The following is a 67,909-nucleotide window of genomic DNA, read 5'->3' as shown; positions in this document are numbered from 1 at the left end:
GCCATTTTCCTTGAAATAAAAACAATCCCCCATTGATATTCAGCCCTCATGGTTCGACCAACAAGGAACCCTAGAGAAATTGAATATTTCTTTTGTGTTTTTGTTCATAACCATGCTTAACTATCCCTAAACACTAACATAGTCTAAAATCAAATTATTCCAACAACAATTCCTCTTCCATACCCATTTTTCAGAATTGAATTCATCATGATAACTCAATATTCAACCATGGAAATCAAGAACAAAAGCATGGGTAAGCTAGGTATCAAGGAGAATTAAAGAAATTTGAACTTACCTAGCTTGTTTCCTTGAATTCCAATACTTTCTCTTTAATTTTTCCCACATAGGGCTTGTTCTTCCTTGGTTTCTCTACTCTTCTGATTTGGCTGATCACTATGGGAGAAATGGGCTGATTTTTATGCCTTTTATAAAGAAAATAATGAATGGATTAGATTTTGACACATGTCACCATTCCATTGGTCCATGTGTCATACTTAGCAATTAAGCAATCTCTATCCACCACATATTTCTCATGTTTATCCATTTACAGGATGAATAAAATCCCTTAGCCTTGACAAGTCCAGGATGAAAAATTTACCGATTTGCCCCCGGGGCGAAAAAATTATGATTTTACCCATATACTCCAAAATGTACCGGAATCAAATTATTTCCACTTTTTAACCTCAAATAACACTAACATTGATCAATATTAACCAAATGGGACAAAAAACTCGTTTTTTAATCGAGCTTGACAAGGTCTCACATTCTCTCCCACTAATAAAAATTCGATCCCCGAATTTAAATTCAATGTAGAGTGACTTACTTTTACATATCGAAGAGGTGTGGATGCCTTGTCCGCATCTCATTCTCAACTTCCCACGTCACCTCCTTTAAATCCTGATACCAACATTGTCACTAGGGGTGGCTCCACCCTTCAGGGTAGCCTTTTCTCCCTTTCACGATAAGCAACAAAGGATACCTATCAGAGCACTTGGAAAGCAGTATCACTCAGCCTCGTTGCCAAGCTCCTGAATGTACCACATAGGTTGCCATATGCGCCTCCTTCAATATCTTTCTCCTTAATTCATCATTATCTGGCACATAAAGTCTATTTCCATACCTCAACATTTCATCTATGCCTTTGGTAAACATCTTTTCATTCTTTCCATAAGGATCCTCCAATTGATCCTTAAGCTCTTTAAGGTGTCTAACACCACTAAATTCACTAAGGTATTTTTATCCTTGATTCGAGCTACGTAGGATTTATTTTCTTATTTAGTAACAAATACCTCATTTAAAAGAGTAGATACCACCAAGTATTCTTCTCTCCTATTCACAAGCGTACTCGCTCTCACCGGCCTAGCGATCCTGCCACGTCTACCTCACCCCCTACGAGTGGGTGCTTATGTCCTATTAGTTATCTCAGTACGGGCATCTTGCTCTCCCACTTGTCTTAAAATGGCCCGTGTCTTAGGTGGCATTCTTACCTAGATAAGAGCAAACACCTGTCATTAACTACAATTAAAGAGATAAGATGGTTTCTAAGATTGAGAATCTATACGGTCCCTTGATCGTAAAATATGTCACGGTTCACACTTCACAATCGAAGTTCCCACATAAAAACTCGACACTTCGCTGGACCAACAATTGAAAGCCCTAGGACCTAAACAAATCTAGAGCTTTGATACCACTTTTGTCACTAGGGAGGGACGTACCACTCAACCCCTTCGCTACGGAGGCTACAAACGGTACCAATCAGAACACTCATAGGGTGGAAGATCACGAAGCATCCAACCCTATAAGCCCTTGGGCGGAGAGTCACGCTTCGCCCCTGTTCACATGCGAGAGTTCCCAAGGATCGGGTAAAACCCTTTGCTCTGATACCAATTTTGTCACGATCCAATTTTTCAGGCCATGACCGGCGCATGAGCTCAATGAGCATAGCTCACTAAGCCCAAGCAAGCCTATCCATTTACCTTTGCTTAACAAATTTATCATATCATGCATACACACACACACACACCTTTTTTCGAGTGTGAACATAGCCAAAACACAATGGCATTATCGATAATAATATACATGCACTATACCAGTCATGTATTTAGTAATTTACATTGCATACACATATTCATATTGTTAGATTGTATTCACACTACAAAAAGACCCATGACTTCCAGCAGAGACATTTACAATAAAAAGGATTACTATCGAATGCCAGATACATACCCAGGAGATGCACTACGGGGACTCCTCGATCTATGGTCCAACAGTCACCTGATCTAAAAACATGAATTTTTTTTCTAATAAAACGTGAGTACAATACTCAGTGAGTGAACAAGATGGAAACAAGCATACCATAAGGAATGTTTATCGAAATCATGATGCATTCATTTTCTCAAAACCATGCAATTGTTTTAGCTCCTTTAAACCCCTCATGTAAACCCCACATGAGTAAATCACTTTACAAAAATCTATGCTCAACTATGGTACCAAAGAAATGGGATATATGGCAAAAACCCACAAGTTAGCAAAATGGACAGAAAGTTTCTCACTGTAGCGAACTTCATTTTCGCTGCAGCGAGAATCAGAACATCAAAGAAAAAGTCTCATTTTTCCCTTAACACAAGTCATCCTACTAAAATAACAATAGTAACATGTAACACATGTAAACTTCCAAATTCCAACAAAACAAATGCTTACATATTTGCATTTACAACTATATACCCGTCATTAACATGCACACCATCCCATCATCATCATCATGCACACCATCCTATCATCATCATCTCATATGCAACGGCTTATGCGCATATAGCCGGGTCAGCAACGGCTTATGCACTCCCACTCACACATAGCCGGGTCAGCAACGGCTTATGTGCACTCCTACTCGCACATAGCTGGGTCCGAATCAAAATGCAAATAAGCATCCAATGCATATCATGCATTTTATCATATTTTGATAACACATAAACCATTGTATAGCACATTTTCACAATATAAAATCATTTTACTAAAAGCTTGTTCCCAAGGTACATTTTCTAAGACAAGTTGGATAGAATCTTTCATATTCCCCAAAACAAGTTTGAAATGCAAGTCCACTCACCGGTATTAGGAGTAGAAATACTCCTATTTTCAATCTGCGGGTACAGTCGTTTACCCGTATGGAATGGCTCACCACTTAGCCATAATCCATGACACATATTCCAATTAAATTGTGTCTAACAATCATAAGCTATTTCAGGCTCGATATATATATGATATGAAATGAAAAATGCACGGGTAGCCATCTAGACCCGGTAGTGGCCTAAGTCGATTTTTCATCCGATAAATTGGCCAATGCGTCCAATTTCACTCCAAATTAATCCATTTCTTCTCTAATACCTTAATTTACCACATACCATTTAAATAAAGCCAAATTCAGCATTAGAACCCTCACAGTTCCTTATAGAAAAATTCGGTCATTTGGTGCACTAGCACCAAAATTTTTCTGCATAACCGTTTCACCTTAATTCATCATATTTCCAAGCCATTTTCCTTGAAATAAAAACAATCTCCCATTGATATTCAGCCCTCATGGTTCGACCAACAAGGAACCCTAGAGAAATTGAATATTTATTTTGTGTTTTTGTTCATAACCATGCTTAACTATCCCTAAACACTAACATAGTCTAAAATCAAATTATTCCCACAACAATTCCTCTTCCATACCATTTTTCAGAATTGAATTCATCATGATAACTCAATATTCAACCATGGAAATCAAGAACAAAAAGCATGGGTAAGCTAGGTATCAAGGAGAATAAAAGAAATTTTAACTTACCTAGCTTGTTTCCTTGAATTCCAACACTTTCTCTTTGATTTTCCCACCTAGGGTTTGTTCTTCATTGGTTTCTCTTCTCTTCTGGTTTGGCTGAGCACTATGGGAGAAATGGGCTGATTTTTATGCCTTTTATAAAGAAAATAATGAATGGATGAGATTTTGACACATGTCACCATTCTATTGGTCCATGTGTCATACTTAGCCATTAAGCAATCTCTCTCCACCACACATTTCTCATGTTTATCCATTTACAGGATGAATAAAATCCCTTAGCCTTGACAAGTGCTGGGAAAAAAAATTTACCGATTTGCCCTCGGGATAAAAAAATTAGGATTTTACCCCTATACTTCGAAATGTACCAGAATCAAATTATTTCTACTTTTCAACCCCAAATAACACTAACATTGATCAATATTAACCAAATGGGACAAAAAAACTCGTTTTTTAATCGAGCTTGACAAGGTCTCACTAAAAGGTTTTGTCAAATTCTTTAATTGACTCTTTAACATTTGGGTGGTCATGATGTATTGCTAGATGCTGCTCATGATCTATAAATATAAATTAATTATCAAATTGATATTTGATTATGATTTATATTTATTGCCAACATGTTAGAAACCTAATGGTCACATACATTAAGTGACATGATTAAAACTAAATAAGGATAATTAATTAAGTTAAACTTAATTGAAAGAGACTGAAATAAAGTGAGAAATTAATTAAGTTTTCAGAGACTTAATTAAATTAAAATACAACTATTATATTTAGAGTTACAAATTAGTTTGGCTATATAAATATGTTATATTAGCAAAATAGAATAAGAAGCCTCCAAACCACTTCTCAATTGTTTCATAAAATAAGAAAAGAAAATAGTTTTCTTTTCTCTGACAAAAATAAGATTCATCAAGAATTTTTGGTCCTTTGTTTTAGAAACAATACTTGCTAGTACAAGTAAAAAAAAATCTTACTTTTGAGAAGGTCTTATTCAGTCACTATGTGGATTACTGTTAGAGGCCAAATACTTGGATGGCTAAAGATTTGACAAATCCTAAAGGAGAAGAAGCAAATATTTGGATTTAATTGGCTCTTGATTACGATATCCAGAGTAAGGTCTGCAACCCTTAAACTTATGAGTGTTCATTATTGATTTAAAAATTACATGAAAAACACAAACATTGATCTTATAAGATTCGACTGTTTCTCTAATTAAATATTATTTTATTTTTTTCTGTTGCGTTACTATTTTAATTATTGATTATTTTCATGTTCGAGTATGCGGTCGAATCCCAACATTTAGAATGTTGTTATTGGAAATGGTGGGAAAGAGAAGGAATTTGAATATATTTACTGAACAATCTAGTCAAATATATTTCCCTTCATGGATTTACAATGAATTTGACAAAGGGGAGGATGTAGAGTTAGGAAATGCTTCTGAGAGTGAAAAGAATTGTAAGGAAGATGCTCATAGTTGCTTTTTGGTGTATTCAGATAAGGCCCATCGATCGACCTTCAATAAGTAAGGTCTTGGAGATGCTTGAAGGTAAGGTTGAGCTACTTGAGGTACCTCCAAAACCTTTTCTATTATCTGAAGGATCATTCGAGGAGCCCACGACGTCGACCCTTGATGTTACCACCAAAAGCATGGAAGTGCCTCAAATCTGAATGTTGAGACGTGGAATATGGAAACCATTAATTCTAATATGTTCTACTCCCTTACCCCTTGAAGTAGGGTTTTGGTTTCCCCCTTAACCCTGATGTAGGATTTTGATTTCTTTTTTATTTATCTTTATGTTCATTACTTTTGATATACTTTTAATTATATTCATATATTGGAAAGTAGTAAATATAAAAATGTTGAATGAGAGTCGATCTCTCTAAAATATCACTCATATATCAATTTAATTCTTAAGATATATATATATATATATATATATATATGCACGAATGTGATAATTAATTTAATTTATTTTTAAAAAAAATTTAAATTAATTAAAACTTGAATTTTTCCGTAAAGCATAAACTTACTAATTTATTTTATTAGAGAAAGAGGGATTCGAGCTTAATGTTTTCAATAAATAGAAAAAAAAGACAAAATATGTTACAATAGTTTAATTTTTAATAATCAATACAAAAAGTCCAACCCAAGAAAACAAACAGACAAAAATGGTGAACCCAGTGATATCTATTACCTAAATTTTTAACAATTGGAATAACATTTTTAATGTAAGGGATTGCCATGGCATGAAAATTTTGATGAATAAAACATTATCTCTAATGAGATGAGTTTAAATTTTCCTTTATTTGGATAATAATAAAAAAAAGAAGTTTGATAAAGAAAAAAGATATAATAGGATATAAAACATGACCTTTAGCAACAATAACATCCTTTAATATGTGTGTGGACGAGAAATTGTTGAAATTTTAAAATGTATCAATTTAATATGATAGCATTTAGGAAATACTTAATTTTTTTAATCAAAAACATATAATAAAAAGTTTTTTAATCATAGTTAAAATTTGATTATTACCAGGAAAATGACAAATGAAAAAAAGGAAATGGGTCTTTTTAACTCTATTGCTTTCTTAAGTAATTAAAAATTCCAGTTATCCTTTTTTTTTTGAAGAAACTAATTATCTTAGTTTAATTACATCTCAAGATTGATTATAAACACCTCAAAGTTAATCTAACTTACTTATAATGTGAATTTTTCCCCATATATTGTTAATTCATGAGAAATAAAATAGTAATAAATAAGAGAAGAAAATGTCTAAATACATGAGCAACATATGCTTTAATAAATCCCAATCCCTCTTGTTTACTACTCCATTATTTTCTTTTTTGTACAGTTCTTTTGCCATAACACTACATAAAAAAAGCTCTTTAACAATTTAAGAAAATTTAAATAAATCTTATTCTTCTATTATATATGTTAAATAATATAATGTTGATGTAGCATGTTAGATAGTGGTGTGGTGTGATAATGTGACCACATGTCATTTTTCAAAGAGGCATAAAATGACAAGTTACGTTTTGATTAATAATAATTAATCAAATTTAATTTTAAATGCCTCTTTGAACCAAAATAGAAATATAAGAACATGATTAAGCACAATAGATTTATGAAAATTTTATTAAATAGTTCATAAGTTTTTTAGAATATTATTACTTTTACTATATAAAATTTTCAAATATACATAATTAAAATTGTTGATGAAAATTCTTTGCTCAACTTAAATCAATTTGTTTCGTATGCACCAAAAAAGGGGAAAAAAATCTTAAAATCAATTTATTTTTTTATCATCAGACTAAAATTTAAAAGGTCTAAATTGGGCTAGGCCTTCTACGCAATCCCCAGCCCAAGGCTCAGTGTTTCCCCTCTCACTTTTTCTCCGCATATTTCTTCTGCGACTCGCACCCAGAGGGAAAGCCTGTCACCCAGCAGCCATGGACTTGGAAACGAACTTCGAAATCAGCCGCACAGCAGAGTTCATTCTAAGTAGGAATTTCACCAGAGTTGCTTTGCAGGTAAAGGAATATAATATATATTGGTTGCACCTTTTTTTTTTTATGTTTTAGTTGTTGAATGAAATGTTGGGCTTTGGTTTTCCAGTTCCCAGATGACTTGTTGAAACATTCTACGAAGGTGGTTAATTCATTGAGAAACAAGCTTGGGTCAGGGAATAAAGTTGGGTTATTTGTAATGGCAGACACAGCGTACGGAAGTTGCTGTGTTGATGAGGTTGGAGCTTCCCATATTGATGCTGATTGCGTTATTCATTATGGACATACCTGCCTCAGCCCGTAACTACTTCTTTTTCTCTTTTTTCTTGTTTTGAGTATTTTTGTATTTATGGTAAGCTTAGATGTGTTTTATCAATTCTGGGTCTTAATTGATGATTTGATCTTTCAACTAGTTATGTTGGAACGGTGCTTCTCTTTTCTGTTTTGGTATGCATAAGAATTTTTTTGTTTTTTTCATTATCCTTATTAGAGCTTAAATATAAAAGTCGAACTCTTTCCTTTTCAACTCAAGCCTGTAGGATAACTTTTCACCCAGCTTCCTCTGTAGCGTGTGGTATCAATATTGAATTCTGGAAATCTCATCTTCTTTTAGTTAATTCTTCACTCAGTGTGTTGCCCTTTGAGCTTTATGTGTCACCCTCTTTGATCCTTCTTTAGCTTGCATCTTTCTTATGCATTTGGGTTTGTGCGCAAAACCCTTTCATCATTCATCTGGCTTACACGTGAAGGGTGTATCAGAATTTAAGTATTAAAACTGGACAATGTCCTATTAGCTCCAGCTTTTGGATAATTTGTAATCCAACTCTCTCTTTGAAAATCCTGTCTCATCCAGTTATGTTATTACATTACAAGGTCTGATGTGATTTTGAATTCAAAATTCTAGCATATAAATTCTTGTATTTTGATGTCCACTCATACTATGATTTGACAATCCCAATGACAACCTTCCTTTATCTGGACTTAAGACTGACTTACACTTTTTAATGTAATGAGTTTTTATTGTTTAAATTGGGAAAATTCTTAAGGTATTTGAATCCTTGTTAATAAAGATCTTTCATAACATGGTAAAGTGAAACTTTAGACCACTTCCAAAGAAAGCTGAAATTGACTGATGACCACTGAAATCCTAAGTCTTGCAAAAATTTTTAGTTCTGAAGAAGGTTTTGGAGTTCCAAGCTTCTGGGATTATGAGCCTAGAATAGATCTTTCCTTCTTAATACATGTTACAAGGAACATTGGAGGAGCTTAAATTACCTTGACCTTTTAGTTTCTGGTCATAAGGAAATGGTTAAAAATTACGACCAGAGATTTTTTATTTTGTGGGAAGATTGTTTATAAGTTAATGTTGTTGGGAATTGTTGCAAGATTAGCTGTTATTTTAGTTATGATACATCTTTTGGGTTTGTCCAATAGAGTTTTGAACTTAGTTTGTTTCTCTTGGTTTGTTTCTATTGGTTTCCATTTATTGTGGTTTTCTCCTGTAATGTTTTGGTTTGAAAATGTGACTTTGGGCAGGGTTCAATTTTTTCTCCCTGTAGATTTTGTGCTCTACTTCATATATTTTCCGATCAAAGACTAATTTTTGTTGCAGAACCTCAACTCTTCCGTCATTCTGTGTATTTGGAAAAGCTTCCATCAGCGTATTCAGTTGTGTTGAGAAGTTGTCAAGTTTCTTTTGGACCAATTGCAGACCTACTGTGGTATGATAAATAATGTTGAATTTCTGCCTTTTCACTTGTAAGCTTTTTTCCATTGTGATAAATAGATATCATGGATAACAATTTGTCCTGAAGTATGTTCGTATTTTTTGTTAACTATCATTTTTTTTCATTGCTGTAACTATTATATGCAGCTCATCTAAGTGCATATGTAGATATGAAGATTGTATAAAATGCTAGTTTCAGCTGAGGATATGAGATTTATTGTTGGACTCTTGTTTCGGCTATCCTATTCACTTTGCACCTTTTTTTTTCCTGGAAAAAGGAAATAAAATGAGAAAAAGATAAGATAAGGTTTGGGATGAGTGCATATGGAAAAAGTTGAGGTTGCATCCATTGAAGACCAAATGATTGAACCATGTTTAGGATGGTTTGGACATGTGAGGAGACCTACAAATGGCTTCGTGAGAAGATGTGATTTAGTGGAGGATACTAGAGGTGAGGAAGGCTAAACAGGACATATATGAAAACTTTAAGAAAGAACCTTATTTTTACTGAGCTTGCTGATGGTTTTGACTAAGTATAGTGTTGCGTATGATCATTATAACTGGCCGTATTATTGTTGTAGAAAATGAAGATAATTGTTCAGCCCTTAAATCTGGCCAATTCCAGGTGTCATAATTAGCAAAATGCTTTTATTGTCATAAGGTAGATAGCTGAAAGTACAAGTCCCTGACTTGAACTTGAGTGATTTTAGAAACCTAGTATCCTAAAGAACAATCACATTTGACCTAAATACCAGACTTAGTGCAATAGAAACCATAAGCATCACATTGTAGCTGTTTATGCATTTTCTAGTCATTATGGCATTGGTGATATGTTTGGATTTCAAGGCAAATCAGAGGCATGTAGACTGTTTCTTCCAGTTAGTTTGAATGTAGGATTTTATTTTTTACAATGCTATTTCAAACTAAGGGCATTTTCTCAAGGTCATGAAAGTTTTTCTACAGAATGAGCTGGCAACATTATGTTAAGATGGAGGGCAACATCAACTAAATGTCAGTGTTTATGAATTAGTCAGAAAATTTTGAAAGACAGGATCCATTATGTTCTTTCTCTGTTTATGTTTCTCTTTGCTGTGGTTTTTTTTTCTCTGGCTTATTTGAAGAAAAGGTCTTCTTCACAGTATGCAAGTAACATTCTGTTAAGATGGGAAGGAAACATTAACTAAATGCCAAATGTTTGCGAGATGGCATCATGGTGAAAGTTGATTTTTATGAATTGCTTAAAAGATTTTGAAGAAAAAAAAAACAGATTCATTATGTTCTTTCTATGCTGATGATTTTCTTTCTCAAGTCTCGCAATTCCTATTTTATTTTTGGATATAATATAGCCAGAAACAGCTAATACAAACATTTCTGTGAGGGCTAATGGTCTTATCTTTGATAGAGCAGGTTCTTTATGGGTTAGAGTATGCACATGCTATATCACAGATCAAAGAAGCATTGGTGGAAGCTACACCTAAGGCCAAAGTGGAACTCCAATTTGCTGATGTTATGTGTTCAATTATTAATCCATTAGAAGATCATAGGAGGTCCAACGGACTCCTAGGGCATTTGGGAAGCTGTACTAGTAACAGTTCAGGTGCAGAAACTGGTAGTAGGTATAGCCTAGGAGGCTTGATATGGGATCTACCAGAGGGACAGAAAATGGAGGATTACATGCTTTTATGGATTGGGCCTGATAATTCAGCTTTTGCCAATGTTGTGCTGACATTTAATGGCTGTGAAATAGGTAGATATATTGCCATGTTTGTCCCCATATAATCCCATCTTTTAATAGAGTAATCAATAATGCATTCAATCATGAAGATGTATGAGTACATACACCACAGAGCAAGGACATTTTACTTCTTGTTTGCATCTATAGGCCTGTGGTAATTTTAATTGACAGCTTTGTGCAAGTTGGGAAGTTTATGTAATTCACAGTTGCATTTGTTCCTCTGCATGCAGTTGAATGATTGTCTCCCTGCTTTACATGTGGTCTTATGTTGATTTCCTTCTATCTGATCACCATGTATTGATGCTTCATATCACACCGATTACATGATTTCTGAACTCAGATGACACCATTGCACCCTTTTTCTTTTCCCTTTTTTGTATGTTTTGTTCAAGAGCTAGTATGTCATGATGGTTAACACTGCCAGATATATTTGCTTCTAATGCTCTTGGTGGACTTTCTCAAACCTTTTCTTTAAGGAAACAATATCTCATGAAGTCGAAATTATTTTTGCTTGTGATGCTTTTGCAGATTGGCTTCAGCTAGTGATTAATGTACAGTGATAGAAGAATATGCTATTTTTTCTTAATGAAAAGCAATTTTTTTTTAAAGTTTACTGTTTGTTTTTAGTCAGATATGATGCAGCAGAGGACCAGTTAGTGACAGATGTTTCCCAACAGAAAAGGATCCTTAAGCGTAGGTATGCTTTCAACTTTTCATGCTTTTTCAGCCTCACTATTGGTACCTCTTCCCAACTTTCAGCTTTTGTTGTTCTGAGTCAACAACACCTACAGTTATATTCCATCTAGAGCTCGTCACTAGTTACTTAGTACATTCTCTGCATTTTCCTTATGCCCTATCAATATGGTATGGCATTACTGAGTTATGCACTATGTGACTGATGTTTCTTGCAGATATTATCTAGTGGAGAGAGCAAAAGATGCTAACATGGTTGGGATTTTAGTAGGAACTCTTGGTGTAGGTAGGTTTTCATGCTTGTTCCTCCTAAACTTAAAGTTGTGCAGAGGACTCTCTTGCCTTTCTGTGTAAATTGTTATTTGGGAATTGAATCTTGGCCCCAGATTGTCTTCATGTGTTCAGCTGGTTACCCATTCTAAACCATTTTGACCATGTTTATGTGCTTTATACATCTGTTGCTCATGTCTGCTTACAGGTGAAGAGTGTTTCTTCACATATCCCTACACACAGAAGCACCCAACATGTGTAATATGTGTGTGTGTAATTTTAATGCTTACTTTTGTTTATTGTAGATGTGTGTATTACTGCTCCAAATCTATAATTATGTGATGTTTTTTTGCATTGTTTTTCAGATTTTGTGAAAAGTAATATTTTGCTAAGTCACAGCTAAGATTTATGTTTGCTTGTAGCTTTTGCATGCATCATACTAGTGCTAGAAGATGCACTGTATAACTTGGCAACTATTGGTGCAGCTGGCTACCTTCACATGATTCATCAGATGAAGGAACTGATCATGGGTGCTGGGAAAAAGGCCTACACGCTTGTCATGGGAAGACCAAACCCTGCTAAACTGGCTAACTTTCCTGAAGTAATCTCTAAGACATGCTCATAGATTGCCTTTATGTTAGGAAGTCAGAGAGTTTGATTAATAACAAAAATATTGCATTGTTGCAGTGTGATGTTTTCATCTATGTCTCCTGTGCCCAAACTGCTCTTTTGGATAGCAAAGAGTTCTTGGCACCAGTTATTACTCCATTTGAAGCGTTGCTAGCTTTCAACAGGTGCATCACCATTGACTTACCTCATTAATATTTTGTTAATCTAGTTAATAAATTAATTTTCCCTGACCTATCTTGACTGTTATCTCGCACTGGTCATTGCCCCCCCTCTTTCCCTAATCTTTTCTGCATTTGCATCTTCTTGTTTATTTATCAATATATTTAATGTTTTTTATTATTCAGTTCAACTAAACTAAGCTTTATGGTGTAATTGGGAATGGCCATAGGAATACTTCTGCTACCACCAGTCTAATGCAATACCACTCTCTTAATGAAATATTAAAATTGAATGACTGTATGCTTTGTGAAACCAAGCAGAATGGTTGATTGACTTTCTCTCTCTATGTATAAATACTACTCATGGCATGAAAACTTTGTAGGAGAAATGCTCTGGTCACATATACAAGCATGTGTAGTTAAAATCTCTAGAATTTTTCCACTTCTGTTTTGGATATCTAACTTTGAAATTTTCATTCTTTAGAGGAAGCCAATGGACAGGAACATATGTGATGGAATTTCGAGATTTGATTAATTCTTCTCCATTGGAGGTAAAGAAACAACCAGAAGAAGCACGGTTTTCGTTCCTTAAAGGTGGATATGTTGAAGATTTTGAACTCCATGGTACATGTCCCTCACTTTTGATTCATATTGGTAGCGTTTAAATTGCTACTCTGCTAGTTTCCAAAAAAAAAGGGAAAAAATTGCTACTCTATTTCTGCTTTTCTTAAGAATATCATAAAAAGACATTGATGTACTCATTCCTTTATGATCAATGCCAAAAGCCTATCAATATGGTTACCACTGTAATTAGTACATAGTAACTTTCATATGCAATTGTGTGTTCTAGTTGGCAGTAATACAGTGTTTGCTGCACTATTTTGTATTGGCAGCTTCAGAGACTGAGAGTACCAAGGGAAATTTATGTTTAGCCTGGTTGTTCCATGCAAATGAATGTTAGTTTTCTAAGGAACGTATATTTCTTCATTGTACAAAACTATTTCCTGCCAAATTTGTAATATTTTGAGGTATTTTTTTCTTTGCTTCACAATGAAAGTTATGCTGAAACTAGATCTCCATAATGCTTCCATTATTTGTTTTCTTTTTGCTTATGAAATGATGGGTGCACCAGTACTACCTGTAGAACTCTGTTATAGATTTTGTGGTAATTGACTTATTGTTTCAGTGAAAATGGTTCTGTTCTGATGAGTTAGCGAGCCATGCCTTTCTACATGGTTTCTTTTGTGTTTTTTTTTTCTTTATTTTAAAAAACATAAAATGAGAAAACGAAAAGAGGTTTTCACAATGGTAGAGTGTTCTTACAAATGTAAAAGGGTTTTTGAACTATTGTTCTTTGCCCAACTTGGTTTTCTATTGCAATTTTTATTTGGTAACTGCATTATGTGTGTAACAAGGTATTTTATTTTGGTTGAATGTTATGCAGAGAACGGAGATGAAGACAATGAAGGAAGTCTTGCTTTAGCTAATGCAACAGAGAAGGTTCTGCAATTGCGTGACACAAACCCTGGTTCTCTTGTCAAAAGAGTAGCTAAATCTGGAGCAGAATTTTTTGTAACTCGATCTTATCATGGTCTTGAAATGCATGCCAACAGTTCCTTGCCTGAGCCGTATTTAGTTGGAAGAAGTGGAAAGGCATCTGGCTACAAAGACGAAAAAATTGAGCATGAAACTTAGTGATTAAGAGTAACATGTTAAGGAAACATGCAGGATTGAAGAGAGCCCAATTGGCATTCAAGGTACTGTGTTTGGACCAAGCTTGGTCAGATGGAAATCCTGAAGCCATTAAACTCATTAGTGAGTTGACTTTCAAGGAGTGGCAAGGAGAAGTCCAACCCTGTACTAACAGCAGCATATTGGGTCAGAATTTCAAGCTCTTTTTTGAGTGTTTGCACTGATGTCCAGCACCTTTGGTCTGAGTATGGCTCGGTGCTTAGTTGATCGGTCTCTTGTTTCACAAATGTATTGGTCAAGTACAGTTTTCTTTCATAGTAAAAAAATGCTGAGGCTGGTTGGTTCCAGAAAAACTTCATTATTCTTATAGTAACACAAAATATGTCAACAAAAATGTGTGGTTGACGTACTGAAATTTTGCTTATCTATCTGAGCTTGTTTTGCTGTAACTTTGATGTCCTTTAGATTTGGTGAATGTCAAGGTAATTAAGTGTTAGTGTATGGTTAGTGTTGAAAATTTTGTGAACATTTGAGTATTTTTTTCTATTTACCATACCTCCTAGTCTTGAGTAGATAAAAATAATTTTTAACTGTAAGTTGCACAATTTAATAAATAGAATATCAACGATCTCACAATTCATAAGAGATAAGAGATAGAGGCGGTTCTTGAGGTGGTTGGTGACCTTGTTTATATGTAAATTTATGTACTTAGAAATAATAGGGTAGTAAACATGAAAATTAGCTATAAAACACCAAGTGTGGCGTGGCTGCAAGGCCATGCAAAAGCCATTTCTTTTTGAATTAAACCCCACCAAACCGAAGGAGGCAGCCATGAAACAAGCTCTGCTTAGGAGCGTGCCCTTTTTTGCTTGCAAATTTCTCCTCTTTTCTACTAAATGCAATGCATTCAGCTCAATTCCCAAGCGGCCCTTATTCGCCGCTTTGACTCGCTCCCAACTCAGGTTCTACTCCTCCGGTTCCAAAGAAGACGACGACGTTAGTAACGAAGGTAACCCAATTTTGAAACTTTACATTCTGTTTGGTTCTCGAGGAAATATTAAACTAGAAAACACAAGAAAATTTTAATCTTACTATTCTGCCTCTTTTTTTCTTAAAGGTTAAAAATTTTTAATGTTTTGAATTGTTTTGGCATTTCATCATAATTTGCAGGAATTAATCGAAAGTAAAGAAAAAAGAAGAGATTTTTCTTTCTGGGATTTTTTTTGTAATTTGGGTAATTAGTAAAGGGTTGGTATTTGCAGAGCTAAAAATGCGAATACAGAGGTACTTTGATGGTGATGAAGAGGCTATACCTTCAATCTTTGAAGGGATTCTAAAGAGGAAGTTGTCAGGGAAGCATGAAGAGAGTGATGATGAATTGATGAAAGAGATTCGCCATCTCCGGCATGAATCTCCACCTAAAGATCAAGAGTTCGACTCGGATTTGACTGACGAAGATTGATGCTTTTAAGGTGGCATAAATTTAAGGTCAGTGAAATGCTTTTTAGTGCATAATTCAATACTATGAAACATGTAGTTACTTCTTTGAGAGAAGAGATGCATTTTCTTTGTTGCTATGGAATTGATACTGTGTAGTTTGTCTGAGTGGATTTCTTTCATTTTAATATGAAATCATGTGCAGTTTGCTATCAAATTAATGCATCTCTCATAGTACCAATAATAAATAGGAAACATCCGATATTTCGAACCCAAATCAGTAAAATTTGGTTGAATTTGCTTAATATTCTTACAAGGAACAAAAATTCCTGTCATTTGCTATATTGTTTCAAATACTTAATTGCTTGTGTGCAAAGTTTGCATAAAATGGTAAGTGTATGAATGCTTTGACCAGGCTTGAGTACATTTGAGTCTTTAAGTGATCATGGTCTATATATAGATTTTCTTTTGTGCAAAGGTGAATAAAGGATAAATTTCTATTGATGCTTTAATCACTTAAAATGAAACAATTTTATTTTCACACAAACAGATTATAAAGATTTAATTCCTATTTTAATGTGCAATTGGGAATGTCTGTGCATGTCTAACCCAAAAAAATATAATAATCCTCTGAGGTTACAGCAAAAGTCATTGTTATTTTAATGCGAACTAATAAGGTCTAGATTCACTATGCAAACACAGAGCAAAGCCAAACAGTAGCACAAGTGAACAAGAGAAGCAAAGCAAAATGGTGTAAAGTTGGTTTTTTGAAGCTTGTAGTATCTATGCTGGGTGGTGAACACTTCCTGAAGATCTTCTTCTCTAAAGGAATTTGTATCAGAGGCTAATTCTGTAGTGATTGTTGTTCATGGTATATCACCATGATACATGATCATCAACTAATATAATTACTTTTGTAATACACAATTTTTTCTGGTAATTGTGGATAATCCACATTTACCGGAACTATAAATTAAAATAAATGCTCTCTCTTCTCAGGCTTTGGGTTTTCTCTCTTCTCTTCTTGCTTTTTCCCTCTTTCTTCTTCTTATTTATTTATTTTAAATGAAGTATGACCTCTTGGAGTCTTGGGTCCTGAAAATGGTTTTCGTGCCTGATTACATTTCAGGTCAGAATCAGATCACCAGCCTTATCTTTTTCCTTCCTTTCTAGTTACTAAATCCTACTTCTCTTTGATGGGTGCTCCAACTCTCAAAAGTAATATCATCTTTAACAAATACACTACACATTACATAACCCCAGTTGGGAGAAAATGATAGTAACCCACTTAGACAAACTACATAGGTATTAAATGTTACTGCTCTATACTTCAAACCAAGACATTTGAATTGTCTTATGATGCAAGGATTGAGTGGGTCGAGTCTAAAGCAAGCCAGCTCATGGTGTCTTACGAATCATTTTCAAGGGTGAAACTTTCACATTATGTGCGTGCTGCCTAGATGACTTTGTTTCTGTATTGCACAGGAACACAAGTGACTGTGGCATATTGCTATTGGTAGTGCTTGCCAACCTGGAACTAGGAGGGGAAAGATGTCTGCAAGCAAGAAAAATAAATGAAAGGAAACGGGAAGTACCTTGGTCTAATTAGAATGCTAGAATAATGGAAATAAGCAACAAACTAATGACTGATTTTGCTCTTTTTTTTTTTCCATGAATGACCAATATTGCTTAGATGCAAGGGGAGTTGTTGCGTCATGTTTTTTATGTAAATTTATTATAAATAGTTTAATATCACCTTTCTGCCGAAAACTTTTTATGTATTCATTCTTTTGAACTATATTGTGAGCTTGAAAGATGTGATTGAATGATGGATCTAGCAGCAACCCCAAAGAACTTGGCGAGGTAAAAATCCATTTTTAGAAAACTCTTTCCATTTTTGACTTGTCTTCAACCTTTCAAAACTCATAAAAAGTCCAGTTTGAAAGTGTTGACACGACCTCAAACAATTTCCTTGTCTACATTTTGTTATTTGCAAAATAAACTCTTACTCTTACGCAAGAGGGAAATAGCACTAAAACTAGATGTGAATATTTTGGGGTCAATCTAAGAAATCTAGGGATTTTGGATTACTATTTGGATTGAGGAATGGATATTTTCTTTTTCTACATGTGAACTTCATTGAGATTGGGTTATGCAGTGAGAGTTAACATTCTTGCCTTTCCCAAAACTCTTGAACATAAGACTATCTGACGCCGGGGCATTGTAAAGACACTTAGACGTTATGAAAGACACCAATCGTGACGAGGTTGAAAACCCTACTAAGGTGAATCACCAATCTTGGCAAGGTTGAAAACCCCACTAAGGTGAAAAATAGCTAAAATCTCACTTTGGTTGGCTAGGCCAAAGATATTAAAACCTCTTACTCTTTAAAAGAGCCTAAAGAAATTAAGAAAATATTATTTATTAACTCTCAACTCTGAATGTCTCATAATTAAGCCTAAGGGTTTTATTTATAGTATTATAGGCTCAAATCCTAATAAAACTCTACTTTTAGTTATCTAATACAATTAGAATAATTAATAAGAGATTTAAATAAAATAGGTGTTCTTATTCCTAAATAGAACATGATTATTCTAATTAAATACTAATTTTTAAAAGTATTAAAATAAAAATAAGAAAAGAATCCTAATCTAAATAAAATAAAGAAAATAAATCCTAAATCAACTAAATTAGCAAAATTTAAATACAATCCTAGACGCTCCTGCGTCATTCTCCTCGGGTCAGAAAAAAAACTTGACTCTGACGAGTAAGCCTTGACATACTTCTCGTTGATGTATGAATCCATATATTGTCATAGTCCATACCAACCATTTGATCAATTCATCCATTGTTTTGAAGGTTGTTTTTCATTCATCTTCAAGTCGTATTCGAATTTGTTGATATCCTTTCTTCAAATCGATCTTCAAAAACACTCTAGAGCCAACGAACATGTCATCTAATTGAGGGATAGGAAAATCATACTTAACTGTAGTCTTGTTAACGGAATGGTTGTCCACAAAGCTTCTCGATAAGTTTCCCGAACTTTGGTTGACCAATTTTGTTTGACCATATATGGGTGAAGATACTTCATTCTCCTTGGAGACTAATAAGAGACATAAATGGTTTGACTCACAATAAGCTTTGTTTAAGCCAGATATAGTGATGAGTGTTTTATTTTCCTCGTCTCTTTGGTCGGTCTTTTGGCTTTAATGGAGTTAGCATAATTTTTACTCCATCATTGATGAAGGAATAAGTATTCTTGTATCCATCATAGTGAGCTCGACGATCATATTGCCATGGCCGTCCTAACAACAAGTGGCATGAGTCCATTGGAATAACATCACACTAGACTTCATCTTCATACAACACAACAACGCTTTGTTACCTTAACTTCGTTTCCTTTTCTCAATCATTGTAGCTTGTAAGGATGAGGATGTACTTCAGTTGGAAGTTTTAACTTTTTCACTATGTAGTTGGCAACAACATTCTCACAACTTCCACTATCAATAATAACATTACAAACTTTCCCTTGGGATGTGCACCTTGTATAGAATATGTTGTGACGAAGCCAACTTTCATCTTCAGTCATCATAGCAGTGTTAAGGTTACGACGAACAACAAGAGCTTCTCCATGGTCAGCAGAAATTTCTTCTATCTCTTCATTGTTGAAATTCTCTAGCTCATTCTTTATTTTGTCATCATATTCATCATAAACTGGTTCTAATTTTTCCCATTCCACATAATTTTCTTCTTCTACTAAGAAAATAATTCTTTGATTCGGACAATCAAAAGCAATATGCCCAAATCTTTGGCATTTGAAGCACTTTTTGTTGACATTAGAAGCACGAGTAGAAGTAGTCTCTTTATCATTATTGCTTGCAGTTTTGGAAGAGTTTACCTTTGGAGGCGGAATGATTGCTGAACTCTGACTTTCATCGTTTGAGGTAGATTCTTGTTGTCTAGATGAACTCATTGACCTTTTTCGTGATCGTTGTTTTTCAACCTTTAATGCTAATCTGATGACATCATTTAGGTTCCAATATAGTTGTAGTTGAACAACATCTGCAATTTCAATATTGAGACCCCCAAGATAACAACGAGTTACAGTTTGTTCTTCAGGTTCATGGACATCGCACTTCATGTGAAGTTGTTCGAACTTTATTGTATATTCTTCTACCGACATTATTTTTTGCCTCAAGTTATGAAATTTGATAAAAATTTCTTGTCGATAATGTTCAAGAAGGAACTTATGCTTGAGTTCTCGACGCATCTTATTCTATGTTCTGATCTTGTTGCGGCCTTCTCTTTCTTGTTGTCTTTTGAGATTTTCTCACTAAATAGAAACGTGTTTTTTTAATTTAATTGCCATAAGCTTCATACGTTTTTCATCGGGAATATCTTTGAGCTTAAAAACTCTTTCTACTGTGTAGAGCTAGTCAAGGAAGTCATCAGGATGAAGTCTTCCTTCAAACTCAGGAATGTCGACTTTGATTCCCAAATCTCTAGCAGCAGCAGTTCTTAGGCGACAAATAGATACTTCTTCATCAGAGGACGAATTTTGATGAAACGGGTTGGTGTCGTTCTCCTCATCACTAGAGCTGCTATTGTTAATATGAGCATCACGTCTTGCGAGTTGCTCTTATAATTCTTGAATTTACTAACGTAGTTCTGCAATCTCAATCTCGTGATCATCTCTTTGACGATTTTGACGTCTTAGCGACATTTTATTTTATGGTGATGATGTTATGGTGATGTAGAAAAAAAAAATGATGATATAACTATAAAGCAATAAAATTACCCGAACAGGGAGTATCGAAACTCGACAGCGAACCTGAACTTATGCAGCGAATAATAATCCTCTCGCTCTGATACCAAACTGACGTGGGGCGTTGTCAAGACACCTGGACGTTATGAAAGACATCAATCGTGGCGAGGTTGAAAACTCCACTAAGGTGAATCACCAATCTTGGCAAGGTTGAAAACCCCACTAAGGTGAAAAATAACCAAAATCTCACTTTGGTTGGCTAGGTCAAAGATATTAAAACCTCTTACTCTTTAAAAGAGCCTAGAGAAATAAGCACTCTTGTTTAAGAAAATATTATTTATTAACTCTCAACTCTGAATGTCTAATAACAAAGCCTAAGGGTCCTATTTATAATATTATAGGCTCAAATCCTAATAAAACTCTACTTCTAGTTATCTAATACAATTAGAATAATTAATAAGAGATTTAAATAAAATAGGTGTTCTTATTTCTAAATAGAACATGACTATTCTAATTAAATACTAATTCTTAAAAGTATTAAAATAAAAATAAGAAAAGAATCCTAATCTAAATAAAATAAAAAAAATAAATCCTAAATCAACTAAATTAGCAAAAATTAAATACAATCCTAGACGCCCTTGTGCCACTATCAAGTTGAAAGTTTCGAGTTTCAAGTTTAATCATGAAGGTGTCTACCTTTACAGACTGATTGATGAAAACTAGAATAAGAAACTCCTGGAGTAGAAATTCTAATGAAATCAAGACATTAGCAACTTTTTCTTCACCCTTATAGATTGGTACATGTGCATATATAATTTCATTTAAACGTGGGTGGATTAGTAAGAGTTTTGGTGTACGCTGATACAATAGAAGCTTAGAATGCATACACATTTCTTAAATTTTAGAAAAATTCTAGGATGACATTGAACTTTTAGATGTCTCTGCTTATTTTGATTACAATTTTGTCAAAGAATCAGAAATGAGCCAACCTCGAGATTCTTCAGTTGCTGGCCATGAGAGCTCTCCACTTCCTATAGAAATTCATAACATCGATACATATTGGCAGGGTTGCAAGGCATAGATATCCTAAATTGATACAAGAATACATAAAATTGTTGGAAGGAAAAGAGGGATAAAACAAGTTTAGAATCTTGAAATTAGTGTTACCTAGATAGAGGACCAAATTAGTGCCAAAAATGACACAAAGGAATGCGAGTATCTCGAGAGAGGCAACAACCTGTAAGCTAGAGAAATTATATTAAGAAATAAAAATGGCATTGAATTTAGAATAGAGAAGGTATTAGGCATACAACAATGGCGTACCACACAGAAAATTTTCAGGTGATGCTCTAAAGCAATGATCACTAGCACACCCCATAAGCTTGACAAATATAATTAATTAGTAACAATCAGAGGGTAAAAGCTTGTCATAATCTTTAATTAAAAGACCACTTATGGAAAGATGCTACCAACAATCTCAAACTTACTCTCGAAAACTAACAATGCCAGTGGGAGGTTTTCCAAACTCAAAGAAGCAGAGGATGGCAAGCAGAGCCATACTGAAAACATGAAGAAGCGTCAAAGCCATGACGCAAAGCAGTGATCTAGCAAGCCGGCTGTCCGTAGCTAGTATGGAGAAAACCAAGATTTCTGTAGCCGTGAACATCATTAAGGTAGACAATAGAGCCTTTATCAATTGCCCTGCTCTTGCTGCAAAGAAACAAAACAAAAATCATTCGGGCAGTTAATCGTTTAGGATTTTGTTTTTTTAAGTACTTAAAAAGAGGGATTTGAATATGGTTTTTGTGTACTAGAATAAAGGTTTTCAAAGAGGACTCATTCGACTCAATTAAGGTTTGGTGTCATAGATGTTCGGTGAGTTAGGCCGGGCCTATCGAGCCTCTCTTCTTAAAATCAAGCCTGAACTTGATTTGGTCCGACTTTGCTCATTTAATTATTATTTTAACTCCATAAAATATTATTTGTATTTTTAATATTAAAATTTAATAAAAAATAAATTAATGTCAAGCCAAACTCAAGGCTAAATAAATAATGTCTCAGCTCAACCGTGGAGGGTCGGGTCGAGTTTAGGAGTCTGGACGAGTAGCTCGGTCCATAAAAACTTTTATTTATTTTTTTTTAATTTAAAGGAAATTTAAATACTGTTTTTTAAATAGAGAAATTATGTATTAATTAATGAACTAAATATTCGAATGTTATAAAAACCTCTACTTGCATTATATATACTTATGAAATTATTTCTCATTTTATAAATTTCATCCCTCTTTAAGTTGGAATCTCAAGCCATTATCACATGAATGTAGACTTGTCCTCTAGTTGAGCGACTCTTTAGGCCTTGGACAGAGTTTTCCAATCTTGAGTTAGTTTGATTATTTTATCATTAAATAGTTTTTTTATTTAATTTTAATTTTAAAATATTAATATAAAATTTATATTTTAATATTTGAATAATAAATAATTTTTAAATGGGTGGATCGGGTTGGAACTTCAACCTATGTTTTAGAGTTACCTACCATATCTGATCCCGGTTCATGAAAGCTCTAAAGCACTCGGATTTGATTTGATCTAATTAATAATTTTACGAGATGAGCTGTTTTTTTAATCTAAAACTTTTATTTTATTTTTCTAAAATTTTCCAAACAAAAAATCATGGAATAAGAAGGTATTCATGTTCTATAATAAATGAAATATTTAAAATAAATAGTTTTAAAACTTAATTAGGAAAAACAATTTAACATTGGAACATCTGCAGTCATCCAATGCATTACACAAGTAGTAAGCTGGTCAAAAAGAAAACAAGTGACCAAAAAGCATATTAGGAAATAACCAAATAACTAAAACCGGATGTTAATTTATAGGTACAATCATAAATTTCATTTATACATAATAACCAAATAAGTCTAATTATAAGAGTAAAGCCAAACAATTATTATAAAAATAAGAAAATATTAAAATATCCGACAAATCAACCATTTGATTACTCACAAAAAATCAATATTTATAAATTTTAATGTTTATTATTTCTGTACCCTTTACAAGTAATCAATTATCTGGATAAAATAGAATTATCCATAACAAATTGAGAGAAAACAAGTATTTATCAAAAATGGAGAAATGGGAACCATTAATAGACAAAGTAGAGGATGAATAATAATAATAATAAAAAAAAAAAAACTTAAAGCTCTTACCTATTGGATTCGGACTCTCGTGATCAGACATGGTTTTTCTCGTCAAAATTTTATGTATAAATTTGTTAGAAAAATGGTGCTTTGAAGAGAATTTATTTAAATATTCAAATCGTTATGCCCAAAGAGATGTATACGTGGATCTCAAAGCCTATAGCTTTATAGGCTAAAATCAAACATAACTTAGTTGCCAAGGGAACTAAAATAGTGAAACAGTGGATCAAAGAAGAAAAGAATGGCTTTCATATTTAGTATTTACCAAACAAAATATGCGATTTCAATCAGAGGAGAAAAGCAAAGAACAATTGTATTTTTGCTTTTCTTGGAAGAACAATTGTCCTAATTTAGAATATCTTACAGTGAAATTACTTTGCATGTTACTTAACCTTTATATATATGCCTGGATACAGCTTGTGAACTACATGAAATTTGGCTTTATTTAGCTAAATAAACAAGCCTCGATCAAGGGTACTGCTTGACTTGTTTTATATATGTTGGTGAATGTAGCTAGCAAATAAAACTTTTGGAACCCAATTTCATGTTTTATTATCCCAAACTTTTATTTTTATGCGAGCTTTGAGTAATTTATTAGTAAAATACCTTTTTTTTCTAGTAAATTAGATTAAGATTTAAATAAAAAAATTCAAACAAAGCAATTAATGTTTTTATCATTTGACAAGTGTTTGATGCATGTGACATTCATGTGTTGAATATTGAAGTTGTGATCAAAGATATCCAACATTAGTTAAATTAAAGGTGTTCTAAGAACTTAAATATGATAAAGAGTCTCTCGGTCAATATTCAATTAGTTTTAAATTAGATGTCGGTCTTAAAAATTCAATATGGTATTAGAGTTAAATTCTGCATCAATTACATTAGGGGCATCTCAAAAATTTAAAAGTTAAATATAATAAGGATCTTTCTACCTATTGTCAATTGAATTTAGCTTAGATACTTGTCTTTAAAATTCAACATGCTTTGAAAGCTATTCATTAGCTCCTTCGTGAATCCTTTTTATGATTCATATTACATGATATGTTTGTATTCCTAACACGTGAAAAGAAGTAGTTAGGAGTATTTAATTGGTGATAATAAACATCCCATGCCAATTAAATTAGAGGTGTTATGAGAATTTAAATATATTAAAATTTTCTCCACTTATAGAGAATTGATTTTTGATTAGATATCCGACCTCCGCAAAGTATCACCTAACACCTGAATTAATGGAACAAAGAATAAATTCTTTATAAAGTTGGAAGAATATTAGGAACCAAAAAGTTATTTTCTAAACTATGAGAATTAAAATGTTACCTATGTCCTTAAACTCTGAGGATCACTTGTGTAATTTACTCTATTTATTCCCAAACTAAGTCTAAAACATTATTTTAGTACGTACAAAAGAAAAATAAATTAAATAATGACGAGGAGATATTTTGATGAATCCTTAAAGCAAAGCAGTAGTCACTATATATAGAAGATATATAAAGAAATAACTTTTACATGAAAGTATATATAAGAATTTATTCGTATACATGTCAGTATTATGAAACCCAAGTCCAAGCCCCAGCACCATAGGCATATTGTCATGGGAATATTGTCACCATTTATAGTTTGATTACAACTTGGAGAAGTATATACAGCAAAACCAAGCCAACGTTGAACTTTCACTTGCTGGCGGCGAGAGCTCTCCACTTTCGATAGGAACTTGTAGCTTCGTGCCATATTAGCAGAGTTGGAAGGAATATATATCCTGAATCGATACAAGAACAATGGAATATAAGGAGATCTGTTGGAGGAAATAAGGGAAAACAAGTTTAATCTCTTGATATGATCTTCTTATTACCTATGTATAGGATCTTAGTAGGACGGAAAAATACACAGATAAATGCCAACATCTCAAGAGATGTAAGAACCTGAAAGGTATAAAGAAATAATCAAATACACATTGAATTTGGAATTGAGAAGGTATATACATTAAGCAATTCCATATTGACGTACCACAGAGAAAGTTTTTAGTTGATCTGCAGATATAGTGATACAGAATTGCTGCAACCCTTTGCATATGTTCGAAAACCTTCCGCTGGAATATGCTTGGAGACCATCTTTCACAAGTTTTTCCCTTGCCCCATAAAATTCCCAGACATTTTCAACCATGAAATTGCTTACATGTTGTTGGATCCCAGCAGTCAAAACTTTCACACGTTCAATGAGTTTCGCTAGTTCAACGATGGTGATCATTTCAATGCATTTCGAGATGCTTCTTCTGATAGGATCATTAGAAGATGAATCAAGGGAAGAAGCAATTCTTTTGCGTTATATGATAATATTACTGCCAATTTCGACTTACTCGTCAATGTGACTTGAGAGAAATTGTTGGAGAAACTCATCAAGTTGAAAGGAGCCGAAGATGGTCAGCAGAATCATATTAAAACGATGAAGAAGCATAAAAGCAGCGATGCAAAGCAGTGCTTTAGCAATCCTGCTGTTGGTAATTAATGTAAAGAAGACCAAGATTTCAATTGCTGTAAACATCATCATTGTATACAATAGTATGTTCCTCCTTAGCAATGTAACTGCAAAAGAACAAAAACCACAACTATGCTTCATCTTTTATATCAATATATATACCTTGTTTCAAATATAATTTAAGGTATCTCAATTAATTTATATCTACTCATGAACTATTATTTTATAGTAATAATTACTTTTCACATAAAAAATTGAAAAAAGATAAAAAAAATTAAGCTCGAGCCTGATCTAGTCTGTTCCGATCATAGTTTATCAATACATAATAAAGTTTTATTTAATTTGAATTTAAAATTATAAAATGATATTTTTTATATTTTAACCTACATGGGCAAATTATATAGGTCAAGTACTTGACTTTTAAAAAGGAGATGCGTAGGCCAAGCTCAATACATAAACACCTCTATGTTTTTTAAATACTCTTTACGTATGCATTATAGAAATTTTATCCAATTATTTTTACAAAAAAGAAGAGTTTGCCTAGTTTAAAAATTTATATTTTTGAACAGAAATTTTGAAACAAGAAGGTATTCATTATTTTATAATATCTTTAAGTATATTTAATAGTTTTAATAATTATATAGAGCAGTCAAGAGATAATCAAATGAATTTCTATTCTAAAAAAACTAAAATTAATATAATTTGGAAAAGCATATAATAAGGAAAAAAAATTTAAAAGCTCTACCTGGTCCGTCGCTGTGGCCTTGGCTGTCAGGTATGGATTTTTCGTTCTCAGCATCGTTTGCCATTTTCTTTCTGCCAATTTGTTGGAAGAAGAAGGGAGAGAATTTATTGGTGCCACTTTAAGTAATCAAATTGACTGTAATTCACCATAAATGAATTAAAAAGTCCTAAATGCTTGTTGCTTTATATATAGGCTGAAAATCTACCTAGCTTAGCTGCCAAGGGAATCTAAAATAGTCCTATATATTACTAAGTAAAGAACAAAAGAATTGCTTTATCTCCTAAGAACTAAATATGAGAACTAAACTTTAACTTTAAAATCAGATGAGAAAAAGTAAGGAATAATTGTTGTTTACAATCCCTTAGGAGAATTTTTTTTTTTTTTTACTTCTTTGTCTTTTAATTGAGTGCCTATGCTTTGGTCAGGCAGAGGCAGTAGGAGGGGCAGGGATTTGAATAGAAATTTAAGAGTTAACTCCAATTTCTCTTTCTAATTATAAAAAATTAGCAGAAATTTCTTTTTTTTTTTGAGTAACAATTGATTTCGAATTTTAAGTAATATTTATTATGTATAAAAAAATAGAATTTGATAGAGTTTTTTTGTCAAATTTTTGAAGTTCTCAATTAACAACGGTTAAATGAAAAAGAAAACTTAAAATCTCAGATTGAGAAGACTTGTAAAGACTGCTCCAGCTCATAAATTTGGTGATTTCTAATAGTTTCCAACAACTAAGAGAGAGAGAGAAACTCATTGAAAGAATTTGACCAAGTTGCTGCAAGTGTCAAGCCATTTTGAGTTTTGAATTATTTTAAGTAAGATGAAGTTAAATATCTAATTAATTTACTTTCAAGATTAAATTATTTCAGTTTGAATCAATTTGGATTCAGATTCCTCCTATTAGGTTAAATTTCACTACTTCTAACTAAGTCTTTTGGATCTTTTCTGAGAGGGTGTTTTAGAAAATTATCAAAGGATGTGGCCCTTTTTTAAAAAAAAAAATTCATTGAAAAGGCTTATGAATAAATTGTTAATAAAATAAGACATCATAAGATGTTTTTTTTATTATTACTTTTACTATTTAATCTTTGAAACTTTATGCAATTTTAATTTATAATCTATAAATCAAAGCATATCTAGATTACATTAATATTTAAGATACAACTTATTGTTGCCAAAAACAAAGAACGCTTCAATGGAAATGTGAGTACTTGCTTTGAATGTTTTTCATCTCTAAGTCTCACAACTTTTTTATGAACAGTAAATGAGCAAGCAAGACATATACAGGCTACTGGAAATTTAAACGACTTTGCATTTGGATTTCTATTGAGAGAGCAATGCAAATGAATTTACGCATACCCTTAAATCATGTACAAGGAAATGTTTTTTTTTTTTCTAAACATTATTTATTCATTCGTAGGAGCCAACTCAAGTAGGATGGATAGAATGGGGATATGGCAATGGATTTAGAGATATACAAGAAATTACAAGATGCATCAGATTAAAAATGTATAATAAATGGATATAATAGACAGGAAATGTGTGAACAATTGATGAGAAATGTACAGAAATTTATTTATTTTCCCAAATTCTGATGGGATATATGTACAGAAATTTATTTATTGCAATTATTTTATTCAATATTATAACCATTGCAGAGGAATCAGACTGTGAACATGCAAATTGTCATAATGCCAAGCTTCAGGAACTTTTAGGTACTGACTCATCATTGCCAGAAATCTTGTCTAACTTTGTTTGGAAATTCTTCTCAAGCACAGTGGAAATCTTTAACTTGTTGCATAATGCTGGCAAAGTCGCCACGCACAGATATCCTAGAAACAGACAATTACAATAATAAGAAAAAAGAAAAAAAAATTTAAGTTCATTTGTGATAATATTATTATCCATAATCTACACATTAAGTTAGGTGTGTTAAAAGAAGATAAAATCTTAATTTATGAAATTCGGAATTCTGATACCACGCGTTATTAGAAGAGATCGAAATTATGCATATTAGAAGAGTAAATGATATATATATATATTTTTACCTATATACAGGACTGTGGTTGGAGGGAAAAATATGCACATAATAGAGATAACCTGGAGAGAAGCAACAACCTGAAAGGCATACAACTAATAAGAATACAATTTGTTGAGTTGAGATAAAATAATTGTTAATATTTACTTGAAAGAAATAGAAGTAAATTTGTCATTTACGCACCCCATAGAAAGTCTTCTTTTGGCTTCCTTCTGAAATCATGAGAAGCATCTGCAGGAACTCTTGGCATATTTTTGAATGAAAAATTGCAGGCAAGTTAGGCTTGACAATTGCTGCCAAACCTTGTAGAACTGACTCATATAAGGGCCACAATGCCCCATCTAAACCGTTCTTAATGGATTTTTTTATGGTATCTGTTAGGCTCTTGCCTTGAGTTTCTACGAAAGCGCCTATAACCTTTCCCGCAAAGTCCAACTCTCCGCGGTACTGGTCAATTACTGAACCAATTGCTCTGCAGCTTGTAGATAAAATTATTAATCAGTAGATGCTTTCAAGTGTTTTAAAATTATCACAAACACCAGCAATAAGGTTTCAGATTCAAAAGAAAGGTGATTTCTCATTAACCTTTTTCTTCTTTCTTAAGGCAATGTCTGCAAATGCTTGACTTACCCTTCAACTTTGTTCAAACAAAAATTTATCTTCTCTTCAACGCACTTGTCAAGGTAAAAGGCAGTGAAGACGGACGCAAGAGCCAAACTGACGAGGTTGAGAAGCACGAAAGCAATGATTCGAAGCAATGCTTGAGCAATCCAGTTTTCCACGATTATTGTCGACAAAACCCATATTTCAGTTGCAATACATATCACTGTTGCCGACGAGATCGCATTCTCCCAGAGCAGTAACCCCGCAACTATACAATTTCATAACATAATAAAATCATTATATAGCTGGAAAAGAATACTATTAATTTAACGATTAATTAAATACCTGTTCCCCCTCCCAGAATGTTAGTCAGTGACCTGGATTTGGGGTCCTTTGCCTTTGATACCAGTGTTTGAATAATAGATTTGGGTTCGGGGTGGTCTGCCTGCGATTCCTCATTTTCACTGTTGCTTTGGGTTCCCATCGCTAGTCTTTGAGAACTATTAACTACAAAGATGAAGGATCTCAGAGCCTCCAGCTTTATAGGCAGATACCGTACCAAACCTAGCTGCCAAGGGAACTAAAACATTAATCAAACAAGAAAAGAATGGCATTCAACTTTCTTCAATTGGCAAGAAGCATTGCATTCTCTTCTCAGCAAGAATATCAACACATGAATCATGCTTCAAGTCCTTATTGCACAAGTCTGATTATTTGTTACTCATTTTGCTTAGAATGTGTTTATTAGAATGTTCATACTTGATTAATCTAATTCTCTTTTCTTCTATAAATTATAATCAATTTAGAAATCTTTTTAAGAAAATTATAATTTAGAACCAATTGAACTACTCATATTTAGATGAAAAATATCATGTAAATTAATACTGTAATTAACCTTCTTTGCAAGCCGAGATAAGATTTGTGCATTGCATAGTGTTTAGTGTATTGAAGAAAGCTTTTGGATTGTTTCATCAATAGTGTAAATGAAACACAAGAACAGGGAGAAAATGGTACATAAAATGCGAGAAAAAAAAAAAGGCTCATATTCTTCGTTTTTTTCAAAAATAAAGGATATGCCATAAAATTTGTCACGTGACTAGAGGATGTGAAATAATTTATTTTTCATATGGGCATTAATGAAAAAGAAATAAAAAGGAAAAATGTTATATTTTTATATTTAACACATATCTATCATGCGATGTGATGAAATTTATTCCATTTCATGAAAGCCACATGATAATCTCATCTTATTGGGTAAAAGATTAAATATTAATTCACTTAAAATTTTTTGTCCAAATAAGAGTTCAGTTTTATGTAAGTAACAAATAATAGGCTTAATTGATTAATGCAATAAGGGATATAACTATATATACATATATAAATTGGAGTATGAAATTTAATAAATAAAATTAAAAAATATAACTATATATTTCATTTTGGCATTTATATATATATATATATTATTATAATTAATATATAAACTCATTTTTAGAATTCCAGACCCCGAATCTGACTCAAAAAAGAGATGCCAATGTTCTGCACATTTATAAAAGTAGGGAGTAACGAAGAATAGCATCAGCATCTTACATATGTAGAGCTAACATCACTTGTTATACTTTGGAATTACGTAATACAGCTAGATTCCAAGTGCTTTGCATTTTTCATGTACTTTTTTTTATTTGGGAAGTAAAAGAAAGCAAAAAATGTTGGATACAAAATATTATATATTATATATCTAATTGTTTTATATAGAATTTTGTTACTATACTTCAATTTTATTCAATTTACACCTTTAGGTTTTTTATTTTTTCTATTTTGGATAAAAGTAACAAAATTGACGGAAAGTTGCCTCTTACATTAACAAAATATTCCATAAAATATTTCAATTTTGTTATTTTTTATCCAAAAATCAATAAAATTAAAAATATATTACTAAAATTATAAGTACAATGATAAAATTCAATATTAAATGAAGAAATTATGAGGAATAGTCTTTCTTAATTAGGACATTTTAAAAATAATCATCAAAATAAATTTAACTGTTTTTAGCCATATTTAGCCATAACTTAATGAAAATGCTCTTAAAACTATTTCAAATAAATTAAACCATTCATCACAATTTCTTCCCATTTATGTTTCTGATTTCTCTCTCTAACCATCACAGTCTCTCAAATTTTATCGATTTCTTTCTTCGACATTCTTTTGCTATGCTTCCGATTTCTCTCTCCTGCATTTTTAAATTTCTATTTCTTGCGCTTTCAAGACACCAAGCAATGGCTTTGATGTGCTTGGGTGGGTGGGTATTTGGAAAATTTGATTTTTAAGTATTTTGGATAAAACTAAAACGGTAGAAATGATCACAGATATTTGAAATAGCTTTTAATTGAATAAATTCGGGACCTAAACACCAATAAACCCAAAAAATTAAAATTTACAAACCTAGATTTTCAAAGGAATTTTTTTTTTTTTTAGTTGAAATAGGTGCTTTAGATAAGAAAATTTATATTTTGATTTATGAAAGTATGTTAGAAACACTTTAATCAGTGTCAAATTGTAAAAAAAAAAAACAAAAAGAAATGGTGAGAGTTGAGAAGATTTGAAATTTTCGTTCGTAAGTAATAATAATATTTTAGACATTAAAGTGTAACAAAATGTTTTTGAATATGGCGTGTAACAATAATATTTTTTCAACATGGCGTGTAACAACAATATTTTTTTTTTCAATATGGCATGTAACAACCTTTTTTAATCATGACGTGTAATAAGTTTTTGTACATGGCGTGTAACAACAGTATTTTTTTCAACATGACGTGTAACAACCTAACCATAGTATGTCATATATTTCTGTATATGGCGTGTCACATGTTTCCGTACATGGCATGTAACAACGTAACTATGGCGTGTCACATGTCTCTATCCATGACGTGTTACATGTTTCTGTACATGGCATGTAACAATCTAACCATAACGTGTCACATGTTTTTGCACATGTCATGTAACATATTTTTGTCCATAACGTGTAACATAATAACGTGTAATTTTATTAAGGGTAATTTTGTCTAATTTGGTTAAAAATAATTAAAATTATAAAAATGGCTATTTTTGAAAACATTTTATCTTTAAGGGTTATTTTTAAAAATGCTCCGTATTAAATTATAATATAATTTCTCATTAAATCTCTGTCTCCCTTTACTTCTGAACCTAAGTGACAAATTTAGAAATTAAAACTCATTTATGTGTTAAAAGACCCTCTAAATAGTTAACATGTATAGATATTATATTTGGAGAAGCAAAAGGACTTTAACAGTAAGCATAGCTCATTTCATTTAAAAAGTTATTAGTTTAATATTTTCAAGCTTGACTCCATTATTGAACCAAAAAGTTAAAGAACCAAAAAGTTATTTTCTAAACTATGAGAATTAAAATGGTAGGACCTATGTCCTTAAACTCTGAGGATCACTTGTATAATTTACTTATTTTATTCCCAACTAAGTCTAAAACATTATTTTAGTGTAAAACAAAAATAAATTAAATAATGACGAGGAGATATTTTGATGAATCCTTAAAACAAAGCAGTAGTCACTATATATATAAATAAATAATTTTTACATGAAAGTATATATAAGAATTTATTCGTATACATGTCAGTATTATGAAACCCAAGTCCAAGCCCCAGCACCATAGGCATATTATCATGGGAATGTTGTCACCATTTATAGTTTGATTACAACTTGGAGAAGTACATATAGCAAACCCAAGCCAACGTTGATCTTTCACTTGCTGGCGGCGAGAGCTCTCCACTTTCTGTAGGAACTTGTAGATTCGTGCCATATTAGCAGAGTTGGAAGGAACATATATCCTGAATCGATACAAGAACAATGGAATATAAGGAGATCTGTTGGAGGAAATAAGGAAAAACAAGTTTAATCTCTTGATATGATATTCTTATTACGTACATATAGGATCTTAGTAGGACGGAAAAATACACAGATAAATGCCAACACCTCGAGAGATGTAAGAACCTGAAAGGTATAAAGAAATAATTAAATACACATTGAATTTGGAATTGAGAAGGTATATATATTAAGCAATTCCATATTAACGTACCACAGAGAAGGTTTTTAGTTGATCTGCAGATATAGTGGTACAGAATTGCTGCAACCCTTTGCATATGTTCGAATACCTTCCGCCGGAATATGCTTGGAGACCATCTTTCACAAGTTTTTCCCTTGCCCCATAAAATTCCCAGACATTTTCAACCATGAAATTGCTTATATGTTGTTGGATCCCAGCAGTCAAAACTTTCACACGTTCAAAGAGTTTCGCCAGTTCAACGATGGTGATCATTTCAATGCATTTCGAGATGCTTCTTCTGATAGGATCATTAGAAGATGAATCAAGGGAAGAAGCAATTCTTTTGCATTATATGATAATATTGCTGCCAATTTCGACTTACTTGTCAATGTGACTTGAGAGAAATTGTTGGAGAAACTCATCAAGTTGAAAGGAGCCGAAGATGGTCAGCAGAATCATACTAAAACGATGAAGAAGCATAAAAGCAGCGATGCAAAGCAGTGCTTTAGCAATCCTGCTGTTGGTAATCAATGTAAAGAAAACCAAGATTTCAATTGCTGTAAACATCATCATTGTATACAGTAGTATGTTCCTCCTTAGCAATGTAACTGCAAAAGCACAAAAAACACAACTATGCTTCATCTTTTATATCTATATATATACATTGTTTCAAATATAATTTAAGGTATCTCAATTAATTAATATCTACTCATGAACTATTATTTCATATTAATAATTACTTTTCACATAACAAATTGAAAAAAAAAATTAAGCTTGAGCCTGGTTTAGCCTATTCCGATCATATTTTATCGATACATAATAAAATTTTATATAATTTTAATTTAAAATTATAAAATGATATTTTTATATTTTAACCTACATGGGCAAATTATATAAGTCAAGTACTTGACTTTTAAAAAGGAGATGCGTAGGCCAAGCTCAATACATAAACACCTCTATATTTTTTAGATACTATTTACGTATGCATTATATGAATTTTATCTAATTATTTTTAGAAAAACGAAGAGTTTGTCTAGTTTAAAAATTTATAGTTTTGAACAGAAATTTTGAAACAAGAAGATATTTTTTATTTTATAATAGCTTTAAGTATTTATATTTAATAGTTTTAATAATTAGAGAAAATTGTGAGAAATGACCTTCATAGTAAGGTGACTTAAAAATTGACTGTTTCTATAATTTTAACTGTTTTTAGCCAATTTTTGACATGACTTGACAAGAATACCCTTTAATCCAATTAAACCAAATGAAGGCGCGTCTCGGTTTCTTTCTTTCTGCTCTCTCGCCATTTAGCTTAAAATTCCAAAATTAAATCTCGATTTAGATTTAGCTATCCCTCCATCCAGCTCTCCAGCGCCATTGAGGTCTATGTTGGCAGCCAACTTTCTCACGATCCCAAAGTGCAGAGATGACATCAAGGTATTTGTTATAGGTTATTGCATTTATTTAGGGTTATTCATAGAACGAAAAAGTTTATGGGTAAATTATATGAGTTTGGAAACTTAAATCTGGCTAGGGGTAGCAAAATCAATCAGTTTATAGGCGATGCGTGAATATTTGTTAGGCATTGAGTCACTGGATATTATGGTGTGTGACTGGATATTAGGAATCGTTACTTGTTTATTTGGCATTAGGAGCTTGAATATTTGTTGAGCATTGCGTGAGTTCTTTATAGGTATTACGTGACTGAATATACGTTGAGCGTTGCGTGACAGGTATTACGTGACTAAATATTGTAGACACCTAAAAAAATAATAAATTAATTAATTAATTAAATTAAATTATAATAAAATAAAATATAAAGTAAAATAAATAAAAAGAGAGGGAATGGCTGGGCATACGCCCAGCCATCCCTTCCCCAACCACCACGCATGATGGGGTTCTGGCCACCAACTCCTTGGTGCCAGAACCCCATTGCCGGGTTGTCTAAATTTTTGGACAACCCGGCTTTTAAGGACACCACCTGCAACACCAAAAAGAACAAAGAGATAAAAAATTCAAAATCTACCAGCAGCAAGCTACCTAGCCACAAAAAAAAAAAAATCAAAAAAAGCAATCAGAAAAGAATCCAAAAAGAAAGACCAAAAGATCAGTGTTTGAACAAAATGGGGTTCGGGTAGTGGGGGAAAGGAAGGGAGCTGATCTGTGCGAGTGTGTTCGACTGGCAGTGAATAGAGAAGAGGGTCCGGTCGCAGGGGAGGTGTCGGCGCAGGGAAGAAATCGGTGAAGGGAAATCGATCAGAGGCGATTTAAGGGAGTAGATCTAGATCCGATTGATGGGTTTTGGAGAGTAACATGGGGATTTCGAGGTTAGAGAGAGTGTGAGGAAGCCGACGAAAGATTTGGGAGAAGAGAGGGGAGGACGTCGGCGTTGGCGAAGAGAGGAAAGTTCTTTTTTAGAGAGAAGGCAGAGGGAGTAGCCGGTTAGAGAGAGAAAATGAAAGTCGAAAATGAATAGAAAAGGCTAAAAGGGGGTTTTTATACCTAGAGGTAGGAGAGCAAAACGGTGTCGTTTTAGTGGAGTGGCAGAAGTTGGAAGGTCCAGGCCCAAATGGCGTTGTTTTGAGCGACTCCACAAGCACCAAACGGTGCGTTTTGAGTTCTGCCTTGTGGGCCTCAAGAGGCAGGCCGGGTGTAGTGGACTTGGGCTCCTGTGGGTTATTGAGTTGGGCTAATTCAAGCCCAGAAAGGTAACCCATCTTCCTTGGTTTGGGCTCATTCCAATTAATTTTGAGCTAGTCCATTTTATTAAATTAATTACAATTTTTGGTTGTCATGATTTAAAATATAGTAGGGAAAGTTATTTATATATATGTATATATATCATGAATGCTTACATTTAATATTAAAAAAATCAAAAAAATAATAATAGTAATAATAAAAAATAATGGTAAAAATGCATAGTTTAGAAGAACATATATATATATAATAAGTAAATAAATAAATAAATTCATAATAGATTTAGTTTTTTTTAAATAAAAAAAATATAGTAATAATGATAAGTAAATAAAATATGAATGAAATGATTCTTTGAAAAATTTCACCTAAGAGAGGTAAAGAGTTGCCTCTTCTAAGTGGGATTTTTTTGAACGCGAAATTCGAGACAGATTTTCACCGAAGCGTCGGGATAAATCCGAACTCCAAACTTCAATATCTATTAACTCAAATAATCGTTGCTAAAATAATAATATATATATTGAGAAAAATAAATCTACATTTAAATCTAAGTTAGTGTAGTTAATTAATTAGAATTAAGTTAACCATTAATTTAATTAATTGTTTATTCGATTAAAGAAGGAAAATAATACATAAGATGGACTATTAATTCACTATGCTAGTTAAAGAATATATATTTAAATAGGAAACTCTAAAAAAAATCATAATAATAAATGATTAATAACAAATAATACTAAGTATATAAACAAGGTGATAAATATTTAAATACATAGTTGGGTGAATTATGAACCACCTAATTCAATAAACGCGTGCATGTAGACATCAGCATTTTATCCTGTCATAGCACGTCACATTTATCTTGCAAATGGTGCGAGAATTCCGATGATGAGATTTCCCCGAATAGCTTGTAGAGACGAGTTCTTCCGAGGATATCTCTAAGTGAGGAGAATTTCGAGACTTCACCAAAGTGTTGGGATGGTCTTCGAATAATTTTTCGATAAAATATTACCGACTCCATTATTTAAAATAAACAAGTCATGACATCATTTTACGCTTGCATCATGCGCATACGTAAAACCAAATAAAAAAACTCAGTCAGTCAATTTAATAAAAATTTAATTAATAAAGTAGGGATTAAATTAAGAGAAGACTATATTAAGATAACATAAGATTAAATGGTACCGTTCGTGGAACGGACGTCACGGAGGTGCTAACCCTTCTCCGTGCGTAACCGCACTCCTGAACCCATCTCTAAAAATGTGGACCAGTTCTCGTTCTTTCGACGAACCTAAAATTAATTTAGGACTTCGTCGATTAGAATCAGATTAATAGATGACCAATCACACCTAGATAAAAAAGATTGGTGGCGACTCCTAAACCATTTAATTTTCGCCCGCGTCTGGCGAACGGGTTCCCGGACCTGCACGTTACGACAAATGGCAACTTCACTGGGGATTTCGAGAGTCAAGCCATATATTAATCATAAGTTATCTTAAGCCTTAAATAATTTGTTGTTTTCCCTAGCATCAATTTTGCATATTTTTGTTTAATGCATTCAGTTATTTTATTACTACTTCATTGTTTTTAATAATTGCAGGAAATTTAGGATAAGGGGAATGTGAAATTATTGGTCCAAGGTCAGTATATTCCTTTTCACACACTACACATCTTGCATTCATGCATAAGCCTTCTACCCGAGCTTTGTCCTTAATTGGGAGGGAGTTAAGTAGCTACGCTCTCGTGAGGTGATAACCTCCGCATGGGCTAGTGAAGACTCCCACTCAGATCAAACCTAGTCCGTTTGAAGCCTGTAATGGGTGAGGACCGAGGTGCCTTACTAGTCCATGTGGATGATAGTGAGGAGCGATTTGAGAACCTTTAGCTCCATTTCAACCCAAACTCAGCATGTAAAATACCGAGAGTCACCTTTGCTTAAGTAGAGCTTCACCCGTGAGAATATACCTTTTAACTAGGTACACATGAAGGAATTTTCATAATCCCCTTGTTCTAAATTCTTCTCCGCGAGTAATAAAGGTATCAGGTTATTAATTACTTTCGTTCATCTTTTGAAATTCTTGTTTATAGTGCTAACTTGAATTTTTTGTCATATGCATATTTGCATCATAATAGGAAAAGTATTTGTCACCTGACAACTATTAACAGAGTAGATCCAGTTGCATACATGGAGTCATCATGGCCATCCTCAAGTTACGATGGAATTTATGAAGTGACTCCGCATATGGCGAGTGCCCAACAAAGTGAAGGAGATTGCTTGTCAAAGGATCACTTCTCATCACTACCTGATGGGGTCCACCTTGATCTTAAACAGAACGACTTCACCGATTTGCTCAACATATGGGATAAGTGGGGGGCTACCACTCGGGCAAATTTCGATAGGAAATATGGCCATATAGCTCGACTCCTTAAGGTCCAGATAGATGAACAGTTGTTGAAGGCTATTGTGCAATTTTGGGATCCCTCATATAGATGCTTCGTGTTCAATAAGGTGGATATGGTCCCCACAATCGAAGAGTACTCGGCTCTCCTACAAATCGATCTTGATAATCTGGACAAGATATATTAGAGAGGACAAAAGACCGGACATAGGTGAAAGTTAGCCAAGATAATGGGTATTACCCCGACGGAAGTTGATCAAAATCTAAGGAAAAAAGGGGACAATGAGTGTATCCCATGGAGTTTTCTACGTAGCTATATCATGAAGCATCGGGACACCGAGCAAGGACAGCTTGTGATGGCCTTGGGAATTTACGGGCTAGTGATCTTTCCAAAGTCTTGGGACATATAGATGTCGGAATTATAGACTTCTTCGAGCAAGTCATCAACAAGGCCAATCCTTCACCCTCTATTCTAGCGAAAACTTTCAGATCATTGAATTACTGTTGAAGAAAAGGGGAAGGACGATTTATGGGATGTGCACAGCTTCTTTCTATCTGGATAGTAAGTCACTTTGAATGCAAGGTCGATAAGTTCATAAAGCCATTTCATCTGTAAACCGCCCCTATCAGAGAAATTTGTGAGAGTGAATGGCCAGAAAATAGGACTAAGGAGCAATGGATCTCTAGACTTCGGGAACTCATGAGTGTGGAAGTAACATGGAGAGCTCCGTGGATGCCGCATCACCCGGTCTTGTACAAATGTGAAAATGAACCTTGGGTACCGTTAATGGGGCCACGGAGAGCCATCAATTATGCCCCAATTATGGTGAGAAGACAATTTGGGTCAGAGCAGTTTGTGCCGATGACACACCGACTTAATACTTTGGAGTTTGCTTATGGAGAGTCGGGTTTTCTGAAAAAGATTGAGGATATTGTGCAAGCCTGGAAGAAAACTAGCTGAGTTGATCAAGGGAGATACACCGATGAAGTGACTACCGGATATAAGATATGGCATGACTAACGAGTTAAGGATGTGGTATATCCGAAAGAATATGCACTGCGTGGCCCAGTTGATCCAGAACCACAAGATGCTTTGCTCGAAAGTGAGTTGGCTCGAAAGAAGTCCAAAGTTGAAAATGCCAGTTGGAAGCAACGGTATGAAGACCTCCAAAAAGAGTGCGAGAAAATGAAAAAAGAGGTAATTGAACAAAGAAAAAAGGTCCAAAAAATAGAAGGGAAGTGTGAGAGCCTGAATGATAAGTTTTCTGCCACAACCAATGAACTTCAAAGGGAAATACAAGTGAGAGAAAATCAAGGCAATGAACTTCAAGCGCACAATGATGGATTAAGAAGTCAAGTGTGATTCCAACAAGAGTCCATCCAATTACTAAGACAGGAGTATGAAGAGCTCGAAGGGGTCATGACGACTTATCAACAGGAATATGAACGCCTCAAGCAACAGAGCACCAGAATTCAAGAGTGGGGTGAATCTTACAAACAAGCTTATACAGAGAAACACGACCAGATGGATTACTTGGTTTGGCAAATGAGAGAGGTGGCTTACAAGGCGAGAAACATGGCTTGGAAGACGGACATATTAGGAGCCAGGTCTTTCCAGTTGGAAAACGAGAGCAACGGTTGATTAAGTATTTATATGAGGTGTATAGCCATTATAATAAGATTGGCGAATATTTCTAGATGACTCCTGAGTTGTAATCAAAGACAAATATCTTATGCAATGGATGACTTTGTTGTTGGGTGTCATGTGACAAATACTTTTAGTACATAATCATTCATACATACATAAATCATCATTTCATGACAATAAGTATTTTCATCTAAAAATAAAGATAATGGGTTCATTTTTTCATTCATGCATTGAATACGCATCTAATTCATGTTCATGATTACAATAAGGTTCCAAAATAGCTCGACCACCTAAGCCAAGTGACCAACGTGTCCATAATACGCGTCAGTGAGCAAGGATCATGGAAGAAGAACAAAGAGAGCGAATGGACAGAATGGAAAGAGCTCAGGAAGAAATGAAAGAACAGTTAGCAAAGATGATGGAATTGATGATGAGTTTCAGTAAAGGAAAAAGAGCAATCAAAGAGCCAGCTCCGTCAGAAAACCCACCAGCTCAAGACAGTGGAAACCAAAGGGGTGATCCACCCAATCCCCCAGGGTTCACTCTACCACATGCCCAAACCTCTCAAAGGGTCCACCCTCAAGTGATGCCATCCGTTTATTACAATGCACCACCTCCGATGGGCCATCAACCAACGCATGGGCAATTTGGGCCATATTCTGGGATAAATCTTGCTGAACCAATACACGTCCCAGATTTAGACGATCCAAAAGAACAAGAGAAACTAAGAAAGGACTCATCATAAATAGGAGAAAATGAAAAAGACCAGAAAAAGTACGATATGTTGGAAGAGCGTGTTAGTGCTATCGAAGGAGTAGATAGGTTTGGTACCATGGACGCAACCAAGTTATGCTTAGTGCCGGATGTATTGATCCCTGCCAAGTTCAAGGTTCCGAAATTTGAAAAATATGACGGAACAAAGTGTCCCATGGCACATATTACCATGTATTATAGGAAGATGGCTACACAGTCTCACGATGATAAGTTACTGGTCCATTTTTTCCAAGACAGTTTGATTGGGTCAGCTGCTCGGTGGTACGTACAGCTAGATCAAAATCGTATTAAGACTTGGAAAGACCTAGCAAGAGCCTTCATAGCCCAATACAAGCATGTGGCTGAATTAGCCCCTGATCGGTTGTCATTGCAGACTATGGAAAAGAAGCAAAGCGAGAACTTCAAGGAATATGCCCAAAGGTGGAGAGATACAGCAACGCAAGTTCAGCCACCTCTCACTGATAAGGAGATGACTGTGTTGTTCATAAACACACTTCGAGCTCTATTCTATGAGCGCTTGATCGGCAATGCCACAAAAAACTTTGCAGATTTGGTATTATCGGGAGAAATAATAGAAGGAGCTATCAAAAGTGGAAAAATTGAAGGGCATGAAGTTGTCAGCTCAAAGAAAGGGAATACGCCCAAGAAAAAAGAAGGGGATGTGCAAGCAGTCGCTCACAACAACCAACAAGCCCACAACTTTAGCCCATATTACCCGTACCCCCCATACCAATCCTTCTATCCGAACATAGGCAACATCACACAAAACCCATATGTGTACCAACCTGCCCCACAACCAACATTTCAGACCAATGTTCTTCCACAAACTCCACCACCAAGACCGTTAGCTTCAACCAATAATCCTGGTCATGGTCAAAGAGGACCTAAAACTACCCTAGAAAAATCAAAATTTGATCATATTCCAGTCCCTTACACTACATTGCTGCCACAACTCATAGAAAATCGACTCCTTGCTCGAACCCCTTTAGAACCACTCCGACCACCTTTCCCGAAATGGTATGACCCGAATGCGCATTGTGATTACCATTTTGGAATTCAAGGGCACTCCACCGAGAATTGTACTGCTTTAAAACATAAAGTTCAAGCACTCATTAAGGCAGGACTTTTAAATGTTGCCAAAAAAGATAGTTCAAGTGTTGATGGAAATCCTTTACCTAATCATGGAAGACCGACAGTGAATGCCATACATGAAGGGATGATTCGAAGGGTGAAAAAGAGTATTGAAGAGATTCAAACGCCAATGGATAAAGTGTTTGAGGCGTTGTCCAAGATAAATGCCATCACTCTAGAACCCATCGACACAAAGGAATTGGGGCATAATCTCGCTTATTCTTGCAAATTTCATATAGGGGCAATTGGGCATTCGATTCAAAATTGTGAAAGCTTTCGTTGTAAGTTGCAAGAATTGATGGATTCATCGATAATTGAGTTCTATGAAGAAGCCGAAGAGAATTTGGTCGGAACCATAAATGGAGACACCCCAGCTAAAGTGGCATCAAGTTCATTCGGGGCGAACAAACCTAAACCTCTCACAATCTTCTATGAAGAAAACAAGAGCCCGATGAATGATACATCCCCTACTATGATCAGAAGTGGTATTACCATCGAAGTCCTCAGCCCGTTCCCTTACAAGAGCGATAAGGCTGTCCCATGGAATTATGAGTGTAATATTTCGGGCACGGCTTCATCTGCCCCCCAAGCATCTTTTGAAGACCTAACTGGTGTGGGGGGTATAACGCGAAGTGGGCGATGTTATTCCCCTAAGATAGCGGAAAGAGTTGGAAAAGGAAAACCTGCATAGGGAGAGGGAGGCCTGAAAAAAATAGATACCTTTTCCAAGGACCAAGTTGTCGAATCTGTAGTTGCTCCGAACAATGAGGTCAAAAATCCTGTCACCGAGAAAGAAGCGGGTGAATTTCTCAAGTTTATCAAACACAGTGAATACAGTGTGGTAGAACAATTAACCAAAATGCCTGCTCGCATCTCACTATTGTCTTCGCTTTTGAATTCGGAAGCACACAGGAACGCGCTGCTTAAAGTCTTGAACCAAGCTTATGTGTCACAAGATATATTAGTGGAAAAGTTAGACCACATTGTGGGAAACATTACAGTGGGGAACTTTATTGCCTTTAATGATGAAGAAATCCCATCGGGTGGTCGAGGAAGTAACCAAGCTTTGCACATTACCATCAAATGCAAAGACCATGCCGTACCTAGGGTTTTGGTCGACAATGGTTCGGCATTAAATGTCATGCCTCACTCTACTTTAACCAAGTTGCCAGTAGATGTGTCTTATATGAGAACCAGTGCATGGTTGTAAGGGCCTTCGACGGGACCACGAGAGAGGTGGTAGAGGACATTGAACTATCGATAAAAATTGGTCCTTGCATTTTTTAGGTACAATTTCAAGTCATGGACATTGCCCCATCATACAATTGCTTGTTAGGGCGTCCATGGATTCATATGGCGGGAGCCATACCATCTTCCCTTCATCAAAAAGTTAAATTCATAGCTGAGGGTCAACTGATAAGTGTATCTGCGGAGGAAGACATACTGGCTATTCAACCATCATCTGTTCCCTATGTAGAGGTGATAGAAGAAGTCCCAGAATGCTCTTTCAGATCTTTTGAATTTGTTAATGCTACTTATGTGGGGGAAAGAGAAGTGATACCAACTCCTCGTTTGTCAGTAGCAACTAAAATGAGGGTTAAATAGACAGTGGGTAAAGGATGCCGTGCCGGTTTGGGGTTAGGAAAGAATTTACAAGGAATTAATCGTCTTCTGAACTCTAATAAAGAATGAAGAAAGGTTTGGTTTGGGGTACAAGCCTACCAAAGAAGAGAGAAGGAAACTGGCAACTCAAAAGAAGATTAAAATGATGGCTCAACTTGAGGGAAAGAAAGAAGAATTTGGGGAACGGACAATCCCACACTTATATGAGACTTTTCGCTTTGCAGGTTTCATTCATCCCGAAGCACCAACAAAGGTCAATCAGGTTCTACGGATATTTGATGAGCTATCAATCCATATGATCAAAGATGAAGAACCTAACGAGAAGATCCCTGTGGTGTATCCAGTACTGCCAAAAGAAGAGCTAAACAACTGGACAGTCAAGGAATTGCCCATCGTCTTTAAGTCTTCAGAAATGTAATGAACAATTTTATCTAAATGCCTATGCCCAAAGGTGTTAAGAGTAATTTCTTGTTTAAGTAGGGCTTTCTGTTACCTTCATCATTTAAATAAATGACAATGCATAATGTGTTTCATAATTCATCAATCTTTTTGCATATTTCCTTTCATCTATTCTTTTAGCCAATAAATACTTACCCATACACGCGTCCAACTTTACCTGTTTGTAGGTCTTTAAATAATGAACACGAAGACAATCTAGACAACGATTTGAATATCGATTTTGAGATGATTCCGAATGTTGATGAATTGAAAAATGAAGAGGAGGTGGATGACTATGGCTTACCCCCTGATTTGTCGAGAATGTTGAAACAAGAGGAAAATGAGATTTTACCTCATCAGGAACTCATAGAAATGATTAACCTCAAAAATGGGGAAGAGAAGAAAGAGGTTAAGATTGGCACCTCGCTGTCATCTGATGAACGACAGAAGTTAGAAGAACTACTCTGTGAATATGTGGACGTGTTTGCTTGGTCATATCAGGACATGCTAGGTCTTAATACTGACATTGTTGTCCACAAGTTACCTTTGGGACCAGATTGCAAGCCTATTAAACAGAAATTGAGAAGGATGAAGCCAGAAATGTTGTTGAAGATTAAAGAGGAAGTCAAGAAACAATTTGATGCTGGATTTTTAGAGGTGGCTAAGTACCCTGAATGGGTGACTAATATAGTTTCAGTTTCTAAGAAGGATGGAAAAGTTTGAATGTGCATCGATTATAGGGATTTGAACAGAGCGAGTCCGAAGGATAGCTTCCCTTTGCCACATATTGATACTCTTATGGACAACACAGCAAAGCATGCTTTGTTCTCATTCATGGATGGCTTTTCTAGTTACAATCAGATTAAGATGGCACCCGAAGATATGGAAAAAACAACGTTCGTAACCATGTGGGGAACATTTTGTTACAAAGTAATGCCATTTGGATTGAAGAATGCAAGCGCCACCTACCAAAGGGCAATGGTAGCTTTGTTCCACGATATGATGCATAAAGAGATAGAGGTATATGTGGATGACATGATTACAAAATCTCATACAAAAAGGGATCATACTGTCAATCTCAAGAAACTGTTCGAGAGATTGCGAAAGTTTCAGCTCAAGTTGAATCTTGTAAAATGCACTTTTGGTGTAACTTCTGGGAAATTGTTGGGGTTCATAGTAAGTGAAAAAGGAATTGAAGTGGACCCGGATAAAATACGAGCTACTCAAGAGCTACCACCTCTCAAAACGCAAAAAGAAGTGAGAGGATTTTTAGTGTGGTTGAATTACATTGCTCGATTTATGTCCCAGTTCACCTGCAAATGTGATCCAATCTTCAAGCTACTTCGAAAACGAGACCCAAGAGAGTGGAATGAAGAATGTCAAATAGCCTTTGATAAAATCAAAGAATATCTCACAAATCCACCGGTGTTGGTGCCACCGATGGTTGGAAAACCTCTTATTTTGTATTTGACTGTGAACAAGAATTCTATGGAATGTGTATTGGGATAACATGATGAAATTGGAAAAAAGAACGGGCCATATATTACTTGAGCAAGAAATTCATGGAGTATGAGTCCAAATACTCTGCGCTCGAAAAGATGTGTTGTGCGCTAGCATGGACCGCCCAGAGGCTCCGACAATACATGTTGTATCACACAACATGGTTGGTGGCAAAATTAGATCCCATCAAGTATATTTTTGAAAAACCCTTTTTGTTTGGAAGAGTAGCTCGGTGGCAAGTGCTATTGTCTGAATATGATATTGTATATGTGTCCCAAAAGTCAATCAAAGGGAGCGTCATCGCTGATTTCCTCACAGATCGAGCTAATGAGGATTATGAATCTGTAAGTTTCGATTTTTCAGATGAAGATTTGATGGCCGTCTTGCATATAGAAGAGGATGGTCCCAATGAACCTAATCCATGGAAGATGTATTTTGATGGAGCATCCAATGCTTTGGGGCACGGAATTGGGGCAGTGTTGATTTCTCCAAAGGGAAAGTATTATCCAGCCACAGCAAGATTGAATTTCAATTGTACTAATAATATGGCGGAGTATGAAGCGTTGGTAATGGGACTACAAGCAGCAATCGAAAATAAAGGCTGACGCAATAGATGTTTACGGAGATTAAGCTTTGGTGATATGCCAAATGAAAGGCGAGTGGGAAACTAGAGATTCTAAACTAGTTCCATATAAAAAGCTGGTTACAGAATTAAGCAAACAGTTAAAAGAAATCAGCTTCAACCATTTGCCTCGAGAAGAGAATCAAATTGCTGATGCTTTGGCCACAATCGCAGCAATGTTCAAAATAAAAGAAGCGGCTGATGTACGCCCTTTTGATTTAGAAGTCCGTGAAGTCTCCGCACACTGCTTGAATGTTGAGGAAGAGGTTGATGGTAAGCCGTGGTATCATGATATCATGCAATACATCAAGCACCAGGCATATCCTGAGAATGCCACGGACAATGACAAGCGAACTCTTAGAAGATTAGCAATGGGTTTCTTCCTTAGTGGAGAAGTGCTCTACAAAAGGAGTCGAGATCAAGTACTCTTGAGATGTGTGGATGTTACGGAAGCCAACAAAATAATGAAAGAAGTCCACGAAGGAACTTGTGGAGCTCATGCTAATGGATATATGTTGGCTAGACAAATTATGAGAGCTGGTTATTATTGGTTGACATTGGAAACAGACTGCATAAACTATGCTCGAAAATGCCACAAGTGTCAAGTTTACGCTGATAGAATCCATGCTTCACCAACCCCGTTGCATGTTTTTATAGCACCTTGGCCATTTTCAATGTAGGGAATGGATGTGATTGGGCTTATTACGCCAAAAGCCTCTAACGGACATCGATTCATATTGGTGGCCATTGATTATTTCACGAAATGGGTAGAAGCAGCTTCCTATGCCAACGTGACACAAAAGGTGGTGTGCAAGTTCATCCAAAAGGAGATCATATGTCTGTATGGGCTTCCAGAAAGGATCATTACTGATAATGCAAGCAATTTGAATGGTGCGATAGTGAAGGATTTTTGCACTAAATTCAAGATCAAGCATCATAACTCGACAACTTACCGTCCAAAGATGAACGGAGCGGTAGAGGCAGCCAACAAAAACATCAAAAAGATTATCGAAAAGATGATTGAAGTTTATAAAGACTGGCATGAGAAACTTCCTTTTGCCTTGCATGCATATCGAACTTCTGTGCGTACCTCCACCGGGGCAACTCCGTACTCATTAGTATATGGTACAGAAGCAGTTCTACCTGTTAAAGTAGAAATCCCATCATTGAGGGTGTTGATGGAGACAAAATTGAAAAATACTGAGTGGGTCCGCTCCTGCTACGAGCAATTGAATCTGATTTAGGAGAAAAGGCTTGCGGCTCTTTGTCAGGGCCAGATGTACCAACGAAGGATGATGCAAGCATACGAGAAAAAAGTTCGTCCCAAGCAGTTCCGAAAATGAGAGTTGATTCTCAAGAGAATACTCCCTAATCAAACTGATTCTCGGGGAAAGTGGATGCCGAATTGGGAAGGGCCATATGTGGTAAAGAAGGCTTTTTCAAGAGGAGCTTTGATTTTGGCTGACATGGATGGGGAAGATTTGCCTAATCCGATAAATGCGAATGCGTTGAAGAAGTACTATGCTTAAAAAAATTAAAAAAAACGGAAGGGGTCGTGCTGAAAACTCGAAAAGGGCAACTCGTACCTAAAGGAGGAGGCTCATGCTGAAAACCCGAAAAGGGCGGCTTGAGGCCGAAAAGCAGGAAGTTAGAATGGAATTTGAAGATGTCAACCTAAAGGGAACACAAGATTGAGGTAGAAATACACCATGAATGGAACTCCACAATTTCACAAAATAGGGGAAGCTAGGGAGTCTGCAACCTACATATTTGCTCAAAGCATCAAACAAGGACAATTCTTGAAGTCGAATATCAAATTGTTTTCTCTGAGTGGTCTAGGTGTTCATTACTTGAAGATCTAATGTTTGCCCTGTAAATTCTTTTTGCCTTGAATTATCTGACTTCTCATATATGAAATTCTCCTTCGCCTTTTTATTTTAAGCCTTTTGTTCTTTACTATCCCATTGATTTCACATAATGGCTGTCATGGAAATTAATGATGACTGGTAAAAGAAATAAACTAATTAAGCAAGAAATTATATTCATTGTTCAGCAAAAGACTTAATAACGAAGAAAAAGAATGGCGGAGCCTTAAACTTGGGGCAAAATCAAATGTCAAAAGAAAAGGTGCTTAGGGAAAATCCGAAGTTGCCTAAAGCCTCCAAAAGAAAGGCACAAGACGAAGGTCATTTAAAGCTATAGTGAAAAATCAGATGAAGCAAGAGAAGGGTCTTGGGACCTTAATGAATCATAAACATGAAAACATTTCATCATGTCAATCATGCATACATGCCTAGCCATGCACTAGACAAGAATCAAAATTAATTCTTGTCCCAAGCTTCGAAAGTAGAAATTCACTTGACCTAAAAGGTTGAGATTGTAAAACTTTGATGGAAAGATTTGAGTTTTTTTCATTTCATGTTAATCCAATTAAGTTAGCATTAAAGAATTTAAATCGAACCTGTTGTGAGATAGGTCGAGTCTAAATTAAGTCTAAGAATTTTAATTTTGTTTAAATCGAACTTGTTGTGAGATAGGTCGAGCCTAGATTAAGTCTAGAAATTTTAATTTTGTTTAAATCGAACCTGTTATGAGATAGGTCGAGCCTAAATTAAGTTTAGAAATTTCAATATTTAAATCGAACCTGTTGTGAGATAGGTCGAGCCTAGATTAAGTCTAGGAATTTTAACAATATTTAAATCGAACCTGTTGTGAGAAAGGTCGAGCCTAGATTAAGTCTAAGAATTTAATTTAAATCGAACCTGTTGTAAGATAAGACGAGCCTAGATTAAGTCTAGGAATTTTAAATTTTGTTTAAATCGAACCTATTATGAGATAGGTCGAGCCTAAATTTAGTTTAGGAATTTCAATTTTGTTTAAATTGAACCTGTTGTGAGATAGGTCGAGCCTAGATTAAATCTATAAATTTTAATCGAATTTATTCTAATACGGGTCAAGCCTAGATCGAGTCTAGAAATTTTATTTTTTTAAATCGAATTTATTTTGAGATAAGTCGAGCCTAGATCAATTTGATTAAATCAACTGGCTTCAAGATAAGCCGAATGTGATGCCTACGTCTTTGCACTATCCTTGATTCTCAAGAATGTACAAAGAGGGGCAACTGTAAACACCTAAAAAAATAATAAATAAATTAATTAAATTATAATAAAATTAAATATAAAGTAAAATAAATAAATAAATAAAAGAGAGGGAATGGCTGGGCGTACGCCCAGCCATCCCTTCCCCAACCACAATGCATGATGGGGTTCTGGCCACCAACTCCTTGGTGCCAGAACCCCATTGCCGGGTTGTCCAAATTTTTGAACAACCCGGCTTTTAAGGACACCACTTGCAACACCAAAAAGAACAGAGAGATCAAAAATCCAAAATCTACCAACAGCAAGCTACCTAGCCACACAAAAAAAAATCAAAAAAAGCAATCAGAAAAGAACCCAAAAAAGAAAGCCAAAAGATCAGTGTTTGAACAAAAGGGGGTTCGGGTAGTGGGGGAAAGGAAGGGAGTTGATCTGTGCGAGTGTGTTCAGCTAGCGGTGAATAGAGAAGAGGGTCCGGTGGCAGGGGAGGTGTCGGCGCAGGGAAGAAATCGGTGAAGGAAAATCGATCAGAGGCAATTTAAGGGAGTAGATCTAGATCCGATTGATGGTTTTTGGAGAGTAACATGGGGATTTCGAGGTTAGAGAGAGTGTGAGGAAGCCGACGAGAGATTTGAGAGAAGAGAGGGGAGGACGCCGGCGCTGGTGAAGAGAGAAAAGTTCTTTTTTAGAGAAAAGGCAGAGGGAGTGGCCAGTTAGAGAGAGAAAATGAAAGTCGAAAATGAATAGAAAAGGCTAAAAGGGGGTTTTTATACCCAGAGGTAGGAGAGCAAAACGGTATCGTTTTAGTGGAGTGGCAGAAGTTGGAAGGTCCAAGCCCAAACGGCGACGTTTTGAGCGACTCCACAGGCACCAAATGGTGCGTTTTGAGTTCTACCTTGTGGGCCTCAAGAGGCAGGCCGGGTGTAGTGGACTTAGGCTCTTGCGGGCTACCGAGTTGGGCTAATCCAAGCCCAGAAAGGTAACCCATCTTCCTTGGTTTAGGCTCATTCCAATTAATCTTGGGCTAGTCCATTTTATTAAATTAATTACAATTTTTGGTTTTCATGGTTTAAAATATAGTAGGGAAAGTTATTTATATATATGTATATATATCATGAATGCTTACATTTAATATTAAAAAAATAATAATGATAGTAATAATAAAAAATAATGGTAAAAATGCATAGTTTAGAAGAATATATATATATATATATAAAATAAGTAAATAAATAAAAAAATTCATAATAGATTTATTTTTTTTTTAAATAAAAAAATAAATATAGTAATAATGATAAGTAAATAAAAAATGAATGAAATGATTATTTGAAAAATTTCACCTAAGAGAGGTAAAGAGTTGCCTCTTCTAAGTGGGATTTTTTTAAACGCGAAATTCGAGACGGATTTTCACCGAAGCGTAGGGATAAATCCGAACTCCAAACTTCAATACCCATTAACTCAAATAATCGTTGCTAAAATAATAATATATATATTGAGAAAAATAAATCTACATTTAAATCTAAGTTAGTGTAATTAATTAATTAGAATTAAGTTAGCCATTAATTTAATTAATTGTTTATTCGATTAAAGAAGGAAAATAATACATAAGATGGAATATTAATTCACTATGCTAGTTAAAGAATATATATTTAGATAGGAAACTCTAAAAAAAATCATAATAATAAATGATTAATAACAAATAATACTAAGTATATAAACAAGGTGATAAATATTTAAATACATAGTTTGGTGAATTATGAACCACCTAATTCAATAAACGCGTGCATGTAGACATCAACATTTTATCCTGTCATAGCACGTCACATTTATCCTGCAAATGGTGCGAGAATTTCGATGATGGGATTTTCCCGAAGAGCTTGTAGAGACGAGTTCTTCCGGGGATATCTCTAGGTGAGGAGAATTTCGAGACTTCACCAAAGCGTTTGGATGGTCTTCGAATAATTTTCCGATAAAAGATTACCGACTCCATTATTTAAAATAAACAAGTCATGACATCATTTTACGCTTGCATCATGCGCATACGTAAAATCAAATAAAAAAACTCAGTCAGTCAATTTAATAAAAATTTAATTAATAAAGTAGGGATTAAATTAAAAGAAGGCTATATTAAGATAACTTAAGATTAAATGGTACCATTCGTGAAACGGACGTCGCGGAGGTGCTAACCCTTCTCCATGCGTAACCGCACTCCCGAACCCATCTCTAAAAATGTGGACCAATTCTCATTCTTTCGACGAACCTAAAATTAATTTAGGACTTCGTCGATTAGAATCAGATTAATAGGTGACCAATCACACCTAGATAAAAAAGATTGGTGGTGACTCCTAAACCATTTAATTTTGACTCGCGTCTGGCAAACGGGTTCCCGGACCTGCACGTTACGACAAATATTACCTGATTGAATATTGGTTAAGCATTGCGTGAGTTCTTTATAGACATTACGTGACTTAATATTTGTTGAGCGTTGCGTGACAGGCGTTACATGACTGAATATTACGTGACTGAATATTTGTTGAACATTGTGTGACTTGTTTGTAGGCATTGCGTGACTTTAGCTATCTAATGCTGAAAGTGATTATCTATTGATTCAGCCCGTTTAATAACAAATTGTGTAAAATTAGAAGAAAAATAGGTTAAAGTTGTTTGGTAAACTATTTAACAAAATAAATTATATAAGCTGTAATTTCGGTTAAAATTACCATAAAAAGATATTGAGTGTCATCTTCAATAACCTAATAAGCTCTAATGTAATTCTTGAAGTTTATATATAATTTCATACTTGTATAGTAGCAATAGTATTAGATTTTGGTTGGTCTACCATGATGCTTAAATTAAAAAAAAAAAAGAGAAAAGAGGAAATGATAATGAATTTCTTGGAAAAGAGAAAAGAGGTAACATTAAAATCCTTTTTGATTAGTGAAAAAGAGACAAAACCTTTAAGCTGCTTTTTATTAAGAATTTATTGAAAAATAATGTTTAGCCTGGCTTTTGCTTTTAAGAGATAGATAAGATGAAAGGACCGACCAAACAGGTACTTTATAACAAATTCAACACCCCTTCATTGCACTGATATGGGTGTAGAAAACGAAAAGTCAACTTTCATGCCAATAAATAAAGGGAACCATTAACCATTTGAATCAAATTCAATTATCTTAATCAATCTCAGATAATTGAAAAATGACATCCAGAGATCCAAGAGTCGTGAAGGGGAAAGAGGTAGCCTCCAAAGAGGAGGAGCTGCCTTTGAGTGTAAGGGACCAGTTGCACATATTCCAACAAGAGATGCAAGTCCTCATAGATAACCTAATGCAAAAGACTTTTGACCTGGAGGCTGCCATCCTGAGCAACGAAAAGATTCTCTTCGAGATAGATTTCAAAATAGATGAACTTATGAAGAAATGAACTATGGTTCATTTTTTTTTGTATCATCTCCTTGTATTTGGGGGGGGGGGTTTAATAAAATTTGAATAAAATTTATTGTAATTTTTATTTTCATTGAGCACATATTTTCTTGATTTATTTTCTTCGTTTAAGTTATATTATGCTAAATAACTTCGTGAGTGGATGTTAGGCATTGGGTGACCTATTATTAGGTATTGGGAGAGTGGGTTATACGCAGTGCGTGAATTGTGCAATGCATATCTTCTATTGAGACATTGCGTGAGCTGTTTGTATGTATATGGAATAGAGTACCTATGGTGATGTGTTGTTATGTATTGCATGACGTTGGGCCAGTACGTGACTGTTTAAGTTAGCATAACGTGAGTGGATATTAGATATCGATTGACTTATTATTAGGTATTACGAGACTGGTGGTGCGTGACTTATGCAATTCACCTCTTGTTTTGAGGCTTATTATTCATGGAGTGACTTATTCTTAAGTGTTGCGAGCCTGACGGTGTGTGACTGACTTGTGCAATTCATGTGTTTTTTTGAGGCTTTTGTTCAGTAGTTTTTTAGGCAATGCGTGACTGGTGTTTATATATTGCATTGCTTATTGTAGCGAGAGTGGTGGTGCGTGACTTGTGCAATTCATGTGTTATTTTGAGGCTTTTGTTTAATAGTTTTTTAGGCTTGCGTGACTGGTTTTTATATATTATGTAACCTGTTGTAGCGAGAGTGGTGGCGCGTGACTTGTGCAATTCATGTATTGTTTTGAGGCTTTTGTTCAATAGTTTTTTAGGCTTGTGTGACTGGTTTTTATATATTACGTGACCTGTTGTTATGCATTGTGAGAGTGGTGGCACGTGACTTGTGCAATTCATGTGTTCTTTTGAGGTTTCTGTTCAGTACTTTTTTAGGCTTGCATGATTAGTTTTTTAATATTACGTGACCTGTTGTTATATATTGCGGGAACGGTGGTGCGTGACTTGTGCAATTCGCCTCTTGTTTAGGGGCGTTTGTTCACTAGTTATTAGGCATTGCATTAATGTGTATTAGACATTGCGACACTTAATTTCTGTTAAATTTCTGCGGTCGGTCAAATGTGACTTAGGCATTGCGTAAGTGGTTTCTATGCATTGAGGGGCTATTTTTGATAAATTGACTAATCGTGACACTTATTTTCTGTTAAATTTCAGCGGCTTGCCAAATGTGAAGCTTATGATTACATACGGTGGTCATTGGGTCGATGACAGTTACCAGAATGGTGAGACACGAGTGAGGGGTGTTGGGAGTGATTTGTCATTTTCGGGACTAGTGAAGCTGGTTGAAGAGGTTGTTGGGGTCAACTCATATAATAATGAAATCGAGCTACATGCATCGCTCAGCCACGCCGCAGGGGTGTCGCGCGTAATTGTCAGCAATGATGAAGATGTAGCAAGTATTCTGTGAGATGAGAAGGCAGTTGTTGTGTTTGTGACAGTTAAGGCAAGAAATACAAACGATATTCCACATAAGCACGGTATCCAACATAGTAATCACCAAGAACAAAATGTTAATTATTCTGACATACCACACCATGCATTTCCTAACAAATAACCATGGCAATCACGCTTAATGTATCCTCATGAGTTTTAGTAGCCTGCCGCACACATGAGGTTTCTGCAAATGATGTCTGCATAATTTCGATCGGAATGTGCATCCAACGAAATACTTGGTACTTTGCAACAAACACAACTGTCGCTCGAAAATGCATTGGGTCCATTGTCATTAGCAAACGACACTGTGATGGTTGTGAGTGATGACGATGCATCTGATCAAATTGAAGATGATGTTGAAAAAGACGACATGACAGATTGGAACGATGAGTTGTGTGATGACTGTGAAGATGATTACATTGGCGAACATGAAGAATGTTCAGAGAACAACAGGGTTAAGCAGACCGACATTCCTAATTGCAATCATATAGATGGCGGTACAGGTCATACCACAACTATTGTGTTAAAAGAGGTTGAGTTGGATGACCATGGCAAAATCGTTGAATTAGAAGATGTTGAGGGTGAAGACTTTATTTACGAGAACGCCATTGTACTTGAGAACGGCATTCGTTCGCCTGATGACAGTGATCAAGAGAGGGTAAATACAAGGGTATCTCGTCAATCGATTATTCTCGGGCTAGATATGATATCCTTCCAAACAGTTAGGAGTGAGGAATTCAGATCAATGGACAACCACTTATATTGCGAAAAAGTATTTCCATCGAAGGCTGAATTGAAACGAGCTTTGAGCATGTTGGCACTAAAAGAGCATTTTGAGTTTAGAGTTAAAAAGTCATGTCACACTCGTTTTGAGGTTGGTTGTAAAGATAAGGCATGCAAGTTTGCTTTGCGTGCAATGAAGTTGCCTGAGGGAGAATATTGACAACTTCGGACATTGTAGAAGGTACACACGTGTACTGTGGATGGTTTGCAATGTGGGTACCGAATTGCGAGCGTGAGGGTAATTGGTGACCTTATCTCCAGCAGGGTGCGAGGAAATTGTGTAACCCCATTGAGACCAAAGGAAATAATGGAAGAGATGAATCGCAAGTGGGGATTGCAATGCCTATATGGTAAAGCTTGGCAAGCGAAGGAGTATGTAGAGAGTCTTGTGTTCGGTCCACTGAAAAAGTCATTCCAACTCCTCCCCTCGTATTTCCATATGTTGGAACGTGAAAATCCCGATACTATCACGTGTGTCGGTACTGATGGGGAACAACGATTCAAATATTGTTTTTAAGCGTTCGGGTCATGTATTTGGGGGTTCAGTGCTGTAATGCGGCCTGTAGTCACTATCGATGCCACACATTTGAAAAGCAGATTCAAGGGTACTCTGTTTGTGGCGGTATGCAAAGATGCGAATGAGCAAATATATCCACTTGCATTTTGCATTGGCCATGTCGAAGACGAAGAGTCTTGGTCGTGGTTTCTTAACCAATTACGTTGTGCGATTGGTTGTCTTGAAAATACAATGTTCATTTCTTATCAGCATCTTGGCATTAAGAATGTAGTTGAGAAAGTGTACAAGGACGCTCATCATGGTCTATGTAATTACCACTTAGGGAAAAACGTTAAAAATAGGTTCAAGCGCGAAGATGTTGCAGCGATTTTCACCATGGCCTTATGAATCAGCTAAAACAACTTTGCAAACCTGCTTATGATAGCCTTATGAGATTAGGCCTGAGAGATGGGAACGTGCATGGTCACCAGTAAGGCGATACAAGCTAATGACATCCAACACTGCAGAGTGTATTAACTCTTGCCTAAGGCATGCAAGAAAAACGCCAATAACGGTGTTGATCGAGTGCATCAGAGGCATGTTACAATGTTGGTTCCATGACCGGCACAATGAGGCATTGAATTTGACCACGCCCCTCAGCCCTGGGGCTACCGATCTGTTGAACAGACAGTTTAATGAAGCATGTCACTTTTCCATACAAGTAATTGATCGGGTGGAGTTTCAAGTTATAGGTGGGAGTAAGGACAAAGTGGTGAACCTCTCCACCAAGGATTGTTCATGCGGTGAGTTCCAATCCGATCTACTCCCCTGCAAGCATGCCATGGCAGCAATAAGGTATGAGCAATCATGTTTTGTTATATTGTGCATGATGAATTGAATTTTTACATTGTTCGCCAACTGTGATTTCATTGCCTTGGCAGTAAGTGCAAACGTGTAGCCATTGAATTCTGCTTGGACTATTACAAGACTCGATCTTGGGTAGAGGGATATGCGGTTCCCATTCGCCTAGTTGGGCATCCCAGTGAGTGGGACATCCTCGATGACGTTCAACAAATTATCATTTTGCCACCAAGTTGGCGAGATCAAGCGGGAAGACCTAGGAGGAAAAGGATTCCATCAATTGGGGAAGGTAGCGAACGACGTAGATGTTCACAATGCAAGAGTTATGGTCGTAATAGATAAAATTGCCGGACTTCATTTACATCTCTACCAACAAATGGGGAAACATCATCTGCTCAGTCGACGGCTCGACGACGTCGACCTAAGGCATGCAATTTACAAACAACCCTGGCACACACGAAATCATGGTCTAATGCAGACTACAAACTCTGATAATGTTATAGGTGTTGTACCTGAAGATAGTGGCCCTTCAAACGTTAGTTGTTAGGGATTGTTTTGAACTGGCCATTGATATTTGCATTGAAAATGCCATTGCATAGTTGGATCATCAAATTCCAATTACAGTACTTAGCCCATTTGTTGGATCATCAAATTCATTGTACTCCTTAATAATTTGTATTTCTTTGTAAACCATTAAATAAAGCACAAAATATTTAATTTAATAATATTTGCTTGATTGATTTTGGCATCCTGCTTCATATTTTTGCCTAGAAATGATTTATAATAATAGTAATAGTTGTTCTTAATGTCGACTATTGTAATAAAAAAACATAAAGGGCATAAGATAGCTTCCAATCGTTTTTTCATATTTTAGTCTTCCCAATATCTATTGATAGCTGTCGTTTCATCTTCCAACCGTTCCAAACTTAGTTTAAGGGTGAAAAGAAGTTGAACCACTAAAGTTGAACCGTCTTGCACTATCTTAAGCAATGATCGCATCTTCGAGCAGGCCCAATGTCCGTGACAATGGCAACCAAAGTATAGGTGATGATGAATACTCTCGCCTACGATTAAGGAAGAAATGGAAACTTGATCTTCAACTGCCTGCCACATCAATTAGTTTTTCAATTGAACCAGGTAATGATTTGTGCTCTCCCTTACAATTTAGGGACATATCACATGGTGGTGGGTATTGGGTAATAGAGAATGCCATGATATCGTGTGGGAAAGTGGTAGATTGGGAAAGCTTAAAGGAAAACATATACCTTGAGGGTGACATATCTTTGTTTTTCGACATGGGTAAACTTAAGGGTCTAAGTACCTTTCCATATTTTGATTATAGCCTGACTCTTGTTAGGGAATTTTACTCCAGCATTCGCCAGAGTGAAAATGAATTTGAAAATCCTAGAGGTTTTGACCTATTTGTTTTGAACGTGTTTTTGAAAGGAATAGAGTTTGCAGTGACTCTTTTTGATATTGAGAAGCTCCTAAAAATGGAGTATAGACATGGACAATATAGACCTCCCCCATCATATGACCCGTCCCGCATGTGGGACCAAGTGACAGGCAGAAGAGAACCATAAACCACAGAGTCATGTTCTGCTAGTCATTTAAATTCTGCACCAGATAGGCTGGTACATAATTTTCTGGCGTCCACATTACAGGGAAGGATTAGTCATTTAAGACATGTTAGCGCTGAGAATCTGTGGATGATGGAAATAATTGGAAGCCAGTTTGGCGTGAATATTGCAGAATATATGATCATGAGAATGAGACAAGTTGCTATGCGAGAAGAGACAACCTTTCCATACGGGAACATCATATCAGCTCTAGTTAAGAAGAAAGGGATATGGACCAATAGGTATCTAGCTGATTAGACCAGTCGCAGGCCTCATAATCTCTCATTTCGATGGCTCGTGAAAAAGGGATATGACTTGAGTCTTGATGAGCCATTGAACTCTGTCGAAGGCAGCCCAGTTCATCCTGCCCATGATACTCCATCCAAACAACCATCTAGAGTTCCTGTTTCCAATGATGTGATGTATAATATGCTCCTGAGGATTGATGAGAAACTCAGTAATCAAACTACTAGAATGCAGGCATTGGAATTGAGGATACAGATGTTGAGAATTTTCTAATGCAAATAACAGATACAGTTGTTTGGGCAGCAGAAGTGCGGCAGAATTGACTATTCTCATATGAGTTTCTTCGACATTAACCTCAGAGAAAAAGGAAGTCAGTTGTCATTGGTTCTGGCAGAGCCAACCATACCAGATGAACATTCATATTTGAAAGTTGTGGGTTAACTGGATTATGGATACTGCAGTTTGTATTTCATAATTCACTTGTGGAATTTTGTTTTCTTTAACTTGATATTTTGTTATGATGGTGCTTGGGGTTGAGTTATGGTTTGATATTGTCCATGCTAATTGGCTTACCCTTATTCGAAGAACATGACACAAAATAGGTGAGTAACGCGATCCCATATCATCTAGTCACGCGATTTAATAAGAATTCGTAACACCACTCCATATATACCACTCACGTGACTCCATATCAACTAGTAATGTAATTCCATAATAGCCAGTCACTCGACTCCATTTTTCTACTCACACGATTTTAGAATAAATATTCACACCATTTCATAATAACTAGTAACGCCACTCCATATGTATTATTCACACGAGTCAATATCAACTAGTCATGCGATTCTCAAAAAAGTCATGTCATGCGCTTCCATATTAACTAGTAACGCCACTCCATATTTATTACTAACGGGAGTCAATATCAAATACTCAAGCGATTCTAAATCGTAACGGTTCACTCGATTCATATTTACTACTAACGGGAGTCAATATCAAATACTCACGTGATTCTAAATCTTAACGGTTCACGCGATCCATATTTACTGCTCACGTGATTCCAAGTGGATTAGTGACACGATTCCATATTAACTACTGACGTGATTCAAAATTTAGTACTCACGTGACTCCATAACAAATACTCCTACGAATCAATATCAACTGGTGACACGATTCCATCCACACCATTCATGCAATTCAGTAGCAACTGCTTACAACCCTATGTCACGCAATGCAATTCAACAAGGGGGGTTGGCATATGCAAATGAATGAACGTTGTCATGCAAATGAATGAACGTTGTCATGTAAATTGTGTAAAATACTAACAGACTTTACGATATGAATAAGAAAAAAACAATGTTGTTCTTATTGGACCTATATGCTTATCACATGAATGAATACAAAGAATAATATGGAAATGATACATAATAATGTTAATGTTATTTACAGATTGAAAAAATAAATAAATTAAAAATTTTAACAACTTGAGCTATTGGAAAAATCTCAAGGGCAAACTTTGTTTGAATGCCCTCTATGGCGTTTGCCTTCAGCGTCTGATCCTCCAAGCTAATCAACCACTACAACGAGGTTATAACTCAATCCCCATAACTATGCGAATCTTGATGTATCGAGGTCTTCTCATATAACCTATATTTCATCCGCGTCAAACCTCGCTTTTGATGGCGTGAGTTGACAAAGTACCCCGCCTGGTGGCATATAATGGGAAATAATGATGTTAGTGGACTCATCTGCTTATCACACAGGTTAAAATTCAGTGCTTCTTTCCGACCATACAATGAGTCCACTAACATCATAGTCCATTTCAGCAAGTTAATGTGCACTACCAACCAGTGGTCGTCTACAAAGCACGGTACGAGAATTGCGTCAACCTCATGCCATGGCAAACCCCACGAAGGTCTCCCACCCCTTGCATACTCAAGCAGATCGTCTGGCATAATCGACTCACTCGACTTGAATGTCTTTTCGATGGGGGAAGGCTACATTTTTTGGCTTAATTGGAGCAAAATAAGCTGTTAATTACGTTATGCACAATAGTTAGATGCAATTAAGTAACCCTAAACCCCATACATTTGAATAATTACAACTCAGTAAAATATAATATACTTACATAGAATGCGGTGTCAACGATCAATATTCTCTACTTGTAATGTTGTGGATGGTGATCGCGCGCCTGCTTACACAACACATTGATGCATGCATCAAACTGTTGGGTGTCCATAAACTCTGTCGGCATCTCTAATTGCTAGAAAAAATCAGGGCCCTCTTGTCCTTCGATGCCCAGAATGTTAACCCTATAAACTTAAAATAGAGTTAAATTAAAATTATAGTATTGCTAACTGTTTAATAAATATCCTAGAACCGTTAAACCTAATATGGTCTATTGTATTCATTTTACCTGGCTTGGTCATTTTTCAGAAAGGACTCATATCTGTCCTCCAAATTGTCCTTCACTTTGCGTTGGACTAATAACGGGTTAACGTACGGGCTTCGAAGGTATTTGCTGGCCAAGATCACACGTGCATCTTCGGGCTTAGGTCGAGGTGGAGCCACAGTAGAAGGTGTGATCTCACTATGCAAAAGGGGGCCTCTGTTGGAGTTGGGACAAGAGTAAGATGCGCGAAAGTTGTAATTCCACTACTCGCAGGATAAGGTACCTTTTCGACCTCAAACGGAGGAGGTGGAGCCTCGAGAGAAAGTGTGGGCTGAGAATGTTGGGCTGCCTCTACCGGAGATGGGATAGGTGCAGGATGATGTTCAATCGAGCTACCGAGAGGTGAGCTTTGACCCTAAACAATCAAAAAAATTAAACACATTAGAACAGTGTATGCATCATACATGTTATAACTCACGCGATGAATAACATAAAACCTCATACCTCAAAACAGTCGATCAGTCGACCAACAATTCGATCCTCCAACACTTGCAGTGAGTGCTGGATATGCTCATGCAGGGACTGTGTCTGCATCTGCATTGCCCGCTGGATCTCCAACTGCACTGATTGCTGGATCTCTAACTGCATTGACTGCATCTGCATCTGCATATTCGTCTGTAATGGTTGGAGGTCTTTTTCCACTATGTCTGCATCTTTTGTAGCTCTCTCTTAATACTCGTAGTCATTTGTAGACGCAGTGCCTGGTTATGCGACTCAGCATGAATGGCAGCACCTGAAGTAGGAGGAGGGGCAACAGCAGAAGCAGGAGGAGGAGTAGGAGAAGGAGCAGCAGGAGTAGCAGCATGATGAGCAGTAGGATATGCACCATGAAGAGTTGCAGGAGGAGAATGAGGTGCCTCAGCAGCACCAAACTCGGAATGGACCTCCTCGTCCATGGTGCGTCTCCGCTTAACGGCTCGTTGTATTGGACTTTTCCCTTTGCGGTCCATTATTTTCCTCCTTTGTTGGGGACCGAATTCTAGGCGACCCTCCAACTTCCATAATGGAATGTATTACTGCCCCTTGGAGATATTGACTTCAATGTTCGCCCAGTATGCGGTCAACATCTCTTCTGCCGTTGGCTCCAACATCCTCACTGCCCACAACTGCACCAAAACATACATTACCATTAGGTATAACGCTTGTTATCCTATGACAATAAAAATAAAATTTAATAAAATAAAAAATATATGGTTTCTTTTCTCACCTCGCTCTCTCTCTCTCTCTAAACTTGCAATATTGGCGTGGAAGCTTGAAGGCCTCTCGTCACATTGCCATTTAAGCATTCTTGGCCAAATTTGTCTAGACTGTCACTACCTTTCGAACAAGCTTCTTATTTCAGGTATTGCTTTCAACGCCCAAAACTGCACATCAATTGTGTAACATTTTTACTCACCTCATAAATTCTTATGCGAAAAAAATAATCATAATGATAAATATTAGGTTATGGCAGACTACCTGAAACGCCCATATGAATCCGTAGAGGTGGTAGCGCTTTTTCTCTGCTTCGCCCGTAGCATCAGGTTCGAAACCCCTTAGCAAGTAAACTCTTGTCTGCTTCAACATCCATCATAACTCTACCTCCGTGGCGTCAGGTTCGTTGATTCTGCACAACATTAGATTGTGCACTAGATTGGCACAGAATAAACTCTTGTCTGCTTCAACATCCATCATGTAATATTCCGTACTTTGATATGGTGACTACTAAAGCTTATCGGATGTCAATTAAGGCATAATAAGGTATTTTGAATACCAAGGAGACAAGTAAAAAAAAATTAGAATAAAATAATATTTTACTAACAAAAAAAATTAAAATATTAATATTTAATCGAATGTCGAAATTAGTGATGAAGAGGGATCATATGGTCGATCCAAGTGGGGGAGAAGAAGTACGAATGAATTTTGGAGATAAATGATGTAAATGAGACCTGCGTGTTATTGTTAAGTTGAGTTAGCGCGGGTAAGTAAATATTTAAATATTATGGTGATACCTCGTTGAAGTGCAATTTTGATATTTTGGGTACACATGCAGAGGAAGAAAGATAAATGAAAATTGGAATTTTTAAACGTGTCGGAAGGATCAAATTTGAATTATGAAAGTTGAAAGATTATGTAGTAAAATTAAATAGGAGAGTAAATAAACAAAGAATAGAATAATAATAGCAGTATATATATGTATATATACATATATATATATATAAAGAGAGAGAAAGACCAACATGGGCAGCCGCCCATGTGGTCAATTAAAGAATCAATACATATTTTTTTATGGTGGTAGGGGCCGGCCAAGTTGGTAAGAAAGAATGAGATAAAGATGAAAGATAGAAAAGATAAGAAAGAAGAAAACAAAAAAGTCAAAGTCGGTTAAGTGAAGAAGGAAAAAGGAAATAGAGAAGTCGGTTGTGAGAGAGAGCAAAAGGAAAGCAAAAGAACAAAGGAAAGAAAAAGGAGAGAAACAACCAAGGGAGAAAAAGAGAAAGAAGAAAGGAAAGAAAAAGAAGAGAAAAGTTGAGCGGTGAGGAAGAGACAAGAAAGAAAAGGAAGGGAGAATGAGCTGAATTTGAGGGGGCGATTTTGTTGCCATTTAGGGAGGAAATGAAAGCTATTTTTCTACAATTTTAAGGGAAAGAAAGGGTCGATTTTTGAAGGCTAAAAGGAGTAGCTTTGGCTACTAATTTTTGAGGTTTTGGCTGTCGATTTTGAGGGTGAGATGAGTAGCTTTAGTAGCTGATTTTTGAAGGCTGAAAGGAGCAGCTTTAGCTGCTAGTTTTTGAGGTTTTGGCTGTCGATTTTGAAGGTGAAATGAGCAGCTTTGGCTGTTAATTTTTTAGGTTAAAATGAGCAGTTTTGGCTGCTGATTTTTTAGGTTGAAAGGGACAAAAATTTGCTGTCGGCAGTGAGAGAGAGAAAAGAGGAAATGGTGGGCGGCTTGTGAGTGTAAGGAAAAATAAATAAATAAATAAATAATAAACAATGAAAATAGCCCATGAGAGGAGGCCCAATGGCAATAAGGAAGGGTAGGCCCAAAAGAGAAGAAAGGTGGAGAGTTGGGCTTGGGCCAACCTAGCCCAAATAGGTAAAAAAGAAAATTTCCTTGCTTTTTATTGGGCTTGTTATGAAGTTAGATTCATTAGGGCTAGCCCACTTGTTTAGTTAAATTTTGGTTATTAGTGATATGAATTAAATTTAAATTACTTTAATACAATATTTAAAAATTCTTTTATGATGTCTCATAGGACTAAAGTAAAGAAGAAAATATGAAATTGATGAATAGTGCTCAAGTGAAGTTAAGAAATTTTAAATGATTCGTTGTGAAGAATTATTGTTGTCGAAAGAATTTATTCGCATAATTTAGTTGAAATTGTTAAGTTGAGTGGTATAATATTTTGAAGAAATAAGGAGAAATAATGTGGATTGAAATTGAAAAATAATTGGATAGATTTGAAATGACTGTGGTTGCCGTAAATATAGTTAATACTATGAAAATGTAAGATGGATTTGGGCGGAAATTATTTAGAAAAGGTGAAGTAGGCACGTGACATCATAAATAAGTTGTCGGAGATATAATATAAGGAATTACGTAAGCAACTGATATAAGTAATTTTAGTAAAAATGTATTAAGATGTGAGTTAATTGAAGATGGTTTCATGATAGGATGAAAAATATAAATTTGAGTAAAGATTAATTGATTGAAATGCTGCCCATATATGTATGTAATTAAATATACTGAGTTGGTACTATTGCTAGGAAGTGCAAAGGCAAGGTTAGAGTACTGTGGTGGCGTGCTAGAGTAAATAACGAGCGACCGGCCAGTGAAAATAGTTAGAAATACCTTCGAACAAATAGCAACTTAATATCTTGTTGTTACAAGGTGAGTGAACTTGCATTAAAATGTTTTGGGATATATACATTTATGTTTGATTGAATCCCCTAAAACATTTTATTGGTTTTTCTTCAAAAACTTGCATGGGAACAAGCTCTTATGAAATGTTTTTATGTTATGAAATGGATAGTGTGATGAATACATGTGTTTCTGTATAATATTGATATATATATATATATATACTATGTCATAAATGGTACCATTGTGTGACAAATGCAACCATGCATGTACGGGGTGAGTGTGCACTTGCTGGTGATGACAGTGGTGAGGGAGATGAATGGTGATACTATCCGGTGCATGATGTGGTGGGATGCACATGAGCTGGGTGAGATGGGATGTCCGACTATGTGCACGATGTGGTGGGATGCACATGAGTCAGGTGAGATGGGATGTCCAGCTATGTGCACAATATGGTGGGATGCACATGAGCTAGGTGAGTTGGGATGTCGGGCTATGTGCACGATGTGGTGGGATGCGCATGAGCCAGATGAGATGGGATGTCCGGTTATGTGCACGATGTGGTGGGATGCACATGAGCTGGGTGAGATGCACATGATGAATCTTGAAAATTTACCATTTATTTGTAAATTGATTATATTGCAACGAGAAACATTCTGTTTATACTACCTTGCTTGGAAAATTTCTGGAAATTTTCTTTCTTTCCAATTTCATGCTGAATACGGTTCCTTTATCATTAAATGATTTTACAACCAAGGGTTTAAATGGAGGCATTTTAATAAGAACTTGAGCTAAATGGCATTGTTTTCAAATAAGTGCATCATGTTTTCTAAACCATTCCTTGTCATTGCTTGTTCCCTTCCTATGTTCACTCACTGAGTTTGTACTCATGTTTTTAAAATTCATGTTTTAGGTTTCTTGAGTTAAAGGTGATTAGATCCTAAGAGAAGGTGCTCCTCCCTATCCATTGCTCGGTAGGTTTACCATGACATTAAATGTTAGCAACCGTGACCAGAGTCACTTTGCTGACGGTCAAGTTCTAATTACGTGTATATGAATACTTGTTGTGAAATGTTGAGATTCATTTGTCAAACTATATATGTGTATTATGGTTGATGATGCCATTCTGAATGCATAGTTGGGGTTTATGAATTGTTTTCAAAGGAACTATATTTGAACATTATAGATTTTGAATTTTAAATGAGTATGGATTAATGTATAAGATTCTATAAAGAGGCTTACCTGGGCTTAATGGGTTGAACCCATTGGGCCCTTGCGCCTGTCATGGCTCGAAAATTGGGCTGTGATACATCATGTGCCCAAAGCATGTTCTCTTAAAGTTTTTCAGCTCGTTCACTTGACACAGCATCTCACGTATCATGTGTAGATGCGACCACTTACAGTGGATGTTAATGCCCGCATTGAACCCCCACTAGTGCCTCGGCACACAAAGCAAGGACTCCACGTTTTCCTACTCTATTCCTGTGCTGGCCATCTGTAACATAAAACAGATAACATTCCCATTTTAGTCATGTCAATACCATCATTGTAGATTAACAAAAAAACTAAAAGAATTTCTGAGAAATAGCCCTCCTCATAAGCTCACTCAAAAAATAACCCTAACAATATTTTTAACTATTTTTAGACATCCTTGAAATAAAATAAGTAATCCAAGTGTGGAGCATGGATTGTTAAGTAAATCAACATATACATACTAAAGCATTACAGTTGACCCAAAATAATACAGAATGAACCCATGTAGTTATGACACTCGTGCAATTTCCTACAACAATAGTCACACAATTACTAACATTAAATCACGCAATGATTTATAAACAAGTCACACAATTTTAAGAACAACTAATCGAATCATGCACACACTAACTGACGCCATGCCTGAACAATATTCACGTAATAACCTAGAAACCAGTCAGGCAATGACCTATCAATCAATCACGCTAAGGTAAACACTTTTGCAATCATGCAACCCCAACGTGACCCCATGCCAAAATCCACTCATTGAAAAGGTGCCAACCACCTAAGCATGCCTTCACTCACGTAATATCTAAACCCTCAACCGAATTCTTAACACATACATATCAACCAGTCACGCATGGCCGATCACCTTTCCACCCCAACAACACCAACAATACTACCTTTATGTTTATATTCAAAAATTTCCAACAACAAAAATATCAATATGAATGTGCAATATGTATAAGTTTATGCTTAAAAACCTTAACCCTAAACATGAACAATAACCATTCTGTCAAAAACCTCTACATGGTTTAACATAAAATAAAAAATTCATAAAAAAATATTATACCTTTCTCAGTGTAATGTCAACTTCCTCACATTGCTCAATATGTGAACTACCTTTGTGCGAATAATAACCACTCCAAAAGGCTCCTACCACTGCCAAAATGCTCGAAAGTTGAATTGTCAAAGAATGCTTTTGCAAACTTGCTTCTGAGGATATGTACGGTCTCTCGATGAAAATCAAAGAGTTACGGTCCACATAAAGGACATACTAGACCCGTTAATAGGTTTCGGATTGAGGCACGGAGCCTAGGGAATGGGCCGATTTCATTAAGAATAATTTTGTCCAATTTTTTTTCTCTTGATTAAAAATAGTTAAAATTATAGAGAGGACTATTCTCAAAAACGCTTTATACCTGAGGCCCATTTAAGAAAAGTACTCTAATAATTATATAGAGCAGTCAAGAGATAATCAAATGAAACAAAAATTTTCTTTCTGCCAATTTGTTGGAAGAATGAGGGAGAGAATTTATTGGTGCCACTTTAAGTAATCAAATTGACTATAATTCACCATAAATGAATTAAAAAGTCCTAAATGCTTGTTGCTTTATATATAGGCTGAAATCTACCTAGCTTAGCTGCCTAGGGAAACTAAAATGGTCCAATCTATTACTTAGTAAAGAAGAAAAGAATTGCTTTATCTCCTAAGAACTAAATATGAGAACTAAACTTTAACTTTAAAATCAGATGAGAAAAAGTAAGGAATAATTGTTGTTTACAATCCCTTAGGAGAATTTTTTTTTTTTTTTACTTCTTTGTCGTTTAATTGAGTGCCTATGCTTGGGTCAGGCAGAGGCAGTGGGAGGGGCAGGGATTTGAATAGAAATTTAAGAATTAACTCCAATTTCTCTTTCTAATTATAAAAAATTATCAGAAAATTCTTTTTTTTAGTACAATTTATTTCGAATTTTAAGTAATATTTATTATGGATAAAAAAATA

The 67,909-nt window shown here is 35.4% G+C and overlaps 4 protein-coding genes and 2 pseudogenes across 9 annotated transcripts; 4 read left to right on the top strand and 2 right to left on the bottom strand.

The window, feature by feature from the left end:
- LOC108661112 overlaps nt 1-5,482 on the top strand; it is a 15,752-nt pseudogene extending 10,270 nt beyond the window's left edge.
- On the top strand, nt 7,174-14,743 carry LOC18604191 (diphthamide biosynthesis protein 2). The gene is made up of 10 exons (XM_018118037.1): nt 7,174-7,346; nt 7,432-7,622; nt 8,935-9,043; nt 10,456-10,795; nt 11,411-11,480; nt 11,695-11,762; nt 12,232-12,347; nt 12,434-12,540; nt 13,019-13,158; nt 13,979-14,743. Exons 1-10 carry the CDS (start codon nt 7,266-7,268, stop codon nt 14,227-14,229), a joined length of 1,473 nt encoding a protein of 490 aa, XP_017973526.1. The 5' UTR covers nt 7,174-7,265; the 3' UTR covers nt 14,230-14,743.
- LOC18604190 lies at nt 14,891-22,012 on the top strand. 5 transcript variants are annotated; one of them, XM_018118041.1, is made up of 3 exons: nt 14,891-15,235; nt 15,489-15,714; nt 21,938-22,012. In XM_018118041.1, exons 1-2 carry the CDS (start codon nt 15,004-15,006, stop codon nt 15,686-15,688), a joined length of 432 nt encoding a protein of 143 aa, XP_017973530.1. In that variant the 5' UTR covers nt 14,891-15,003; the 3' UTR covers nt 15,689-15,714; nt 21,938-22,012. The 5 variants fall into 5 exon arrangements, with proteins under 5 accessions (XP_017973530.1, XP_017973529.1, XP_017973528.1 ...); XM_018118040.1 differs by lacking the exon at nt 21,938-22,012 and adding an exon at nt 20,094-20,385; XM_018118039.1 differs by lacking the exon at nt 21,938-22,012 and adding an exon at nt 17,149-17,413.
- Nucleotides 21,101-23,740, bottom strand: LOC18604189. Its single transcript, XM_018118038.1, has 5 exons — nt 23,638-23,740; nt 21,916-22,138; nt 21,752-21,809; nt 21,596-21,665; nt 21,101-21,514 (listed from the first exon to the last, which is right to left on the bottom strand). The coding sequence occupies exons 1-5, from the start codon at nt 23,666-23,668 to the stop codon at nt 21,429-21,431; spliced, it is 468 nt and encodes a 155-aa protein (XP_017973527.1). The 5' UTR covers nt 23,669-23,740; the 3' UTR covers nt 21,101-21,428.
- Nucleotides 28,347-29,998, bottom strand: LOC18604187. Of its 2 annotated transcripts, none has more exons than XM_018117178.1 (5): nt 29,829-29,998; nt 29,511-29,751; nt 29,064-29,358; nt 28,891-28,960; nt 28,347-28,674 (listed from the first exon to the last, which is right to left on the bottom strand). In XM_018117178.1, the coding sequence occupies exons 1-5, from the start codon at nt 29,965-29,967 to the stop codon at nt 28,544-28,546; spliced, it is 876 nt and encodes a 291-aa protein (XP_017972667.1). In that variant the 5' UTR covers nt 29,968-29,998; the 3' UTR covers nt 28,347-28,543. The 2 variants fall into 2 exon arrangements, with proteins under 2 accessions (XP_017972667.1, XP_017972668.1); XM_018117179.1 differs by having other exon boundaries at nt 29,064-29,352.
- On the top strand, nt 41,077-47,912 carry LOC108661111 (annotated as a pseudogene).

The sequence above is a fragment of the Theobroma cacao genome, chromosome 3 (assembly GCF_000208745.1).
Source record: "Theobroma cacao cultivar B97-61/B2 chromosome 3, Criollo_cocoa_genome_V2, whole genome shotgun sequence".
Taxonomy (NCBI): Eukaryota; Viridiplantae; Streptophyta; class Magnoliopsida; order Malvales; family Malvaceae; genus Theobroma; species Theobroma cacao.
Note: the sequence above shows the minus strand (reverse complement) of the source record. Positions and strands in the feature narration are given on the sequence as shown.

Bases quoted from the DNA above. Each gene is read 5' to 3' on its own strand.
- LOC18604191 (XM_018118037.1), top strand. From the start codon at position 7,266: ATGGACTTGGAAACGAACTTCGAAATCAGCCGCACAGCAGAGTTCATT. The intron at 7,347-7,431 runs GTAAAGGAATAT...TTGGTTTTCCAG, and splicing joins TCACCAGAGTTGCTTTGCAG to TTCCCAGATGACTTGTTGAA. The intron at 10,796-11,410 runs GTAGATATATTG...GTTTGTTTTTAG, and splicing joins ATTTAATGGCTGTGAAATAG to TCAGATATGATGCAGCAGAG.
- LOC18604187 (XM_018117178.1), bottom strand. From the start codon at position 29,967: ATGGGAACCCAAAGCAACAGTGAAAATGAGGAATCGCAGGCAGACCAC. The intron at 29,752-29,828 runs GTATTTAATTAA...GAAATTGTATAG, and splicing joins CATTCTGGGAGGGGGAACAG to TTGCGGGGTTACTGCTCTGG. The intron at 29,359-29,510 runs GTAAGTCAAGCA...TTTATCTACAAG, and splicing joins TGTTTGAACAAAGTTGAAGG to CTGCAGAGCAATTGGTTCAG.
- LOC18604189 (XM_018118038.1), bottom strand. From the start codon at position 23,668: ATGTCTGATCACGAGAGTCCGAATCCAATAG. The intron at 22,139-23,637 runs GTAAGAGCTTTA...GTTTCTTTGCAG, and splicing joins CGAGAGTCCGAATCCAATAG to CAAGAGCAGGGCAATTGATA. The intron at 21,810-21,915 runs GTAAGTTTGAGA...ATATTTGTCAAG, and splicing joins GGCATTGTTAGTTTTCGAGA to CTTATGGGGTGTGCTAGTGA.
- LOC18604190 (XM_018118041.1), top strand. From the start codon at position 15,004: ATGCAAAAGCCATTTCTTTTTGAATTAAACCCCACCAAACCGAAGGAG. The intron at 15,236-15,488 runs GTAACCCAATTT...TGGTATTTGCAG, and splicing joins CGACGACGTTAGTAACGAAG to AGCTAAAAATGCGAATACAG.